The sequence below is a fragment of the Helianthus annuus genome, chromosome 5, assembly GCF_002127325.2.
Source record: "Helianthus annuus cultivar XRQ/B chromosome 5, HanXRQr2.0-SUNRISE, whole genome shotgun sequence".
Lineage (NCBI taxonomy): Eukaryota > Viridiplantae > Streptophyta > Magnoliopsida > Asterales > Asteraceae > Helianthus > Helianthus annuus.
In genome coordinates, this window is record NC_035437.2 from 20,884,085 (window position 1) to 20,956,173 (window position 72,089).

General features: G+C 38.7%; 2 protein-coding genes across 2 annotated transcripts; one reads left to right on the plus strand and one right to left on the minus strand.

Annotated features, from left to right (window-relative positions):
* Nucleotides 1-17,184: 17,184 nt before the first annotated feature.
* On the plus strand, nucleotides 17,185-22,280 carry LOC110940152 (3-ketoacyl-CoA synthase 10). The gene is made up of 3 exons (XM_022181713.2): nucleotides 17,185-17,732; nucleotides 20,170-21,056; nucleotides 21,586-22,280. The coding sequence occupies exons 1-3, from the start codon at nucleotides 17,325-17,327 to the stop codon at nucleotides 21,986-21,988; spliced, it is 1,698 nt and encodes a 565-aa protein (XP_022037405.1). The 5' UTR covers nucleotides 17,185-17,324; the 3' UTR covers nucleotides 21,989-22,280.
* Nucleotides 22,281-24,878: 2,598 nt separating this feature from the next.
* Nucleotides 24,879-39,447, minus strand: LOC110940151 (isoamylase 1, chloroplastic). The gene is made up of 17 exons (XM_022181712.2): nucleotides 39,027-39,447; nucleotides 36,394-36,576; nucleotides 36,156-36,245; nucleotides 35,564-35,716; nucleotides 28,812-28,903; nucleotides 28,428-28,677; nucleotides 28,269-28,354; nucleotides 28,115-28,186; nucleotides 27,892-28,018; nucleotides 27,705-27,791; nucleotides 26,690-26,782; nucleotides 26,440-26,598; nucleotides 26,277-26,360; nucleotides 26,120-26,200; nucleotides 25,972-26,054; nucleotides 25,332-25,449; nucleotides 24,879-25,261 (listed from the first exon to the last, which is right to left on the minus strand). The coding sequence occupies exons 1-17, from the start codon at nucleotides 39,372-39,374 to the stop codon at nucleotides 24,998-25,000; spliced, it is 2,370 nt and encodes a 789-aa protein (XP_022037404.1). The 5' UTR covers nucleotides 39,375-39,447; the 3' UTR covers nucleotides 24,879-24,997.
* Nucleotides 39,448-72,089: the final 32,642 nt, after the last annotated feature.

The following is a 72,089-nucleotide window of genomic DNA, read 5'->3' on the forward strand; positions in this document are numbered from 1 at the left end:
ATTGTTTTTCACGTCTCTGCCGTCAGTGCCTTTTACATGTTTGTGGGGGACTTATCAAAGCTGCATTTCATCCTTGGTGTTTTCCTATATATCGTCATGCACATGATTAAGTACTAGTTCATTAGTTTTTAACAAAATTACCCTCATGTACAAGTCACATGACTAGATTTAACCTAAAAAAATCTAACTGTGCTAGGATCAAAGGACAAAACGTGCAACAAAATTCTCTATAAATCGCAAAACCTGTCAAAATTCATTGAAAATGACACCGCCTATAAAAAGGTATCAAGATAAAGGACAAAACATGTAATTTTTCCTTAATAATATTATTTGACCAAATGTTCGCCATTAACTTACACCACACATAAGTTATACAAATATGCTAAAACTTACCTTGAATGTTTGTTTTTCTAACAAAACTGATTATTTAACCCAACTTTAAATAATAATAATAAATATGTTTAAAAATATTTTACATGCTTTTATATATAAAATTCACTTTTTTATAATCTCTACATTTAAAGAAAGTAATGATTGATTTTAAGTTATATATAAAACTATTATTTTGACTTATATATAACCCATGTTCCATGTGAGTTTAGGATTGCCAATTTCTAGCCATAAACGTTTTTTTTTGTCAATAGAATTACCAAAACTTCGTTGTCTTACCTTTGAGTACTTGTATCTTCTTTAAAAAAAAAGAAAGAACTGATTATTTAAACACAACTCTACATAAAATCATAAGTGTGATAAATATAATCACTAATACTTTATAAAAAGTTAAATTTTATTACCTTAAGTTTTTTTGTTAAAAGGTATGAATTTATTAAAAAGATAAATGATTGATGGATAAAGTTACAAAATATGTCACCGTTTTAAAATCTCATTAATTAACTTAAAAGCTTCTTGCTTCTTGACGTGGATTTGTATCCTCACTGCATCATGTGACTATCAGAGTATCATGAGTCGCTGTTAGTTTAGCACAGTGAAATCTTCATTTACTTGTATAAAACTTGTTCAATATGAATAACATGTAGTACATACATTTATATATTTATATGATACTAGAGACTAATATAAACATAACTGATTGTTATACCTCCCTCTCTTGGTCCCCACTTACCAAATTGCAAAATTATTATCCTCCTGATTCGCAAAATAATTGGAATTTACGGTTGTGATCATGACACCGAGTTAAAAAAAATTAATTTACTGTTGTGATCATGACACTCAGTTAAATTCTTCGTGATATTATGATAATGTGCAACCTTCTCGATGAAAATAAAATCCCAAGTAAACAACATTTGTAATGGCTTGAATAAACTTAAATAATATTGACTACTATGAATAAACTTAAATAATATTGACTACCAAGTTAGTTCGTAAATAAATTAGATTATTATTTGATTAATAGCCTTTTTAATCATATCCAACGATAATTATTATTTATATAGTTTTTTTAATTGATACGTGTTGAGGTGACATTGTGGTGGCGAGTGTATCATATCCAACAAGGGAAACCGACTCCTAACACCTATGTAGTTTACTTGTGTATAACTCACAAACCCGCTTACTCATCTATATTAATAGTACATATTTTGTATATATACTTACAAGATATAGTCGTTTGAAAAGCATTTTTTTTAATTAGAAACCTTTTAAGTTTTATTTGCATCAAGTTAACACATTTTTGTTATTAAAAACCATTTTTGTTTTAATATTCATAATGAATTTATAATAGTTGTGACACGTATGTTTACATGTAGAATGGAGTTAAAAAAACTGTAACAATATTACTAGGAAAAAATGATGATTTGTAAATAAATATAACTACTAACATTACTTATCCAAATGCAATCACTAGAAAATAAAAGACAAAATAAATATTTTAATGTATATGCAATTTTTCGGCTTTAATTTTCTTTTTCAACCACGAAATATATGATTTTGTAAGTGCTTGATGTTATAATGTAATGAATTTTGTTTTATAGAAAATAGAACTTTAAGAGGAAGGTGCTTGATGTTCAATAAAAACTAGTGTGATTCCCCCATGCTTCGCGGCGGGAATTCAGTTGTTATCAGTTCGATTCGTTACGATATTGTCACTCGCCACAATAATCGGAAAGGAAGACATTACATCAATGGAAAACAATAAAAACAAAATATCGATACCAGTACCGATGTTGTTCAATTGAGATCGGTCCGATTCGCTTGTATTCTATGTATATTTTATTTTAACATTGAGATATAATTTTTTTAAATGGACATCGTGCTCGCACCATACCAGATCGATTTGAAACCGATTGAAAAACATATGTATCAGTCCCAATATTTATATATTATGAGTTGATGTTCATTATCCGAATTCATATCCGAAATTTCAGATATCCGAAATTCGAATATCCAAAAAATTTGGATATCCGATCGGATAATGAATCGGATATCCAAAAATCCAACTTTTTATTTAATTATTATTATTTTTTTATATTCGGAACCGGATATTTCAGATATCCGAGTATAAGTTTCTAGATATTTTTCGGATATTTCGGATATTTTCGGATAACTGAAAAAAAATAAAATTTTCGGATATTTCGGATATATATATATATATATATATATATATATATATATATGCATCTGTGTTCTTAGTGTTCATTATCACCCAAGTCTCAAAAGTTCTTCTTCCTCGTTGGAAGATCATTAACACGAATGGAAAATCTTCATTTTTGTCTCTCGTTTTACCACACTCGTTTGGCATAATCATCTACTGACTGATCAAGCTAGCATGGATGAAGAACAATAGTTACCACACCATTGCCACCAGTAAGTCGATCTTGGAATCATAATTTTAACATGTATATTCATATAAAATAATCTTTCATTTTTAAAAAATTTGATTCTTATTTGTGTTCATCTTGGAATCATATTTTTAACATGTATATTCATATAAAATAGTTTTTCACTTTTAAACAATTTGATTTAAATAAAACTACTTCTATTTCTTTAAATGAAGCTACAAAATAATCTCGATATAAATAGAACGTTGTTTATCCTAAATCAAATGAATAAAGCAAATGAAAGTTGTGATTTTAATTTGTCTTCATCTTGGAATCATATTTTTAACATGTATATGCATATAAAATAATCTTTTACTTTTAAACAATTTGATTTAAATAAAACTATTTCTATTTCTTCAAATGTACTACAAAATAATCTCGATATAAATAAGACTTTGTTTATCCTAAATCAAATGAATAAAGCAAATGAAAGTTATGATTTTAATTTGTGTTCATCTTGGAATCATATTTTTAACATGTATATTCATATAAAATAATCTTTTACTTTTAAACAATTTGATTTTAATTTGTGTTATAGGTTGCAGCGGCATCCTCTTACGTCCGCTGGAATCTCTTGGTATTTCACTGTTGTATTTTTCCTACTCACTTTGGGAGTTCTTTTAGCGGGAGATACTCATGTTTGTGATCCTGCTCGTTTCATTCGATTGTTTCTCGCACTTGTGCTTTGTGTCATGGTTGTTTTCGGCTTATGTTTTCTGTCTATTGCACCTGCTGGTAGGGGTGTTTAAAATTATCCGTACCCGGAAATCCGATCCGAAATATCCGATATCCGAAAATTCGGATATCTGAATTTTTCGGATTCGGATAGTGATTTTATAAATTTTTGGATATTTCATCCAGAAACTTATATTCGGATATCTGAAATATCCGGTTCCGAATATAAAAAAATAATAAAAATTAAAAATTAAATAAAAAGTTGGATTTTTGGATATCCGATTGGATATCCAAATATTTGGATATTCGAATTTCGGATATCCGAAATTTCGGATACGAATTCGGATAATGAAATCTGGTATCCGAAAATTTCGGATATCTGAAATTTAGATATCCGGTTTTGAACACCCTAACTGATGGCCACACGTACACCACCCTCAAGATTGTTTTTCACGTCTCCGCCGTCAGTGCCTTTTACATGCTTGTGGGGGACTTATCAATGATGCATTTCACCCTCGGTGTTTTCCTATATATCTCCATGCACATGATTAAGTACTAGTTCATTAGTTTTTAACAAAATTACCCTCATGTGCAAGTCACATGACTAGATTTAACAAAAAAATCTATCTGAGTTAGGATCAAAGGGGAAAACGTGCAACAAAATTCTCTATAAATGGCAAAACCTGTCAAAATTCGTTGAAAATGACACTGCGTGTAGAAAGGTATTAAGATAAAGGACAAAACTTGTAGTTTTTCCTTAATAATATTCTTTGACCAAATGGTCGTCACTAACTTACACCGCACATAAGTTATACAAATATGCTAAAAATTACTTTGAATGTTTTTTTTTAACAAAATTGATTATTTAACCAAACTTCAAATAATAATAAATATGTTTAAAAATATTTTACATGCTTTTATATATAAAATTCACTTTTTTATAATCTATATATTTAAAGAAAGTAATGATTGATTTTAAGTTATATATAAAACTATTATGTTGACTTATATATACCCATGTTCCATGTGAGTTTAGGATTGCCGATTTCTTGCCATAAACGTTTTTTTGTCAATAGAATTACCAAAACTTCGTTGTCTTATCTTTGAGTACTTGTATATTCTTTTAAAAAAAGAAAGAACTGATTATACACGCATCTGTGTTCTTAGTGTTCATTATCACCCAAGTCTCAAAAGTTCTTCTTCCTCGTTGGAAGATCATTAACACGAACAGAAAATCTTCGTTTTTGTCTCTCGTTTTACTACACTTGTTTGGCATAATCATCTACTGACTGATCAAGCTAGCATGGATGAAGAACGATAGTTACCACACCATGGCCGCCATTAAGTCGATCTTGAAATCAATATTTTAACATGTATATCCATATAAAGTAATCTTTCATTTTTTAAAAATTTGATTCTTATTTGTGTTCATCTTGGAATCATATTTTTATGATGTGTATTCATATAAAATAATTTTTCACTTTTAAGTAATCTGAATCAAATAAAATATTTTTATTTTTTCAAATGAAACTACAAAATAATTTCGATGAAAATAAAACTTTGTTTATCCTAAATAAAATGAATAAAGCAAATGAAAATTGTGATTTTACTTTTTCTTCACCTTGGAATCATATTTTTTACATGTATATTCATATAAAATAATCTTTCACTTTTAAACAATTTAGTTTAAATAAAATTATTTCTATTTCATCAAATGAAAATATAAAATAATTTCGATGTAAATAAGAATTTGTTTATAGTAAATCAAATGAGTACAGCAAATGAAAGTTATGAATTTAATTTTTGTTCATCTTGGAATCGTATTTTTAACATGTATATTCATATAAAATAATCTTTCACTTTTAAACAATTTGATTTTAATTTGTGTTAAAGGTAGTAGTGGCATCGTCTTACGCCCGCTGAATTCTCTCGGTATTTCACTGCTGTGTTTTTCCTACTGACTTTGGGAATTCATTTAGCGGGAGATACTCATGTTGGTGATCCTGCTCGCTTCATTCGAGTGTTTCTCGCACTTGTGCTTTATGTCATGGTCGTTTTCAGCTTATGTTTTCTATCTATTGCACCAGCTTGTAGGGGTGTTCAAAATTATCTGTATCCATAAATCCGATCCGAAATATCCAATATCTGAATCCGAAATATCCGAAAAGTCGGATATCCGAATTTTTCGGATTCGGATTCGGATAGTGATTTTAAAAATTTTCGAATATTTCGGATATCCGAAAATATCAAAAGTTCAAAAATCTCATAAATTGATCATATTTTGCGAAACCTTAATTATAATACAGAGGAGGGGATATAACTAAAACTAATGTGACAAGTTGAATGAGTGCAACAAGTAGAAAGAGGAGGGGATATAACCACTTTTAGTTTCATTTTCTTTAAATATAATAAATATTATAAACAAAAAACGAGTTGATGTGGGTGTGTGTGTGTGTGTGTATATATATATATATATACAGGGTCAGGATTTAGGAAAAACCGTGAAAAGTGTGAGAACAGTGAGAACGCTTATTGATCATCAGATCAAACAATCTATGGACTAGATTGGCGCGGTGGCGTTTCCGTAAATAACATCAATTTTATTACGTGGACTCGCTTCATTAGGGGTAAAAAGGTTTTTTACTGCTCAAATTCAAAACACCAAACCAAAATGAGTAACACGCCATTCAAAGCGAATAAAACACCATTAATACAAAAACGCCAAAGCTTAATGATAAAACGCGTTGCAGCCTTAGCAGGAAGAAAAAACAAAACAATAACTAAAAGTCAATTATTAACATTTATTAGAAGAAATTCCCTCCTAAACTACGCGCTAAAAACATCATTATATAAACGACGTTACCATCGCTTCCATAATCACTTCCATTGATCATACTAAAAACACCATCGTTAACCAAAACGCCCACTTTAACCAAAACGCGAAAATGGCAACCATAGTTTCATGGAGATACACCCTCAGAATCAGAAGATTCGTAATACGTTTTGACAACAGAAGAAGAGTGTTTGTTAAAACAATCAAAGCAATTTTAAAAATGGAAGAAGAGGTACAGAGGGGTATCCTATCGCTTGGCATCCCTCTTGATAACGAATGTGATGAAACACATAAGGTTATTAGAAGATTAACCAGAAAATTGGGACCAAGCAAAGCAAATGCAAAAATGGACCCAGTCATCACATCATGGCGTTTTGATGAAGATACAGACATGGTCACCATTATATGTGACAACAGAACGTAGGAAGACTACATGCTTGAAGAAATCATGACCAGGCAGGGGGTTGGGTTCATGGATGAGTTACACAACGCCACATGTTTGAACACAGACATGAACATAAAAATGGCGTTGATAAAGGACATGTTCAAATGGAGGCTTCAAAACTTCAAGAACAAGAAGCCAATGAAAGTGAAAGTGATGACTTGGATGAGAGACTAGAAGACGACTCCGAAGAAGAAGACGAAGGAAGTGATGGATACTTTTCAGACAAAGTCCCTTCTGACGAGGAGTTTCAATTTTTTTTTTTGTTTTCTTTTGTGTAATTTTTTTTCAAATAATAAAATACTATATTTCTCTCATTAGTTACAAAACGCCAAAAAATGCCACAAAAGCCATTGAATACAAAACGCCAAATAATAAAAACTATTTTTCCTATGTAATTTTTTTTGTGTTAGTGTATTTTATCATCTTGGTCTACAAAACGCCAAACTTGGAAGATGGGACGCCTTACAGCCTTAACAAATAAAGCTGAACAAAACAGTAAATACAAACAGTAGTTGAAAGGACGGTTACTTTTTGACTAACATTTATTATAATAAAATCCCCCCTAAACTACGCACGAAAAACATCCTATAAAGAGAAACGTCTCTGCAGAATCCATTGATCACACCCAAAAACAATGCCATGTTTCCTAAAAACCACTCACTTTAAAGCATCAACAAATAGTTAAAAAACCACATATGGCAAACCTCGTTTCTTGGATATTTAGTATTGTTCTCCATGAAGTTTCACTGAATGGATTCTTACCTGGGGTGGGTATCTCTATAAGATTTTGCTGAATGAGATAGACAATATTCAAGAAAAAGAGCCTGATGACAGTGATATGTCATTTTGTGTGCGCCTGATGATAGTGATATGTCATTTTGTGTGCTTTGTTCTTGATAAATATTTCAATCGCATGAAGTGATCCATCCCCGTGTAAATGCTATCTTGGACTCCATGATGATGATAATAGCATCCACACAGGCTTTGATCTACAATAACATGTCAACAAACAACAATAGATCACACCAAAATACAGGATGCCACTGATCAGCTTCGTCTAAAGGACGGGCGTTATGTAGGAAAATCGGCATCTAGCTAAGGTATTCAAAGGTTCAAGGCAAAAAATGCCAAGAAATTTACCTTTATAACATATATGTGGTTTATTGAACTGTTGAAATCTACAAAAATGCCTAATGAATTTGGGAACGCCATGGACAAAAAGAAGTTAGAATTACTAATTGATTTTAATGCATTATGGGACGCCATAAACGCCAAAGTATTTAATATGTAATACAAAAACAATTAATTCATCGAGGCAGATCTAAAAAAACAATAAAAACGACAGGTAGTTATTGAATCTAAATAAACGCCAAAAAAATCTTACACACCAAAAAATTTAGCGGTGTTGTAAGACGCATTGAAAAAAAAAATGTCAAAGGACAAAAAAAGCCCCTCTGCCCTTCATTATATCGCGTGCTACGTGTAGAGCCATGATCTGTTCTCACACTTTTAGGCGTTTTCTCCTGATCCCGTTTATATATATATATATATATATATATATATATATATATAGGGTAGGGTTCATACGAGAACCAATGTGAACACAACAAAATAAACCCACTACACCACCAAAAACCTAAAAAAAACTAACCCCACACCCCCCCCAAGCTAAATGCTAAAAACTAAACCCCCTCTAAAAACCTAAAAAGATACCTAACCCCCTCCCCCCCCCCCCCCGCGCGCGCACAAGCTAAATGCTAAAAACTAAACCCCCGAAAAATCTTAAAAAGTCTAAAAAAACACACAATTTTTGTTTTGTTTTTTTTTTAGTTAAATCGCTACTTTTAGTAGCAATTTAAAAAAAAAACAAACGAAAACTAGCGATTTTTACATAAAAATATTTAAAAAAAAATTGTGTGTTTTTTAGATTTTTTTAGGTATTTTTTGTTGTGTTCACATTGGTTCTCGCAATAAAGAGTGGTTCCTAAATGATCCTTCTCATATATATATATATATAGGGGGCTGCTAGAATGAGAACCACCCCGAGTTGTAAGAACCGCGAGAACTACACCCCACGGAGCGCCGTTCGCCGCGATTTTTTTTTACAAGTAGATGTGTGCATTATAAACACGGCCGTAAAAAATCACGGCGAACGGCGCTCCGTGGGGTGTACTTTTTTACACCTCAAGTTTGGTGTTTTTTAATTTTTTTTCTTTTTTCTTTTTTTTTTCACCAAACTTGAGGTGTAAAAAAGTACACCCCACGGAGCGCCGTTCGCCGTGATTTTTTACGGCCGTGTTTATAATGCACACATCTACTTGTAAAAAAAAATCGCGGCGAACGGCGCTCCGTGGGGTGTAGTTCTCGCGGTTCTTACAACTCGAGGTGGTTCTCATTCTAGCGGCTCCCTATATATATATATATATATATATATATATATAGGGGATGGTTCAAATGAAAACCACTTTTATTGTGAAAACTCGAAAACTAACTAAAAAAAGCCTAAAAAACACACAAAATTTTTTTTTTTTCAATTTTTTTTATAAAAATCGCTAGTTTTTATATATAAAAAAAACTTTTTTTCAAAAAAAAAAAAAAAAATTTGTGTAGTGCACATGTGTAATAATACACATGTGTAGTACACATACATATGTGCAGTATTACAAATGTGCACTACACAAAAAAATTTTTTTTTTTTTTGGAAAATTTTTTTTTATATTAAAAAACCTGCGAAATTTTGATTGCAAAAAAAAAATTAAAAAAAAAATTCTTGTATGTTTTTTTGGCTTTTTTTAATTAATTTTCGAGTTTTCACAATAACTAGTGGTTTTCATTTGAACCTTCCTCTATATATATATATATATATAGGATTGGGTTTATTTCAGAACTCTAAATATTTGCAGAACTTTTAGAACTCCTAATAAACAATCATGTTATAAATATTTGTTTGTATTTAGGATCTTTTTATAATATATTATTATATGTATTTTTTTGATTACATACATGTTAAAAGTAGTTTACATATGTATAATAGCCAAATTATATATATGTGTGTAATAACTAATTACATATATGTAAAAAACTAGTTTACATATGTGTAATTATAAATTTACATATAAATAATGATAAAATTACTCTTAATATGTATGTAATCATAAAAATACACATTATAAATGATAAAATATCCTAAACATAATAATATATAAATAAAAAGATTGTTTATTAGGAATTCTGCAAGTTCTGTAAATATTTATAGTTCTGAAATGATCCTGACCCTATATATATATATATATAACATGTCAACTGATTCTATGGAAGCGAAAGTCGCAAAAAAATGTATTCACATGCACAGGGGCGGACCTACCCTTTGGCTAGTGTGGGTGGCCGCACCTCTTGAAAAAAATAGTGTATATTTTAGGCAAAAAAAACCTGACCGCACCCATTGAAAATATAATTGAATACCTCATTCGCACCCTAGCAAATAATTTCTGGATCCACTACACATGCACAGAAGTATTTGAAATAGTTTTTACTAGTAGGATCATTATTTGTGATATTATTATATATTACTATATATTATTACTTTACTATATATTAATAAACAATTGAAATGAATAGTGATTTTAATATTATAATAAATATATAGTTTTTTAATACTTTTATTATTTTAATATTATAATAATATATAGTTTTTTAATACTTTTATTATTTTAATATTATAATAATAGTTATTTTCTTTACTTTTTAACTTTAATCCTTTTTTTTAATATCAGAGGTTGGGATAAGTTTGATGTCAACCGGTATCGAACCAGTACTGGTATCGAAAATACCGGGACGGTCCTGTTCGGTATCAGTACATGAAGGTAAAAACCGACACTAATACAGAAAACGCCAAAAGTTGGTGCCAAATTGATATTGGAAATCTTTCGGTTCGGGAAATTCAGTGCTGCTACCCGGTACCATTTGCTCATTCCTGATCACGGTTACCGTACGAACAACGGTATTGTATAACTTTTTTTTTTGGTTGATTTTCTTCAACTTTTAATTTTTTTTTTAGTTTCAGGGGTAGGGATGAGCTTGGTGCCAACCGATACAGAATCGGTATTGATACCGAAAATACCGGTTACGGTACCGGTATATGAAAATAAAAAACGGTAGTGAACCGGTACCAGGAACGCCAAAAATCGGTACCGAATTGGTACTTAAGATCTTTCGGTTCGGCAAATTTGGTACCGGTACCCAGAACAATTTGCTCATCTCTGACCACGGGTTTCATACGAACAACATCGTTACCATACAACTTTTTTGGTTGATTTTCTTTCGGTTATCTTTTAGTGTTTTTTTCTACATTTTATTTTTATTCTTGTCAGCAGTTCCGTTCGCAACACGCTCGTAGTGATTTCAAAATACATGTAAACACAGACTAAATAACAAAATAAAATCGCCGCAACGCGACAAATTCTTTACATTATATATTTATATTTATTTTTATGATGGTTACAAGTTATTTACAAGAACCCAACTAAGGAGGAAGAGCATTCACATCCATTCCATCATATTTTCAACTTAAATTATATTAAAAAAACACTACATTTTCTTTCTCTTTTTCAATTAATAATATTTTTTATATTTTTATCATTACCTTTTCTCTCTCCTTCACTCACAACCACTTTCAAAATATATTAAAAAATTATAGGGGAGGAATAGTGTCCCCTCAAATACACAGATGAACAGTAACATTTTCTCTCATTTCCACTCACAACCACTTTTTATACTCTTTATATTATAAATTCACAATATTTGATGGAATAGATGTGAATGCTCTAAGGACCCATTCCAATCTGTATAAAAAGTGTGCATGTTTTCATCAGTAATTTAACCCAATCATTTTACCGTTGTTGAACTATCTCTAGGTTGTGAATTAACATACTTAAAGGTAATAAATAACCTTCTCAAGTTATCATGATCCATGCATGTAGTTAATTTGGTTGTTTGTTAAGACTTAAGATAACCTAACAGGCTCACATCAATTAATTGTTTTAGACCCTAGACTATAAAAGGAAATTAAGCTTACAACCCAGATTGATCCCATGTCACTTTTTAAACTAACATCTCTATAACTAACTCGGTTACATGTTGAAGACTATTTATATTTTTATGTAAATTTAATTTATTTATGTTGGCGTTTTTAGAAATCAGTTTTTCTTAACAGACTTTGAATGTTTTAGATACCCTTTTGATGTTAAGTTGTTATGGTTTATTAAATATAAAAAACTATGAACTAACATTCTTAGGTAAAAATTTGTTGGCCCAGACGGTTCAAACAATTAGATCAAACACAAACACGAGATATTTTGGGGGACAAACCCACGACTCTTTCTATTCAATCAAACAAACTAACGAACCTAGAAAGAAAACGGACAAATAAAAATAATAACCTAGACCTAAAATAAACATTTCCTAAACCTATTACAATACCAATTACCTAAAATAAACCAAACTTTAATTAAAACTAATAACTTCAATCTTTCACTTTGACCCTTCAACTTTCAACTTATACGACTTTTAGGATTAACTTTCAACAAAATTTATGTGTTTGGAATCGAGTTCTCCATAATATGTGATTAGTATTCTATAATCGTATCTACTCATATTCATTGACCGATATGCATTTCCATGGACATGGTAGAAGAGAATCATTGTATCGGTAACCACATGCATAAATAACTTTTTTTATATTTAGATGTTTAACGAGTTGGATTTTTCAATCAAGCTAAAATCAAACCGGTAGTACAGGTTTGACTTGATTTGGTTTCAACTTTTCAATTGTTCGGTTTTGATTTAGAGATACTAAAAACCGGTATTAGTAAATGGGCACAAGTTAATCCAAAAGTTATATGGATAAACCTTAATAAGAACACTTGATACGTTTGAAGTTGAGAAATATGTGTCAATGGTGAAACGGACAACCGAAAGAGATAACCCAAAAAGAATAAGTCCTAATATAGTCAAAAGGACGTTGACACGTATTTTATGTCGGTTGAAAACTATAAAAGTAAATATTGATAATAGTTGTGATAACAACGATATCGATATTGTTCGGTCATAATTGCCATGGTAAGGATATTGTAATAGTCGAAAATTTTAAAGATTTATTATAAGAAAATTTTAGAATATTATATTAAATGTAAGTTTAAAATTCAACACATAAAACAACATTTTTTTTTATAAAGTTTGGCAAAATTAACCTAAAAGATAAAATGGCAAAACTAATAAATTCCTATCCAGTTGCATTTGCTTTTGTAAAAAAACTAGTAGATGCCCCGCCCGAGTTGCGAGGCAATGGCCGAATAATTCTCAATCAATTAAAAAAAGACTACTATAATTTTGCTACGAAAAAGAAAACGATGATAAGACCGTAGTTTTTGGCTCAGGGCAAAACTGTATGTTTTCAGGACTAATGAGCTAGTGTTAGGCAGCTAGAGTTATGCGCCGCCCGCGTTGCGGGGCGCTAAACCGAGTATTTCTTAGGTTAATAACATGTACGCCTTTATGTCGGTTAGTTGTACATGCTACCTATAACACGATATAAAAAAAAACACATCAAGTTAACCAATTAAAGAAAACAATACCATAGTTATGATAAAAAAATTTTAACTAAAACGATGACAAGCGTAAAAAATTAAGTCAACAAAGAAAAATAAAACACTACCATGGTTTTACCAAAGGAAAAAAACCGATGGCAAGATTGCAATTTTTATCGGAGGTAAAATCGTAATTTTAAAATGGAGGTAAAATAATATTTTTAACTGAGGGCAAAACCATTTTTTTATTTTGAAATGGGGCAAAATCGTAATATTTTAGCTGCGGGCGAAATCGTAATTTTTAGCTGGGGCAAAATCCTAATTTTAAACTGAGAACCAAATCGTAACTTGGCAGGACTCTAGCTGAGGGCAAAAGCATAATTTTATTTTGAACTGGGCGCAAAATTGTATTTTTTAATTAAGGGCAAAATCGTAAATTTAAGCAAAGGGCAAAAGCAAAATTGTATTTTGAATTGAAGTTTTACACTTGTGATAAAATTATAATTTGGCATCACCTATAGATAACTATTATATGAAAAAAAAAAAACAAAAAAAACAAAAATGAAAGTGGCCGCCCAAAAGGGTCAACCACTTGAGACTACTATTACTTGATGAGGTAATCAAGTTGGGTTTGTATATGTGGAGAATGTTTGGCATCTCTTCTGATTTATTCATTTCATATATAACCATTTAAATACAAGGGTAAAAATGTTAAAAAAGAAAAAAAAGAAAGTTTAGTGGTCAAAATTAAAACTCAAAAAGAACACTATTGCTCCATTACCTTTTTTGTGTTGGTTAGAAGTTACTTCTTCTTAACAAATTTAGAATTTAGAATATTTTAGATACACTTTTGATGTTAAAAAGTTATGATTCATTAAATCTAACGTTCTTTAGAATGAGTAGAAGTTGGGTAGAAAGTGTGTTTTTCCTAGAAAGTGTAGAAAGCTATAAGAACGCGACATGTGGCATTGAAGGATTTTATCTAAAAGGGCATTTATGTACTTTCACAATCTTTTTTTATTTTAGGAAATTATCTTCAATAACTAACTATCCATAAATTTCGGAATTTTTTGTTTTCGATTTCTGATCTCACTTAATATCAATCATTCATTCGTTTTCTTGCTGGAATCTATCAGCATGTTCTTGGTACTGTGTTTTAACAGTTTGTTCTTGGTGATGTGTTTTAACAGCAAGCAGATTCATACAGCTGTGTTTTATTATTCAGATTCATACAGTTGTGTTTTAACAGCAAGCAGATTCATACAGTTGTGTTTTAGCATTCAGATTCAAACAGTTGTGTTTTAACAGCAAGCAGATACATACAGTTGTGTTTTAGCATTCAGATTCATACAGTTGTGTTTTAACAGCAAGCAGATTCATACAGTTGTGTTTTAGCATTCAGATTCATACAGTTGTGTTTTAACAGCAAGCAGATGCATACAATTGTGTTTTAGTATTCAGATTCATACAGTTGTATTTTAACAGCAAGCAGATTCATACAGTTGTGTTTTAGCATTCAGATTCATACAGTTGTGTTTTAACAGCAAGCAGATTAATACGATGTGTTTTCTTGATGTTTCTTGATGCTGTGTTTTAACAGCAATCAGATTAATACGATGTGTTTTCTTGATGTTTCTTGACGCTGTGTTTTAACAACATGTTCTTGGTGCCCTGCATGATTAATACCTACGACTACGGGGTCTTTCGAAAGGCTTCCGACAACTGATCTGGTGCTCTCCATCCTTTCTAAAGTTATCTTCTTCCATGATTGTAGTTATTTTTGGTAGGGATTGGAGTTTCAAAGTTGGGTTTGGAGAGAGAGAGGGGAAATCGCGTGAAATTAGGGACTTGGTTTGACTGACGGTTATCTAATTGATTTAAAACACGATATATTGACAAAATTGCCCCTAGTCTTTTAAAACAATGAATTAAATAAACTAAAAAATTACAAGATTGCCATTGACTTCATCTTAACCATTAAACACACCAATTGGATGACCCAGATCGCTTCCTAGACTTTCTAGGAAAAACACACTTTCTGCGGGATCCCTACTCCTTTAGAATAATATGCATGCTTGGAATCGAGTACTCCACAAATTGCATGTTTGTAAAAGTTGGCTAAATGAGAGCATTCATATTAGACCCTTCATCTCTATATATATAGTAACACTAAAAATATACATTTCTCTACAAAAATTATTTATTAAAAATCTCCCATATCCAACTCACTATTTTTTTTCTATATTCTCCTCACAAACACTTGTTTTATTAGTTTTTTCTCTTTCCTACACACTTACAATAAACATACAAGGGTTAAATGTGAGCCTCTAAATATAGAGGTGTACTTTAGTTTTTATATATTTTTCTCTATTTTAGAAATTCCAATGTAGTGGTGTTTTTGTTGTTTCCTCTTTTTCCTCTCTACATTATATAAAATGCATGTATATAAAGGCTTTGATGTGAATGCTCTGAGATCCTTCGTTACAAGATATTCATATGCACTTTTATTCAAGTCCGTACAGGGAAAATAATCTCAATGTTATATAATATCATAGGTTCGTAATCTATATTCATGTAAACTATTCATCGACCGATATGCATTTACATAAGAGAATCATTCTACCATATGACATAAAGAAAACCTTTTTTTTTTTATTTAAATACTCATTAAATTAAGACCTTTTAACCAAACTAAAACACTTGGTATGTTATTCTCTCCTTGTACCAATAATACTTGGGTCCAATTACTCTCATACCATTTTTCAACTTTGCAAGACTCAAACTTCTATAAGTTCATCTTTTTTTTTTTTTTGGGTTTTTGTTTATTATTTTGTTACGTTTTTTATAATAAAAATCAGTAACTTTTTAATTTGTCCATAAATCATCTTCTACTTTAATAACACATAGTGGAATTTTTATTTCAGAAGACCCTTTTTATAAAAATAGTGGAATTTTTATTTTAGAAGACCCTTTTTTTACAATTTTGACATAACGAGGCTACTCTATAGAATTTAAAAACAAGTATATAGATCTAATTAAGTTTGATAACAGTAGTCCACAATAACTGCTCCAAACCACCTTATCCTAGGGTGTCCATGTAACCTACAAGTTATTGTGCACAAATCTCATGTTTCATTTATGAACCATAAAACGTTACAAACAAACTCAACCTCAAACTCAAATACTTAAGTATAAGAAACCGATAACGTTTAATGTTATTGTTAATGTTAATAGACAAATTGGTTGGTTGTAGGTTAACCCATTACAAATCAAAGGTTTAATGCCCGTGTTAATAGAAAATTTTGTCGCAAACAGATTCTAATCGACAACGACTGCAAAGCCTTAGATTAAATCTTATCTGAAATTATATCTTTCTGCCCCACCCGCCCCACACACATGTGTGTGTGTGATTTACTTCTTTTGTTTTTGGATTCTCTTCTACTAGATTATCAGATTCACCAGTAAGTAATTACCGAGTGACAAATAATTATAGATCTAATATTTGAATTTTTCCAGCTTTGTCAATGATATTTGACAATTTCTAGTCATAGATTATGTTATCAGCGATAGTCACTTTTCTAGTAGTGAAATGCTTACGCACTTTGTATCCCTTTGATGTTGTTAACTCATGAATCCTAAATCTTATACTTGGCACTAATATTAGAAACCAAACTTCTTTTCTAGGGTTAATATTCAAATTTAGGTTCATTTGATGGTTATATGGAACACCCTCCCTTCACAACTCAATAAGAAATGCATGTTGGCCTCCAACCACCAATTTTATAGGAGAAAATAACTCCTCAAATACATGCATACAAACACACAACACCCAACCACAATTACCAATTTAATGAACTTCCAAATCTTCCAACCACATCTACTTCATTTACTCCTTCCAAAACTCCCTTAAATACCCCCTCCTCCACCACCCCCCACATTCACCTTCAAACATGGCAGCCACAGGAGAACACCACCTTCTGTCCACCGAAATTGTCAACCGGGGTATCGAACCATCCGGATCCATGACCTTTTCAGTCAGGGTTCGTCGTCGGCTACCAGACTTTGTCCAGTCTGTAAAGCTCAAGTATGTGAAACTTGGCTACCATTACTTAATCAACCATGGATTATACTTAGCCGCGGTTCCAGTTGTGTTCCTTTTGTTTGGTGCGGAGGTTAGAAGATTTGGCAGGGAGGAGGTGTGGCGGATGCTATCCGAAAGCGCGGGTGGCTATGATCTTGTTATTGTTCTTGCGCTATTTACTCTCCTTACGTTCATACTCACTTTTTATTTCTTCTCACGTTCTCGTTCCATTTATTTGGTTGATTTTGCATGCTTTAAACCTCATGATGATCTTAAGGTATAATCATCCTTTTTATTTCTTTGTCACCTTATTTTGATGAAACATGTACGTATTCTGTTACAACTAGAATTAACTGAAAACCGAACTAACCATAAGTTCATATTCGGTTATTCAGTTTGCTTTGTAGCTTAACCGAATTAGTTTTCGGTTATGCAAACTTTGAATTCGGTGGTTATGAGTTATAACCGAATATCGCGTATTGGTTAATCAACCATAACTTTTTTTTATGAAGATGTCATATATGATAATGGTTCACAAGGTTTTTTTTTTTTTTGAACCGTATTATTCAAACTTTTAACTCTAAATTTCATATATATACCAACATAATTAATCTTTTTACAATACTTTAAATTTATTAAATTACTACTAAACATATTTATATTTAAATTATAATGAAATTACTTATTTAATATATTTATATAATAATTAATTAATTTGACTAAAAATTATATTAAATTAACCTATCTTTATATAAACCTAGTGATTTTTTTAGTACAACATAAAGAAGTTAATTCATACTTACAAAAATATCTTGTAGCAAAAAAGAAACAATTCAATTGAAATCGGTTAATTCGGTTTGGTCAGTTATTACTTTTATTTTATTATGACTGAATAAAAGTCAGAAAACTCAACCGATGACCAAACCAATTAACACCCTATCAACAAACTTGAATAATAATACATAAAAGACATTAAAACCTTATTAAAAAGCAACTAATTTATGCATATGGTAGTTGTACCATTGGCTTTGAAGTTTTTCAAAAAAAAATTGGAATTTTCTTTTTTAACCCTAAAGTTTTAATCTTTGACAATTTAAGTTTAAAGTTTTAATTTTTGTTTCATTTTTAACCTTAAAGTTTTAATCTTTGATAATTTAAGTTTATAGTTTTAATCTTTGTTAATTTAGCCCTTTTGATTAATTTGATTTTTCACTTCTAATTCAAAAGTTTTCATTTTATACAATTTAACCCCTTTGATTAATTTGATTTTTCACTTCTAATTCAAAAGTTTCCATCTTTTGCGATTTAACCACTTTGATTTTTTTACTTATGTATTGTAATCTTGGCTTCGGGAGTTTTTCAAATAAAATATGGTTATGCATATTGTTGTTGTAACCTTGGCTTTGAGGGTTTTTCAAAAAAAATTTGATTTTTTTACTTTTCACCCAAATGTATTTCATAAATTACTTTTAACGCAAAACTATTTGTTTTTTACTTTTAACACAAAACTTTTTATCTTTTGCAATCTATCCTCACAACTTTTTTTACTTTCAACTTTGGTCCTTTATAATTTTCATTTTTCGCAAATTTTTCGCTTTATGCTTCGTTCTAAATTTTGTGACTTAACACATCGCAACGTGCGTCTTTGGTTTAACGTTTTTACGTTTCGTTCTAAATTTTGCGAGTTAACACGACACAACGTGCGTGTGTGGGTGAACGTTTTTACATCGTCTATTTTTTTCCCGCTTGACAAGTTCAACATAACGTGCACGTTCTAAATCGACTTAGTTATAACTAAAGAATCCCCGCCGCATTGCGGCGGGTCGTAATTCTAGTTATATATTATTAATCAATAATGGTATGTACTAGTTTTTGCCCCGTCCGTATTACGGGGAACTAAGCCGAATATTTATCTCTCGTAGCATGTACGTCTATGTTTTGATTACATGTACATACTACTCATAACACGATCTTAAAAAAAATTTAACGAGTCAACCAATTAAAACAAAACACTACCGTACTTTTGCTAAAAAAACAAAAAGAAAACCTAAAACGATGGAAGACATAATTTAAGCTGAGGGCATAATTATATTTTTTTCAGGACAAATGAGCGTGTGTCATGCAGCCGTCTGACACAAATAAAAATTACACCGAGTCAACCAATTAAAACAAAACACTACCATAACTTTGTCAAAAAAAAAAAAAAAAAAAAAAAAAAAACTAAAACGATCGCATGACTGTAATTTTACACTGGGGGCAAAATCGTAATTTGACAGGGAAAAAAAACAAAAATGATGGGAAAACTGTAAATTTAAACTGAGAGCAGAATTGTAATTTAACTAGAAAGAAAAAAAAACAAAACTAATGGTAAAATTGTAAATTTAATGGGACAATTATAATTTAGCTAAACCAATTCGGAAGTATCATGCACCTATAACAACAAAAGCAATGATAGGAAAACACTATTCTCTATGACACTATTCCTCACTGTCCATGATAACCAATGAAATGAAATATTGAAAACACTATTCCACACTTATGACTTTTGTTGTTATAGGTAAAGGTAATAGGTAATTATTAGTAAGTTATATTATATTATACATAGCTATACAATAAGATATTATTTTCCATCAGTAACGCAATAAATCATTATAACCAATACGTGCTACAACAATGTATTGGACATTTTATGTTCTGATTTTGTTGAACTCCAGGTGACAAAGGAGGAATTTATCGAGCTAGCAAGAAAATCCGGAAAATTTGACGAAGCGAGCCTCGAATTCCAGAAACGTATTCTCGAATCATCAGGGATCGGAGACGAAACCTACGTCCCAAAATCTATAATGTCTACTGAAAGAACCTCAACCATGAAAGAAGGGCGCGCGGAGGCATCCATGGTCATATTCGGGGCTCTAGACGAGCTCTTCGAAAAGACCCGAATCCGCCCCAAAGACGTAGGAATATTAGTCGTAAACTGTAGCATTTTCAACCCAACACCCTCATTATCCGCCATGATTATCAACCACTACAAAATGAGGGGAAATGTGTTAAGTTTTAACTTAGGCGGGATGGGGTGCAGCGCGGGGATTATTGCGGTCGATCTAGCGCGTGACATGCTTCAAGCGAACCCGAACAATGTGGCCGTGGTGGTGAGTACGGAGATGGTTGGGTATAACTGGTATCCGGGTCGTGACCGTTCTATGCTTATTCCTAATTGTTTTTTTAGAATGGGCTGTTCCGCGTTGTTGATGTCTAACCGCCGTCGTGACTATAGACGAGCTAAGTATACGCTTGAACATATTGTTAGGACGCATAAAGGGGGGGATGATTCGAGTTTTAGAAGTGTGTATCAAGAAGAAGATTTAGAGAAGTTTAGAGGGTTGAAAATTAGTAAAGATATAATGGAAATTGGTGGTGAGGCTATTAAAACTAATGTTACCACGTTAAGTCCTTTAGTGCTGCCGTTTTCTGAGCAGATGTTCTTCTTTTCTGACCTCATCAAGAGGTATTTCTCTGGCACCGCCAAATCGAAAGGCGGTGGCGCCATGTCCGGAGAGTCATCTCACCGGCTGCCACCGGTGCTACAAGAGATGAGCCAATTGTAAGCGTTTTTGTTAATATGGTTATGGTTGTGGAGGTTAACATGAGAATTTGAACCATACAATTTGTTTGTATGTATGTAACATCCTTACCCTCCATTTCAACAGTCTCATGTAGAAATGCAGGATAAGTATGCGTACATCAGGTCTAAGTTGGTCAAACATTTATCTAGACTTTGCTTTCACCAAAGCTTTGAAGTTCCGGCTAAACCATTTTTAGGTATGAAAACGGTTTCTAAAACGGCTCATTTTCAAGAAAATCATGGCCCTTCGAAAAGGGCCTAAGCAACAAGTTATTCTTTTATACAGCCGAGCCACCCCTTAGCCTCGTGCACAGTGTTTACAATTTTTTTTTGAAACAATCGATACATCAATTATAATATTTCGTGTTATAAATTTACATCGAGATAATTGGTAAACGTGTAACAAGCTGCGCCGCTACCCCTTTTTTTAATAGCAAAACTAAGTCTTTTAAAAAAGTACGTCCATAGATCTCGGGGTGATAACATTACAATTTGTTTGTTTGTTCAGGGCACCTTCTTCTTCTTCTTCTTCTACCACCAAGCCCTACATTCCAGACTACAGGCTAGCATTCGAGCACTTTTGCATCCACGCCACTAGCAAGAGCGCGTTGAACGAGCTGCAACGCAACCTAGGGCTCAGCGACGAAAACATGGAGGCATCACGTGCCACACTCCACCGGTTTGGAAACACGTCTTCAAGTAGCATCTGGTACGAGCTGGCATACCAGGAGGCGAAGGGACGAGTGAAAGCAGGTGACCGGGTCTGGCAGTTGGCATTCGGGTCGGGTTTCAAATGCAACAGTGCCGTTTGGAAGTCCATTCGGCGCATAGGACCGCTGCAGGCTGGTAGCAACCCATGGCTTGATTGCATGGATAGGTATCCTGTGGAGGCATTTTCTCAGTATAGCTAAATCACCCCCTCAACTTTCACTGATTTACACTTTGTTACCTTACTAAAATAATAAGTGACATTGCAAAAAATAATATATACAATATAAAAAGTAGAAGTGTTTAAATTGGGTCTATTATAAACATTTTGTCAAACTTGTTGGGTAGATATGTAAATTATGAGATGTAATTGCAGTTTAATTGTGTAATAATGCAAAATAAAATATGAATGGTGATCTTTTGTTAGGTGGATCACACAAATGTAATGTATGGTTGTATGTTTGTTTGTTTGGTACTTGAAAATTTTAGTGTTGATTGTAATATAACTTTGTTTGTAGCATTTTCTTTTGTTCAAATGACGATGTTGGATGTGATACATATGTTGATTTTCTAATATATAATTGTTTATAATAAGAATTGAATAAATTATTCGATAAATTAATATTGTACTTATCCTAATACTTAGAAAGTTATAATAAAAGGCCATTACCGGTAAAGTGTGAATTACTAAATATAACATTTACGATAGCTTCTTTGCTACAGTGTATTAATTGGAGTTCTGTCACTAAGACTTTATCTACCAAACCCCCCCCCCTCAAAATAGTTATCGATTATCGACTTTTCATCATCATCGGTATAAAGATTTCTTAATTCTTTGTTTTTCTTCATCCATCCACCTAGATTAAGGTCTATAGAGAGTAACGAAAATCCTAGAATGATTCAAATGGTTGCATATTAAAAAAAAATAATCAAACGGTTATTTTAAAAATTGCTACATTAAAATGGGTATATCGTGGTCTTTTCTTTATATAAGTTGTGATAAAGCCACATCTCCATTGTCTTGTCTCCCGAGCTATTATAGTTATTAAATACTTTATCATTTCTCGTCTTCCATAGATGCCACATGGTTATTATAAATGTCATGCTCACCGCTTTTTTCCATTCTTTTGACCCTGCCATTTTCTCGATAGCCTTCATTGCATCTTCGCATATATTGATGTCAATGACGTCTGTATTGTAAATTTGAATTTTAGTCTCCATTTAATTAAAAAAAAATCAACGGAATTAAGTAGTGTGTTATACTTCTCAAACTTGTGGGCTAGATATGTTATTTTTTCGAAATATAATCTCCTTCAACTATGTAATAACAATTTGTTAGGTGGATCACACAATTGTAATGTAGTGTTGTATGTTCATTTGGTATTTGTAAAATATCATGTTAGTTATAATAAAACTTCGTTTGTTTGTTGTCTTTTTATTTTCAACTGACGATGTTGGATTTCATATATATTTATATAAAAGTGTTTATCATAAGCTTTTATTAACTTTATGTGATAAACAACAAATTCTGTATTTAGTTTGAAACCTAGACAACTATAATTATTTAAAATAGAATAGTTTTCTTCTCATTCATACTTGTCAAGTTAAATCATAACAGAAGGTAGACGAGTAACAAGCTGCACAGCCACACCTTTCTTATTTAGGCGTTAATTAGTTGGAAACTTTGTTAGAAATTGAGGGATTTTGCACTTTTGCTAATAGTCTTGTTAAACCCTAAAATGCATGTTTTCTGAGCTCGGACATGACATTTGAATTCTCTGGGCTGACCCTGAGTCTCAACCAGAAGGGTTGTGCATTCATATTCAGTCTGGCCGGCCGGTCCGGTTGTGAGCTAAGCTTCAACGGGTTTTGGAAGCTATATAATACAAGTTAGAGATGCATAAACTTGTATCATACACCGGTGGCTAATGAGTATATTAAAAGTTAAAATTTAATAAACTAATGTTAAAAATTAAATTGTATTTAAGAATTTAGGGTTAAATGTCAAATCTTAAATGACATTTGTGTTATTCCTACAAATTACACGAATCTTTACAAGCTTAGATGTCAACAACGAATGTGTTTGAAAATCAACTGAATTAAAGAGGTTTTTAATACTTTAGATTTTCCATCGTCGCTAATAAGGTTTCTTAACATTTCTTGACCAGCTTATGGGGAATTTGAAAGCCAAGAAACGAAAAAGAGTTTAATAATCGGCAACATCCTCTTGCGAGAACAATGCATATAAAGGAAAATTCTTTCATTTAGATTAAGAGTAGATCAAAATTTTGTAATTTGAATTGGGAGAGATGGAGGGATTTTTCTATTCGCTATATGATCTTGTAATTTTGTCGGTTTTCAACTTCTTGTTGACCCGCCTTTCTATATGTATATTATATAGAAGCTTCCCCTGTTAAAAAAATAACTTACTGTCGGTTATTAAAACAATAATAATATTTAAAAGGGTTAAGACATGTTGAATGTCAAATCTCATATGTCATCGATATTGCTCCTACGTATTACACGAAATGTTTACAAATGTAAATGTCAATGACATCTGCTTTGTAAATTTGAATTTTTATTTCCCATTTAATTTTTAAAAATCAACGGACTTAAAAGAGTGTTGTCTTTTTTCAATTATTCGTCTTCATCGCTATTAAGGTTTATTAATTCGTGATTTTTAACTTTTTTTCATCCGTCCACCAAGATTAAGGCGCACACAGAGAGCAACAGAACTTCTAGAATAATTCAAATGGTTATTTTTTAGTCAAATGGTTAATTTGGAATTTGTAAGATCAAAATGGTTGTTTAGATGATATATTTAATTATGGAATGTTGTATTAGAGAGCAACAAAACTTTTAGAATAATTCAAATGGTTATTTTTTAGTCAAATAGTTAATTTAGAATTTGTAAGATGAAAATGGTTGTTTAGAAGCTACAACTAATGTTCGAATTTCTTGAGCAATAGATAACATCGATCCAGCCAGATTGTATAAATTACTTTGCTATATTAAGTAGTTTTGGTATTTAACAAACGATAAATGTATGTTTTAAAACCTGCTGCCAGCTTACACTACAAAACATGCAACCGATACACGAGAGAAGCGTATTTCCTTAAAATGATATACTTAAATACAAAGTATTGTGACTTTTCCATCCATGCTTCTAGAACGTGTGATTATTAATTATTGTGTATGATACGCGCATTAGATTAAGCAGTTATGTCGGGAGTCAGTAACAAGATTATAGAAGAATAACTAAGCATAGGGTATAAATTGGCATCAAGAAAATGTGCATACTGTTTGATGGCTACCTCTCTTCCGGGGACATCATGACTTAAGAAATCAAACGGTGCAGGCTTGCTGGTGTCCACCAATGGGTCCCACCTGTAGCCCGGTCTTTCAGGAAGCGTAATAGTAACAGGTAAATGACTAGTGTTGAACGCGATATATACTTCTCCTTTTACCGAGTCCTTCTGCATTACACATCCATGTTAAGCACATGGTTATAATAGAAAGAATGAACCGAAGCATTACATCGCATACCATGGTGAAGGCCACAAATCTACTTGTTTCAGACCAATCTGGTGTTTCGGGAATATGTCCATGCCACTGCAATCTTTCTGCTGTTGGGAAGTCGTTTAAGCCAAGTGACTCGCATTCACTGTCGAAATCACTACTAGTTTTAGAAACATGATGTACAAACAGGGGCGTTCAAAAACAGCTGAAACTGACCGAACAGCCCAAACAAAAGCGAGTTGGTTGGTTTGAGTTAAAAAGATTCGATTAATGGTTCAATTTACATGGTTTGACAGTTTAACGGTTCGGTTTATGCGGTTTGGTTTACGCAGTTTAACGGTTCGGATTACGTGGTTTGGCGGTTTAATGGTTCGGTTGGTTTGAAACTTATAACTGGACAATTAAACTTTATTATTTATATTTGTTTTCATTTTTGGAATATGTAGTGACGTATGTATATTATAATATGAATCGTATTTATCATGTTAAAATAATTGATACAAACTAATAATTTTGAAAAAAAAAATCGGGTCAAGCCATCAAAACCAAACCGTTAAACCACAAACTAGCCGACCCAACCAGGCAAATTTTTATTTGTTGTTTTCCGAAACTGTAGTAAGCGGTTCGGCACAGATTTGACCAGGCCGTATTAGGATGATGCGCTTACTGGCGGAAATTGGTTATTAGACGAGAAAATCTGAAGAAGTCAGATGAAGACTCTTCTTTCTTATCCCATTGGAAGTAGTTAATCTGCAGAAAAAAGATGCCGTAAGCTCACAAAGCTTAAAATTCACAAAATGAGAAAACAAGCTTACATGGTTATCATGGCAATATGTGTTGTTGTTTCCCCCTTTTGTGTGACCATATTCATCACCCATATGTATCATGGGTACACCCTGGAAAGTAACATTATTGTACCAATTCAGAGTCAATGTAACAAACTAACAATCAGTATCAAGTTAAGAAACTTACCTGTGAAACCATTAGACAAAGGAAGAAGTTTCTCATTTGTCGTTTCCTCAACCTCTTTACCGAGATGCTAACAAATTCTCCCTCCTAACGTGTATACATTATGTGTTATTTTTAACACATAAATAAATCCAAATTATAAAAAGATGACAGGAAAAAAAGTTACCTGTCCGCAATTCCAACTGTTATTGTGACTATCCCCGTCTTTATTGTCTTCTCCATTTGCGAGATTATGTTTGTCGTTGTATGTAACCAAGTCGGCAAGGGTAAAGCCATCATGAGCGCATATGAAGTTTATACTGTTCCAGGGTTTCCTACCACCTTCCTGATGCATAACGTCAAGTAAGAAACGCGTACAGGTAAAGAACACAAAGTCTGAAGATGCATTTAAGCCACAAGGAGAAGAAATAAGATACCTGGTATAGGTTTGGGCTCCCACAAAGGCATTCAGCAAAAGCACCAGAAAATCCATCTGTCCCCTTGATGAACTGCCTTACTGTATCCCGATACTGAACAAATTAAAAGAAAAAAAAAAATCAGCACTGGATACTGAAATAGTTGAACAGAAAAAAAAATTAAATATTCAGGTCAATCACTTTTTTTTTAATTGCAGCCTGCTATGGCGCTACAATAGGTAATATACATCTATTAAATAAGAAGCTGACCATTTTGGCAAAAAAAAAAAAAGCAACACATATGCAAGAATATAAATGAGCTGTGATATAGAAAAAAATGTGATGCCTTGCTATGGTCCAAGAATGAACTATTTCATAAAGTAAAATTTTAAAAACTAAAAAGAAACATAGATAGTGCTGGTATTTGAATGTCAACCCTGAAATATATAACAGGACAGAAAGAAGTTCCCTGAAAGATAACTCAGTATTAAATAATTTAATTCTTTGGTAATAAATATGTTTTAGTGATGAATAGAACTCCCGAAAGCTTAAATTCCAAGTCTTGCCTAGTATTTGGTGGTTTGCCACTGTTTTACAAATGACAATAATAAACACAAAAGGCGAGCATTCACATCCTACCCTCTATATAATCTTTATCTCTAGATTTTAGAGAATAATTTAAAGAAACCATCCAAAACACCACTCCATCCCATTCTCTACAATAGAGAACAACTTAGAGAAAACAAAAGCAAACCTCTATATTTAGAGGCTCATATCCAAGCCTCTATAGTTTATTGTGAGTATATAAGAATAAAAAAAATAAATGAAGTGTTTGTGAGTAAGATAAAGGTAGAGATGAAGAATGGGATGTGTGAGGTTTTTAAAAAATAAACAACTTCTATAGAAAAGTGTGTTTTTACTTAAATTATGTAGATAGAGAAGGAGAATGGGATGTAAATGCTCGATAGACACTTTTCTTCTCTCTGTCCAAAATAATGAAAAAGATATATACCAAAATAGAAGCATAAGAACAGACCTTTCCATTCCATTCTGACCAAATGCCCCAATGAGGAAACGCGCCAACTTGGTAAAGCCCTCCACAGTCCCATGCTTCAGCTATAAGCTGTTGGAAATGACAATAAATAAATAAGTATGTGGATGAAATGGAACCTCTTTGATAGTAGCATAAGGTTTATAATTGATGATTCAACCAGACAAATTACCTTAACTCCTCGTAGTATTGGATCATTGCTAATCATGTCAATCAGTGGTGGGCTGCTGAGGGGTGAGCCAGTTGTCAGCAAATCATCTTCTAGCTGATTCCCATACACATTTACTGAATCCCAGAGGCTGAAAACCGGAAGCCACAAAAGTGGAAATGAACACTTGTGTTTTGTAATGTCAGCGAGACAAGAATCAGGTGGACGCTAGTCCAGATAAAATAACCTGCTGCCTCGTGTTAAGATAGAAGCAAGGTCAAAGCGAAATCCATCTACATGCATCTCTGTTACCCAATATCTGTATGAAAATTTCATACAATACTTAATTAAACACGTTCAAGGGTTCATCATTCATGCAAGTAGAATCTCATCTCATCTACCTCAGAGTATCTACTATGAACTGGCGAACGACTGGATGGTTGCAGTTGAAGGTGTTTCCACAACCTGAATAGTTGTAAAACTCTCCCTGAAAAACCATGCATAAATATCTGCTTTTGAAAGATTACCTGTCGAAGACACTTATCTATATATTATTATACCTTAGGTGCAAGCATATAGAAGACGCTGTTATCAACACCACGAAAAGATAATATGGGGCCATTCTCATTCCCTTCAGCGGTATGATTGAAAACCACATCCATGAGCACCTCAATTCCACGTTTGTGTGCCTCTTTAACAAGCTGTTTGAACTCATTTATTGCATTAATGCCACAGTTACGAGCACCAGCAGATGCATATCTTGACATTGGTGAGAAGTAGTTGACGGTTGAATATCCCCAGTAGTTTAACCTGGATAAGAGATTTATAATCTGTTAGACTAGACGACCTAGTTATGTACAAAGCAAACCAAATGAAACAATTTTTTTATATCCCAATTCCCAATATACATATCTTATTTTATCAGGATGTTAAAACTTACATACCTATAGTCGCCCAATACAGGATTGTAGCTGAAGTATTCCAGCTCATTGAACTCATGACATGGCATTAACTCTATGCAGTTGACACCAAGTTCCTACACCAAAATTAATAGTTTTAATAACTTTTCATCTGCTGAATATTAAGTGAAAATAAAATAACAGTACTCCCTGATGCTAGAACCATTACTGGAAATATCATAGGAGATCCCACATCAGCTTTAAATAGCATTCATAGTGTTGTAACACTTGATGAAATATAAAGGAATATGAAAAAAAGAAAAATGAAAAGAAAACGAATATGGAAAAAAATAAGCATTGGAATGAGATAAACTTGGTAATGATTGTATTATTATTGTGTAATTGTGATTTTCAATGATTACAATAGATGGATATATATAGACTTAGGTTAAACAACTAGGGCCGGCTGATATAGACTAGGGCCGGGCCTAAGTATCTACTAAATACAATGACTAATATTCCCCCTCAAGCTAAGGCCAGGACCGGACCTTTAGCTTGGACTTCAGCAATAGAAAACGATCTGATGGTAATGGTTTTGTGAACACATCCGCAATCTGATCATGAGTGGAGATAAATTGAACAGATAACTTCCTTTGAGCAACCTTCTCTCGAACGAAATGAAAATCTACTTCTACATGCTTTGTTCGGGCATGAAAAACCGGATTGGCAGATAAGTACGTGGCCCCCAAATTGTCACACCATAGGATTGGAGCCATCCGCATGGGAACACGGAGTTCAGTCATCAGGGTCTCGAGCCAGGTTAGTTCAGCAACTGTATTCGCCAGAGCCTTGTATTCAGCCTCAGTAGATGACCGAGAGACAGTCCTCTGTTTTCTGGCTGACCATGAAATAAGGTTGGATCCAAGATAAATAGCATATCCCCCAGTGGATCGACGGTCATCTGGACAGCCAGCCCAGTCTGAGTCAGAGAAAGCTGTTAAATTGTGAGCATCGGTGTAGGCATGTAGAACAGACGAAGAAGAGCTGGAGATCAGAAGGCCATGATTAGAGGTCCCGTGTAAATACCGGAGGATGCGCTTAACAGCAGACCAGTGGTTTTCTGTAGGGGAATGCATGAACTGGCAAACTTTGTTGACCGCATAAGTAATATCAGGGCGAGAAAGTGTGACATATTGTAATGCCCCAACCATCTGTCTGTATTTTACTGGATCATCAAATGGAGAACTATCACCAAGAGACAGAGAGACGCCAGTTGTGCATGGAGAGGGGACCGGTTGTGCTTTGGACATATTTGCACGAGCCAGCAATTCATTTATGTATTTCTGTTGGGAGAGAATGATGTCGGACCCACTTCGAACAACTTCAATGCCCAAGAAATAAGATAATTGGCCCATGTCTTGGATTGCAAAAGTCTGACCAAGAGACCGTACAATATGATCAATAGCACGGTTGTTGTTACCTGTCAGAATAATGTCATCGACATATACAAGCATATATAAAAGCGTCCCTTGATGTGAGTAGATAAACAAGGAGGGATCGGCTTTAGATCCCTTGAACCCGAGACTGACTAGGGCAGCCGAGAGCCTTTCAAACCAGGCTCGTGGAGCCTGCTTAAGGCCGTACAGAGATTTATGTAGCAGACAAACATGATCCGGTTTTGTAGGATCAACAAAACCCGGTGGTTGTTTCAGATAGACCGTTTCTTTGAGGTCCCCATGTAAGAAGGCATTCTGGACGTCTAGTTGTCGCAGGGGCCATTGTTTTGTTACAGCCAAAGAGAGGACAACTCTCTGATGGTGGTAGACTTAACCACCGGACTGAAGGTTTCGGTGTAATCTAGGCCAGCCTGTTGATGAAAGCCCTTGGCCACCAAACGCGCCTTGTAACGCTTAATGTTCCCATGTTGATCCCGTTTGACCTTATAAACCCATTTGCAGTCAACAATATTTGTATTAGGGGATCGTGGAACCAAAGACCAAGTACCATTACGAATAAGTGCAGAGTATTCTTCCGCCATAGCCTTACGCCAGTGAGATTCTTTGTTCGCAATGGTAAAGGAGGTAGGTTCACTGTCGGGTGAGGTAGTAGATGTATGAAAGGAAGATGGTTTATAAGGGTTGGTTTGTTTGGGGTTTGGCCGTAGGTTGGAAGGCCGGTGGCGAGGAGGTGGGGCGGGTTGGTTCGGTTGTGGGTGGACTGTAGTTGTGGTAGAGTTTGGTGGCTGGTGGGCTGGAGTAGGATGGGCAGAGGTGTTTGAGTAGTGATCAAAGGCATTTTGTGATGTGGTCGACTGAGTTTTTGGGCGCCGGGAATAGGTGGTTGGTGGCTGATCGGTTGTTGGTGGAGCCGGTTGTTGGGATGTTTGGGCTGAGTGGGATGGGATGGATTGGTCCGATTTGGAAGAGGTAACCGGTTGTGTGGTGGTGTGGGGTTGGGTTGGTTGTGGTGTAGGGTCGGTTATGGGACTGGGTGAGGTTGGAGCCGAGGAGATGTCAGGTTGGAAAGGAATGTTGTCAGTAGGGTAGGAGGAGACATACGGGTTGGGCTGTGAAGGACTGGGTGAAGAATCGGTGGGATTGGTACCGAAAGGAAATGTGTTTTCCTGGAACCGAACGTGGCGTGCAATATAGATACGTTCGGTGGCTGGGTCAAGGCAACGGTATCCGTGATGAGTGGTGTTATATCCAAGGAAGACACAGGGTGTAGATCGGAAATCCATTTTATGTGGATTATAAGGCCGGAGGTAAGGGAAGCATAGACAACCAAAAACTCGAAGGAAGGAGAAATCGGGCGTACGTTTGAATAGGTATTCAAAAGGAGACATGGTGGATTGTGTACGGGAAGGCATTCGGTTAATGAGGTAGACAGCAGTTTCAAAGGCATAATGCCAAAAACGTTGTGGAACATGTGCCTGAGACATGAGTGTTAAACCGGTCTCAACCACGTGACGATGCCGGCGTTCAACAATACCATTCTGTTCACTGGTATGAGGGCAAGAAAGACGGTGAATAATACCAATGGAGGTGAGAAAGGAGGACATGTTTCGGAATTCTCCTCCCCAATCTGATTGGACGGTTTTAAGTTTAGTGGAAAATTGTCGTTCGGCCATAGTAACAAATTGTTTAAATGTGGCGAAAACATCAGACTTGCGTGTCAAAGGGAACCACCACATAAATCTAGAGAAGTGGTCAACACATAATAAAAAGTAATGGTGACCATCACAGGAAGGCACGGGGGCTGGACCCCAAACATCACAAAAGACTAAATCCAGAACATGAGTACTCTTATAGTTAGCGGGTGGTAAATGAAGTTTTGTAGATTTGCCAACCAAACATGGATTACAATTAAAATCAAACGTTTTAGTAGAAACAGGTAAATGAAATTTAGAAAGCATAGTCTTGAACAATTGAGCATGTGGGTGTCCCAATCGTTGATGCCAGGTGGTTGTAGAAGCACGAGTTGTGGAGAAAGCAAACTTTGGAATGGGCTGTTTTGCAGGAAGTTTGAGAGTGTAAAGTCCGCCTTCACTTGGACCCGTGAGGAGGGTAGTGTGTGTAGACGTGTCCTTCACAGAAAAAAAAAGTGGCATGAAATTCAAAATAAACATGATTATCTTGACAGAATTTTTGAACAGAGAGTAAGTTTTTTTTGAGTGCAGGAACATGAAGGATGTCTTTTAGGTGAAATGTTTTGTTTGGAGAGGTAAAAGTTTTGGAACCAATATGTAAAATAGGGAGGGGCATACCATTGCCAACGTGAAGACTTTCATCACCAAAGTAAGGCTCGGCGTAGTCTAAACTGGACGTATCTAATGATGAGTGTCCATTGGTTCCGGTATCCGGAAGCCAATTGGTAGTGGGAGCTGGTGAGCGATAGTCTGCATAATTAGCAGACGGTTGTCTTGACCGGATGGTAGACGGGTCCCTGTTTGGACATTTAGAAGGGACATGTCCTATCCCACACCTGTTGCAAGAGCCATAAACCATGTTTTGATTAGATGCCCAACTAAACTGACCTGAGTTACGAGTTCCCTGGCTGTTGCGATTGTTGTAGTTTCTTCCACCTCGACCACGATTACCCCGACCACGGTTATGATTTGAAGAGGCAGACCTGGTTGTGTAGAAAGCCTGAGATGGAGGGTTGTTGGAGGAGCACGAAAGAGGCTGCAATTGATACCCTAAACGGGCAACAAGCTGCTGAATTGCCTGGACAGTATCAGAAGAAGCTGATGGTGAGTTGGCTGATGTGGCAGCCGTGAAGGCTTGGGCAGGGGCTGGCTCAACAGCAGATTTGTTAATTAAAAACTCGTGATCAGCAAGAAGGCCTGGAAGTTCATTAAAGACAGCCGTGAATTGTCGTGCAAATAGGGCCTGTTTGACTCCGTTGTATTCTTCGCGAAGGCCTGCAACAACTAGCATAACGATGTCTTTATCTGGCATGGGATGACCAATGTTGGCGAGAGCATTGGCATATTCCTGTGCTCTAGAAAGATAAGCTGCTGAGGTTTCATCTCCTTTCATCTGGATTTTTAAGAGCTGCATTCGCAGTGTAAACTCCCTGGATGAGGTTTGTGGAGCATATGCTCGTTCAAGACCGAGCCATAGGTCACGCGAGGTGACTCCCTGGACGTGTTGAAACGAAGATTCAGAAATAGTGGACATGATGAGCATGCGGACATGCGCATCATTTGACAGCCAATATGTATGGTTTGGATTAGGTTGGGCGGTGGGAGCTGTTCCTTCAGCGTCTTTTCCAGTGGCAGAGGAGGCAGTAATGGTGGCCGGGGGACATGGAATCGAGCCGTCGACATAGCCGAACAGGCTGTGTGTGACGAGGAAGGGCTGTAGCATGAGTTTCCAATGTCCATAGTTGGAAGGGGAAAGGGTAAAAGCAAATTTGTGAGAGTTATGTGAGGTTTTTTCTAGGGTAGTAATGGCTGCGATCTGTTGATCAGCCATGATTGTCGGCAGGAAAAAAAAAGGATTGAGGAAGGTAGAAGATGACGGCAGAAGGAAGGTACAGAACCCTAGGCTCTGATACCAAGATAAACTTGGTAATGATTGTATTATTATTGTGTAATTGTGATTTTCAATGATTACAATAGATGGATATATATAGACTTAGGTTAAACAACTAGGGCCGGCTGATATAGACTAGGGCCGGGCCTAAGTATCTACTAAATACATTGACTAATAGAATGGGAAATTACTCTGGTGTCTAGATATTAACTTTCCTGGTTTACCAAATTTAGTTGGTTATAATGTTCTAGAAATAATTATTTCATTTCAAACTGAGGGGTAAGCCTAAAGTGAACCAAAAGTAACTTAAAACAGTGAAAGTGAAGAAAGTATAGCCAGGCAAAACCCTAGGTGGCTAGACTCCAAAACATGAATGACGCTCGTCCACTTAGAATGTTGATTTTGGTGTTAGAAGGTTGAAAATCCATGGCCAATTTACAAAGAAAGATGATTTTGGCTTTAAATTTTTCTTGGGAGCAAAACTGAGAATGTGGACAAGATGAGAGCATGCACAATGCTTGCGGATGTGGGCCTGTCTGTAAATCCAGACGTCTAGGTGGCAGACCACCTTGCGATGTGAGTAAAGTCCGGCCCCAAGTCTTTGTGGTGTGGTCCATGGATTCAAACCAAGTCTATACAAATATTAAAAAAGATAAACTTAAATGGTGGTTTGTGGAGTTTGGTGTTGTGAGAAAATGGGGGTTTAAAATCTGACGTGGCATGCTGAGGTGGAGGTTTGTGGATGCTAGACTGAAGGTAACCATGATTGGGTCAGCATGCCCCATGTAGGATCAAAGAGTGTCAGGATTTACAAAATTGGGGTAAATAATTTATTTCTATTTCAGACCTTTTCTACTATCAACACGACAGATGGGTTCAGTTTTTGTTTATATTTTAGCTTCTAAGTTTACTGGTTATGACAGAGTGACTGAAAGAATAGTCTCTAGTATCAGATACAAATATACTATAACACTTCACACTTGTGATGATTAATTATAATGAGATTTTGTTGGGGATGTAGAAAGGACTTTTTGCATGTTATCGCCCACCCATTTGTTCATAATCTAACACATGGAGGTAAGGATGTTAAATAGCGAACCAGGGAACCACCACACCAGTTACATTATTGCTCTAAGTTTAAAGATTTGCATTTTAGTTTAGAAGTTGGGATGTCAACAAGATATTCAAGTTTACTATAGGTTAAAGTGATTGGATCCTGTTATTTATAAAAAAGATGCATAACTAAACACCACAAACCTTAAAAAATAGGTTGACAAATGAATGAGTGGTACATAAGTTTACTTTATAAAAAACTTATATTAATATGTCCACGTATACTGCTTAATGTAGCAAGCCTTGTACGACAAGAAATGCATAAGAATAAAACTATTTGAAAACTTTAGGAAATGTAATATTTTTAGGACGGTCAACTCACACACCCACCCACTAATCCTGCCCTAAAAATACACCTTTTGTCAACTTCATGGTAACATCATAAAGCGTATAATAATGATATTATTGGTAGACAAATAAACTCATAAACTTGTATGACACTCTGACCCAACAAGAAATTTGTTTTTGATTAATACATTTTAGAAGGAAACTCACTTAAAATATCTCGATTGTATGATTTCATGATTTTTTTTTTTTTTTTTGGAGAAATCAAGCCCAACATACACATAGTAACAAAGAGAGACTAAATCAAAGGCCAGGATGGGAGCATAAATGGTAAAGTACTAAAGTATACTCAGGATGTACCTTCAAATGATCGAGTTTGTCCACTACACCAAGGTAAGTGCCACGAGATTCTGTCTTGCTGGACTCGTGTCTTGTAAATCCACGAACATGCATTTCATAAATTACCAGATCTCTTTGTGCAAATGCCAGAGGTAGGTCTCCTTCCCAGTCAAACTAATATAAGAAGAATTATACATATAATTACTGCAGCAAGATGTGGAATGAGATGAAGCAAGAAAAACATCAACTCTTTCAATGTATTTCTTAGCTTTATTTCTCATTTACTCTTTCATTGTTTTATCCTGTGGTTTCATTTTTCCAGTGTCACTTAAAATGCAAGTAAGTATTAGAAAGAAAAATTGTTTAGCAAGGCTTGTAAGGCAGGTGATTTAAAAAAGAAAATAAAGTAAAGAAATACATTGAATGAAAACTTATTCAATAGGGTATCAAATAATTTGTTCTCAATATCTTGTTTTCATCAATCAATAAAACGTTATGCAATGCATCATATCTTTTGTAATTTTCTATTACCAATAGGAGTGAAGCTATTGATATGGTCAAGTGTGATACGTAAATGGATGGCTATAAGTCGCGTATCTTTTCAAATTTATACCTCATCAACAGAAGGAATTCTGCCAGCCATTTGGCTCCAGCAATCATCATCAGGTCCCAGAACACCAAACTCCCCCCTGCTTACAACAGCCTGAATAAGCACCAACAAAATCAACGCACATCAACCTTTCAGGGAATGTGAAATTGAGCATGTGTGCAGGTGCCAAGTCACATGCACAATTAACACGTATGAATGTAATATAAAATCCGAGATGTGACAGATGAAACAAGCTACCAACTTTAGCATACGGATCTAACAAGATCTGTGAAGAATCATAATAATGCCCTTCCTCAGGACAAAACTCTCCATCAAATTTGTATCCATAGAGCATGTCTGTGAAATCTCCCTTTAGAAACACATGCCATACATCTCCGGTCTTATTGGTAAGTTGATCCAGAGGTATCTCCTCAGTAATTCTTTTCTGCATCAAGTGAAATGAATAAAGACAACTGTTCTGATGATAAATTCAGACATATACTTCACTTACTTTATGTGGATAAAGTATTCTAATAATTAATATGATCGCACACTAATTTGTTGTACTTCTACTCTTCTACATAAGCATAATTAGAAGGCCACCTCAGTACCTATTTAACGAGGTCAATTTTCTAAATGACAATTAACATAGAATTGCATCGATTGACTCGCCATTAATTTAGATGTGTCTCAATGTACAACCAATCTAAGCAGTAAGCACATAAAATACAGCCAAACTGTCAGTTGTGTGCACTAGGGGATTTTAACACAAAATATTGATAACATGGCATTATGGTTATGAATGATTTAAGCTTGAAGCATGTAGGTATTTCAAGGGTTCAGGCTCACCATCTTTATAACTTTATATAGACAAGTGATAAAACCACAACACAATAATATAAGCAAAAAAACATATCAACATTTAATATCAAGTTACACCTCAACATGTCAAATTGATGACTCATGATGTGGCCATACTCATTGGAGTCATTGCTAAGAAAAACTAAAGATCAAGTAGAGAAGGCAATATTTGTTAGCTTTTTCACTTGCTGGACTATCTGATGGCTAGAAAATAATCAATAGCTTACCATGAAACTTCAAATTTTGCTACCATTAAGAGCTGATCTTCTACTAGATGAATATACATGTATATGCAAGTTCAGCAAAGTTATTTCATGGGAATAAGTAGTGCATGTATTCCATAATGGATTGCTAGATACAATATATTTCTATGGAGATTGAGCAAAACTAGTGCACCTTCTGCAACTTTGGCCAGCCCTTTGTGAATTATTTATATCCTAAGGTCTCATGGATTTAATATATACCAGTATCACTTGATCAATTGTTGCTGATTAACAATAACAATATAATGTTTTGAGGCTGATGTTCCCTTATTTTTTCAGATTTTATAACAATGATTAACCCTTGTAGATATTCAGGTGATGATCACATCCATACACATGATTAACTTTATATTGATCAACCTCATCAATATTTTGCAAACACTGATGCAAAGTTGAACAAAACTAACACTCCAGTAAATTTTTACCCACTCAGACCTGATAGGTGGGTACATTGATAAGTGTCAGACTAGGATGGACCATTTAACACTCTGTAGCAGGTGATTTTACAATTTAGTCCTAATCAAAAGAAGAAAAAGAGTTTTCCACACTAATTAGAGCCCAAAAACACATATATACTAATAAAAAAGTAATGAGAAATATAACTAACGAGTAATGACATAAGTAGAAACTAGAAACAGATGCTAACGAATCTACTTTTATGAAAATTGCACCTTCTATTTATTGTTAGACCACTTAATATATTATAGTTTTCATTCTGCCCACTGCAGTTGCAGTACTGTTGTGTATCTAGTCATAATCACAACATTTTAATACAATTAGTTCAGCTAAACTGCAACAAAAGTAATTAAATAAACAAATTAGGAGTGTATAAGTGTCATCCAGAACTATGAACTTTTCATCCGGAGGTTGATTGAATCTGAAACTTGATCCCCATCCGCAAGTTTCACAAGTTGCATGATTGCATCTCATCCGAAAGTTGTAATGCATCCGAATCTACTGAGTTACGATTAGTTTTCTTTGTTTGTTAGCTTTCGCTTCTTTGTTGTATACATACAACAAGCTTGTAAGATTATTCAAGTTAATTAATGAACTAATAAAAAATTCCCCTAATAGTTGTTCAAAATTTACATGGTATCAGTTCTAAATTTGTTCGCTTCTGATCAATTCATTTGTCTGATTTCTGTTCATCATCTCAATCGGTTGATTGTGTGATTTGCTTGATCATCTCAATTCAGTTCAATCTGTTCTGAATTGCTTTATTGATTCTGGTTTCAATGGTCGTTAGATTTAGCATTTGTCTGGATTGCTTTATCGAGTCATTGATTCAATCACATATTCATCTGTTTCATCGTTATGTTCGAATCTCATCGATTTCAATCAATTTATTCAATCTTGAATCAATCACTGATTTTCATTCTCACTTTCATTCTAGTCGATTGCAATCCATTTCCTATTCTACTTTCGTTCAATTTCAATTTCATTTCTTAAATCATGTCTAAATTAACAAGTGTGGAATCAATTCCTCAAGTCTACACAAATGGTGAGCAATTGTATCAGTTTACAAAAGAGCTTTTAAGATATTTCCCAAGGAAATTCCTAAGTAATTTGTTTACTATTTCTGCATGTTCCATTGAGCTTCTTCAATTAATGATGAAGAGTATAATACTCACAGTTAATGATTTAAAAAGAAACTTTAACATAATCCTCTGCGTCCTAGTCTCATAAACCTTTTATAAGCATCAATCACTATGTATAAAATATCTACTGTGACAATTTTCGGCAGAACATAACGAATCAATAACGGTTATACCTGAGGCAAATCAGAGGGAGTCATCAAGCACAGAGTCGCAGAAGTGGCATTATGCGAATAAATGGCGAAATTGACACCATCCTGAAGCACCGTAGCACCAAACGGCGTCGGATTACCTCGCAGAATTTGAAAGCGGCGCGGCGACGGTGGCGGTTTCTCCTTCTCGACGACCGCCGTATCCAATTCTCCGGCGTCGCCTGCATTAACCGCTACGGCAGCATTGGTGTTTCTCTGGCTTGTTTGAAAGTTGATGTGAAAGTTAGGGTTTGTGAATTGGAAAGTGTGAGTAGAAGTGAGTTTTGGAGTGTGAAATAGAGAGTAGGAAGTGGATCGGAGAAGTTTCTCCATTGCAGAAGCATGCGAAATGCTTCGAGATTCGAGTCAGTTGCAGAGATGAGTCAGGGTTAAAGAATGAATGTATGTGGGACTGGGGAAGGATTTCTTTTTAGATTTTTAGTTGTTTTTTTAGTATTCGTTAAATCCCTATCCTCTTTAACGGTCTTTCTATTGATATAAATTTATGTATTTCCTAGGATTAGAATCAAATACAAAGGATCCTGATTGTAAAAAGTGTAAGAAGAATTTATAGAGTGACAAGTGTCCAATAACCTAAAAAAACCCACTACACAAAAAAACCCACTACAAAAAAAAAAAAAAACCTTAAACATCCACCACCACCAAAAACCTAAACCTCCACAAGGTTTTTGGGGGGGTGTGGGAGGGGGGGGGGGGGGGTTAGGTTTTTTTTAGGTTTTTGGGGGGTGGGGGGTTTAGGTTTTTTGGGGGTTTTTTGTGAGGTATAGTTTTTTTTTTTTTTTGCCGGGGGTGGGGGGGTTTAGGTTTTTTGGTTGGGGGGTGATGAAACAATGGTTAACCGGGCAGGGTTAATACACTGGTCTCGTCAAGAAGGGTTAATCCCTTCCTCCCGAGGATCGCTGGCTGGATCACCGGTGGTTGATCTCCTGCACAAGGAAACAAGCCGTGACTCGTAACAAGGAGGATGGGGTGGGGGGTGCTCCTTGTTACCACTCTCCGGCGTGAGAATCAGTAGTTTGCTTGGGAAGCAAAGTAAGATAGTAGTAGTAGTGAGAGAGTTGTGAAGAGATACCTCAAACCTGGTTTGGGGTTGATATTTATAGCCGAGGAGTGGAGGAGGATGATGATGGATGGACTGACGACGTGCTGCACCTTTGCAGGTGTGTCAGGCTTGTCGGTTATGGAGGTTACGCCACGTCAGTCCATTGCTTACGTAGATCTGACAGGAAACTGCCATTGGTGCCACTTGCACTGTGGTGTCAGTCCCACTTGTTGAATGCATAGGATGCGGTGCAAGCCGCATCGCTACGTGCGGTAACATCTGAAGTTACCGCGTCTCCTACTTGTGATCAAGGAATACGCGAGATGCGGTGCTAGCCGCATCGTCGTCTTGCCTGCATCCCTTGTCGTGACGAAAATGCCCGTATTGAGCGGTGTCAACCGCACCGTTACGTTCATCTCCTTCTGTGCCTAAGGTAAGGCTTTCTTTGTATTGATAGAAGTGTTCGCTGGATGCGGTGCGAGGCCGCATCGCTGTGAATACTTCCGTTTTCATACACCAGATGTGATGCTATGTCGCATCACTCTACCGTTCTCATGTTCCATGTAAGTCCTCCGTCGTTACTAGATAGATTGGATTCAACCCTTGTGCCGACGCGTTCTCGCATGGGCACAAGTAGGTTGTTAGCTAGTGGGGGTTTTGGTAAGGGTAATGGTCACTCGCGGTCGATGCTGACGCGAGATCTGGGACCATACCCCTTCAAGTCCCCCCAGTCTAGTGTTGCTGCCACATACAAGTTGTATGTGGGAGGAGTACTGGACTATGGTGTTTGGAAGGTAGTTTGGAGTCTGGAGAAGATCCTAGACCATGTGTGGTCTTTTCTGTATGTAAATCAAGCTGGAGGTCTGGAAGGGTCATCTGACGCCTCTTCCGTATCGGTGAAGGAATCTTCGTCTGATTCGAGATTCTCAGCCGATTTATGTCACCAGGTGGCTTGCCACCTGTTGTTGTGCCGAAGGTCTCTTGGAGACCTTGTTAGTAATGCTGCACAAACTTCGAACCAACCTCTGAGATGGTGGTTTGAAGGTATGTAGAGGTTTCCCATCCTTTAAAGGTGGTCTTTTCTTCATACCAATTGTTGAATTGGTGCATGAAGAAGAAAAGAAACTTTTGGACCAATCTTTGAGACTGGGATCAAAAGTTGTTGATGCTTGTAAGTGCTTTGCTCAAGCTCTATGTTCAGCATCTAGCTATGAGACGACGATCCCTTTTTTGTTGGGTTTTCGTGTTTGTCGTCATAGCTCTCTAGTAACCGCACGTTCTTTGCGGTTACCTCGTTGCGTCATTGTTGGCCATGTTTGGTCGAACAATGTATATTCGTACTATGGGTAAATAAACATGGTCATAGGCAAGGGTATGCCCACCATTGTTTATTCTATGCGGCCCATAAGCGGGCAAACAAAGTCATAAGCAGACTTGTTACCGCTGTTCGGACGCTTGTTGTTCGACGAGGGCTCGTTTAGAGCGCTTATCTGCGTTCGTTTTGGAGCCACTTACCTTCCCGCTCCAATACCGAGTTTGCCTTGCAGTAGCATTGCTCGGTGATGTGGAGTGAGCTTGGCTCTTCCGTAGCAACCACTCTGCGGAAGCTATGGTTATGTCCGTAGCTCCTCGTGAGTGTCTGTGGTTTTGCATTACCAGATTTGCTCGAAGCGGGTGTGGCTCGGATGTGGCTCTTGAAGGTTCAGGAGACAGGGTTGCTGATGTGCGTTCGCGTGCATTCCCTTCCTTCCTTTTGTTAAAGAAGGTGTTTATGTACCCTCTGCGGTTGTGAACCGGACAGGAGGGATTTGAAGCTTGAAGAGAATGAAGGCAATGCGGTTCCCCTGTGTCTGAGATGCGGTTCAGTCCAACGGACAACGCTGGTTCTGAGCATCTGACACACCTGAACGGGCTCGTGTGTGTCATGTCCGCATATTCCACGTGTGCTCGTGGGTAGTGCGGATATGTATTATACCCCCTTAGTGTAGAGATATATATTTTTACCTATTTTTAGGGGTATGTTAAAAAACGACATGCGGTATGGGTTATGGTGCGGTATACCAGAGAAACCGCATGCCGCTTATAATTGGATAATGTAGTCGTTTTTTGTTGCATATGTGGCTGATCTCACGTGTGAGTTGGTGGAAGTTGGTGAGATCTTCCTGGCATGTGCTGAAATGAAAGGACGTTTGCACTGCCCGAGGCATTAAATGCACTGTAGCGAAGAGTGTAAACGTCTCTTGTGTCAGGCGCGTGGGCGGCCACGCGCGCGTGATAACCGTCAGCGGAAACGGCGCTCGACATGTGGTGTCATACGATTCGCTCTTTTTGAACGTGATGATTTGTTTTCTCCCTCCGCATTAATTGCGATGGGTATATAAGGGGAAACCGTTCGTGGTTTCCCCTCACTTGTTTGAAATTTCAAAAATTTGCCGGTGAGAGAAAACTTGTTCTTTGTCTTCTCCGACGAAATTCCTTGAAGTTCCAGTGAGGGTTTTGGTTTTTCTACTCACGTTCCTTCATATCTCTGATATTTTCTGATGGCTGAACCATAAAATCCACACAATATGGAGGGTGAAAACCCTGAACAGCCGGTAGTATCGGCCGATGAAGACGAAGATGATGACGTTGACGTTCCCGGTGGTGGGTTACCGGTGTTGAAGTGGTTAAAGGGTGGTTTTAAACTCCTGATGGCCACTGTGCAGATGGCCAAAGATTGGGATGCTACCTACCCACAAGTGGGGGACACCGGTGCCGATGCTCCGGCCGGTTATATAACCTTGTGGGCTGATTTTTTCACCGACGGCAACCTTAGGTTGCCGGTGACGGTGTTTGTTGCGGAGGTATTGGAGTATTATCATCTCCATATCTCCCAACTTAGTCCTTTCGGAATGTTCCGAATTAGGAACTTTGAATACACATTCCGTGCCCATTGCTTGCCCATTACAGTGGAAAATTTCCGGCGGTTCTACCAGTTGACGGTGAACACCGGTTTTTTCTCGTTTACTCAACGGCATGGGAGTTTGAAGTTGATGACGCCCTCTAAGGGTGTGACAGGCTGGAAGAAGAGGTTCTTCTATGTGAAAGCCTGTGCGGTCTATGCTACCATGTCTTTCAGGAATGTCAACGTTGGAGTTTCTGATGAAGATATTCCTGTTGCTACCGCAAAGACCGTGGACTGGTTCTCTAGGCTGCGGCCTATTGAACTCAAGAAGTTGGATAACGATCAACTGTGGATATTGCGGATGATGCTCTCGAGACCAGATAGGAAGGAAAGGCCCGTTTTGCGGGAAAAGGGTGGTGGTAAGCTCTTTACACTTTGTTATTTTCCTTACTTCCTAAGCCTTGTAGTAACCTGCATGCATGTATCAGCGGATGCGGTTGGCTTGTGGAGAATGTTTGAGCCCGATTTCGAGGGCCAGGTTGAACTGATTACGGTTGAGCTGAAGAAAGGCTTCAACCTTGAAATTCTTATCAACTTCCGCGTACCGTCGCGTGCGGTGCTGGATGCCCCGGTTCCGGGAGACGCAAGAGGTATGTCGTATGTGGCATTCGTTTGTGCAGTTTATCGTTTTGACTGGTTTTGTTGATTGTGTCAATCCAGGTATCCTTGCGGATTTGGGGAAGTTTGAGAAACGCGTCCCAAAAAAGACTGTGGAGAAGAAAACGGTGAAGAAAACCGTGCGGGGTCGTGGCAAGGGGAGTGCTGAAGGCTCAGTTGCCCCTTCTTCAGTTTCTGAAGCCGCAGGTACCTATCGATCTTGTTACCGGGGATATACCGATTACGTGGTAGTATCTGACACCCTTGAGGGTTTGGGTGTTATAGGTAGTGGTGCGGCTGCGGGTGGAACTGCTGTGGTTCCCCCCGTTGTTGGTGAGAAAAGAGGACCAGAGCAGAAGGCTGCTGATGGTGGTGAACCGAAACGTCGGAGACTGCAGACCAAGAGAGTTGCTCCGGCGCAAAAGAAATCTGCAGTTGCTGCTGGTAAGTATATCCCTTTTCTTTGTTTTGTATGTACAATAGGTGGGAATAATCATTGATGCTCTTTGTGTTGCAGAATCCCGAGATGCAGGGTATTCCTTCTTTGACTTCCCTTCGTCTCCTCTGCATACCGCTGCTGTGGGTGCGGGGGTATCGAAGGAGACTGTCGTGCCCAAGGAGCCTACGGCCCCTTTTGTTGGGCCGGTTCGCGATCCCCCTTGGAGAAAACGGTGGAAACGACTGCTGACCGGATATTCGACACCGTGGATTCCTCGGACAATCTGATCTCTCCTAATGAGGGTGATGGATTGGACTTGAGGTTTTCAGATACTGGTAAGCAGAATTCTGATGCGGAGGCGCAGAAGACTGCTAATGAGCCGCAGAGCTCTTCTGCTGGTGTGAAGGTTACCGGTGCTGATGCCGGTGGTGCGGGTTATGATGGGCCTCCAATTCAGCCTGGGGAGACTGAGTTGGAGTATTATTACCGCACATACTCCCAGGGTCGCAGTATGATGTATCACCGACCCCCCTGGACTGTTATGCAGGGGGACGATATTTCTAATGACCCTGCGGCATGCAAGGAGATTCTGGGTGGTCTGGGCACCCCTTTTGAAGTCGAGCGTGCCCGTGCCGCACCCCGAGAGCTGCGTATAAACCAGCTCTCAACAATGCTGGTAGGGACTTCCATTGTGGCAAACGCCATTTTGGAAGATTATAAAGTGCTGTGTCGCCGCGAGGAGGAGGCTGCTCGTATGCGGGCGGAAGCGGAAAAGTTGGTCCAGGCTGCGCGCGCGGGTGCGGAGCAGCTCGAGAAGGACAAGGCTGCTTTTGAGAAGCAGAAGCAGACTTCTGAATGGGCTGCCACTGCCCAGCTGAAACAGGTGCGTACCCTTGCTAAACTTCTTGCTGATGAGCGTAAGAGTTGGAATGAAAAAATGTCCAATGAGCGCAAGAAGTGGAATGCATCTTGGGCTAAGCAGAATGACATTCTGTTTCATGCTCGGCAGGAGTTGACAAATGCCAAGGCAGCGAATGCTACCTTGAGCCAGGAGAAAGCTGCGGCTGAGGCCATTTCTGTTAAAGCGCTGCAGGCGAAGGCCGACGCCCTGAAGGTGCTTGAAGAGGCCAAAGAAGCCGGGGCTCGTGCCGCGAAAGCCCTTGAGGAGGCTGAAGAGAGGGAGAGTCGTGCTTCTAAGGCTCTTGAAGAGGCGAATGCGGAGCGCATTCGTTTGGACAAAGTTGTTGCCAGCCTGCAGGTATGTTTCTTTAACTGTGTTACTTTCTTCCTTGTTTCGTAAATGTTTATCGTGTAAACTGTTTACTATTTTTTGACAGGCTGAGGTTCAGGCCCGGGAGGTCGCGGTTACAGACCTTACTGCCCGCGTGTCTGTTGCGGAGAAACGGGCTGACGCCGCTGCTGAGGCCAAGGATGCCTTGGTGTCCTCTTTTAACCAGCTGGAGGCTGACCGTGAGTGGTTGCGGGCTCACGGTATCGCGCGTGTAAGTATCCCTTTTCTTTAGATTTGCTTGGACTAATATCCGAGACTTATGATCCTTTTATTGCAGATTGTTGAGGCTATCATGAATGCCCCTGAGACCGCATCTGGTTTGGACCTGGTTAAGGAACGTGCGCGCGATGCTGGCTTTAAAGCTGGTTATAACCGCTGCATTGGGCATATCAATGTATTATCCGCAGGCGGTTATACTAATAAGCGATCCGGGTTCCGTGATGTGGATACCGAAGGTCGCCTGAACGCGGCCGTAGCCTTCTTTTATGATACGCCTCTCTCCTGTGTGGAGAAATTGGACGACTGTTTAGAGGCTGCGGATTATGTAGATCGGCTGCGGATGCTCTATGCTGATGCGGAAGAGGAGGATCCCGCTGGTGGTGCTGGGGACGACGCTGGTACCAGCGGTACGAAATAGGGTTTAGGTTGGCAAGTGTGCCCCTTTTTTGTGTTCCTCTTGTATATATTAGGAACTTTATGTAAATCCATTAAGCACCGTGTGGGTGTTTGAATTTTTTGAATATAACATTTTTTGTTCAATTTGAACAAGTGTTTTTAATTCTTGCATGTCTGAACGTATGTATGCGTAACTTTACCCATTTATGAACGGGGTCAAGTATACTCCATACTTTTGTTGTATGAGTACGCGTCAATTCTGTTATTTACCGCGTTAGGGTTTTAGAATTGTGTAAACTTTGTAAAAGCTTATATGTCCGGAACTCTACCCATTTGTGAATGGGGTCAAGTGTACTCCATACCTTTGTCGTATGAGTCCGCGTCAATTCTGTTATTTACCGCGTTAGGGTTTTAGAATTGTGTAAACTTTGTAAAAGCTTATATGTCCGGAACTCTACCCATTTGTGAATGGGGTCAAGTGTACTCCATACCTTTGTCGTATGAGTCCGCGTCAATTCCATTGTTTGCCTTTTTGGGCTCAGGAATTGTGTAAACTTTGTAAAAGCTTATATGTCCGGAACTCTACCCATTTGTGAATGGGGTCAAGTGTACTCCATACCTTTGTCGTATGAGTCCGCGTCAATTCTGTTATTTACCGCGTTAGGGTTTTAGAATTGTGTAAACTTTGTAAAAGCTTATATGTCCGGAACTCTACCCATTTGTGAATGGGGTCAAGTGTACTCCATACCTTTGTCGTATGAGTCCGCGTCAATTCCATTGTTTGCCTTTTTGGGCTCAGGAATTGTGTAAACTTTGTAAAAGCTTATATGTCCGGAACTCTACCCATTTGTGAATGGGGTCAAGTGTACTCCATACCTTTGTCGTATGAGTCCGCGTCAATTCCATTGTTTGCCTTTTTGGGCTCAGGAATTGTGTTAAGTGTTGACAAAAACTTGTTTATTCGGCCGGATAAATATGCAAGTCTTTTTGCCTTCTGCTGGCCTATTACAATATTTGTGTGTGGATACCACTTTGTATGGGTATCGCGAATGAAGATTTTACCAATCTGTTTTTGGGATACCGCAAAGTGGAACACGCATTTGTAATAGTAATCACAAACAATAATGTATAAATTTGCTTATTTATTTATTTGCAAATGGCCTGCGGCCCGATAGGTTACATAGAGAAATGTAAGAACATGGCTTACATATAACAGCGTCGAAGCTGTTGTGCATTCCATGTGCGTGCGATAAGTTCGCCTTCTAGTGTTTGTAATTTGTACGCGCCTTTCCCTAAGACCTCTTTGATGAGGTAGGGTCCTTCCCACTTGGGGGCGAGTTTGCCTGGGCGCTCGGCATTAGATGCCTCATTGTCGCGTAGGACGTAGTCTCCTGGGTTGAAAGTACAAACGCGGACGCGCGCGTTGTAATACTTTTCAAGTTTGGATTTATATTTGGCCTCGTTGATGGCAGCGTTTTCGCGCCTTTCTTCCAAGAGGTCCAAATCGATCCTGCGTTCCATGTTGTTGTCTAGTTTTTCAATAGCCAACATTCTAGGAGAGGGGAGACCTACTTCTGCGGGGATCACCGCTTCTGAACCGTAGACTAGGCTGAAGGGTGTTTCCCCATTGCTTGTTTTTGGGCTTGTACGGTGAGCCCATAAGATACTTGGGAGTTCATCGACCCAGCCACGCCTGGCCGTTCCCAACCGTGCCTTGATCCCTTCGACTAGGCTTTTATTGATACTCTCGACTTGGCCGTTCCCTTGCGGGTGTGCGACTGATGAGAATATGTGCTCAATATGTAGTTCTTTTAGCCATTTTTGGAATTCGTCGGCAGCGAAGTTTGTGCCGTTATCGGTGACAATGCACATTGGTAAACCGAAACGGCAGATGATGTGTTCCCAAATGAACTTCCTTGTTACCATAGCAGTGGTTGAGGCGAGCGGTTTTGCTTCCACCCATTTTGTGAAGTAATCAACCGCTACTATGATAAATTTAACCGCACCTGTAGCGGCAGGGAAAGGTCCCACAACGTCAATTGCCCATTTCTGAAAGGGCCATGCGGTTGTGACGGGGACTAAGTTGTTTTTTGGCCGCAAGGTTTTTGGAGCATGACGTTGACAGTCGATGCACTTGCGCAACTCTTTGACGGCGTCCAGGTGCATGCCGGGCCAGTAATACCCGGCATTCATGATTTTGGCCACTACTATGCGTGGTCCAGCATGTATGCCACATATGCCCTCGTGTATCTCTCGAATGAGGTATGTGGCATCCTGGGGGTTGACGCATCGTAGTAGTGGCCCGAGGTATGATTTGCGGTATAAGATACCGTCTCCCATTTGATAATGGCACGCTTTGTATTGTAGTTTGCGTGCTTCTGATTTGCTTTCGGAAGTCACACCTGACTGTAGATATGCGATAATAGGTGTCATCCATGATATTGAACCGTATTGAATGACGTTGACTTGGCGCAGGGGTACCGAAGGATTTTGCAGGATTTCGATGCGTATCTCCTTTGCCAAGTGTTGGAAGCTGGTAGATGCAAGTTTCGATAGTGCATCTGCGGACTTGTTTTCGCTTCGATTAATATGGCGAATATTAAACGAAGCGAATTTGGATTTTAGTTGCAAGGCTTGTTCGAGGTAGAGGATCATGATATCTCCTTTTGCGGCATAGTCGCCGCGTACTTGGCCTGCAACTAACAAAGAGTCGACGTGTGCTTCCAGATGTTGCACGCCGATTTTAACTGCTAAACGTAGCCCTGCTAACAGGGCCTCATATTCTGCCTCGTTGTTTGTGCTTTTGAAGTCGAGGCGGATTGCATATGTAAGCTCTTGGCCGTCAGGGCTGACGAGTCGCAGACCTGCACCTGCACCTTCCTCGTTGGAGGCCCCATCGGTAAATAGCGCCCATGTTTCTGAGGAGGATGGCGTTGGTGCAGGAGTTTGTGCTTCTTCGCATTCTTGGATGCGATTCACCGGTACTTCGGCGGCGAAATCAGCTAAGATCTGGCCTTTAATCGCGGGGCGCGGTTTATAGTGTATCGTGTGCGCGCCCAGCTCGATTGCCCATTTCGCTAATCTCCCAGAGATGTCGGGTTTGGATAGGATCGGGCCGATCCTGTAATTGGTTAGCACTGTGATGACGTGGTTTACGAAGTAGCGTCGCAACCGTCTTGAAGCGTGCACTAATGCTAGCACCAATTTCTCCATTATTGAGTATCTCGTCTCTGGGTCGTTTAGCATCTTGCTGATGTAATAGATGGGTGTTTGAGCCCCCTTTCGCTCCACTATTAATACCGCACCCACCGCGTTATCCGCGGCGGATAGGTATAATATGAGTGGCTCATCTTTGCGTGGTGCGGTTAGAGTTGGGAGTTGTATCAAACACTCCTTCATTTCCCGAAAAGCCTGTTCAGCCTCTGCGGTCCACTGGAATTGTTCTTTCTTTGAACAGCTCCGCAGGGTCTTGATGAACGGATAAGACTTAGCTGCGTGGTTAGCTAAGAATCTGTTAAGTGCCGCTAGCCTGCCGGCTAGCCGTTGCATATCCTTCATCGATGAAGGCGATGGCATGCGCTCGATCGCCTGGACTTTCTCCGGGTTTACCTTGAATCCATCTTTAGTGACGATGAACCCAAGGAATTTGCCTTCTTCCATTCCAAACGAGCATTTTCCTGGATTGAGCTTTATGTTAACGCTGCGCAGAGTTTGGAATATTCTTTCAATATCTGTGAGCATGGTATCCTCTTCCATGCTCATGACGACCAGGTCGTCCATGTAGATTTCGACACTTTTGCTTATTTGGCCGCGGAAAGTGTCGTTCATCAACGTTTGGTAGGTTGAGCCCGCGTTGCGCAACCCAAACGGCATTTTTGTGTAGCAGTAATTTCCTGTGGGAGTCCGGAATGCCGTTTTGTCTTCATCCTCGATTGCCATTTGTACTTGATGGTACCCTTTGTAGCAATCGAGGAAACACTTCCATCTGAATGGTGCGAGATTATCGACTTTTTCGTCGATTTCTGGAAGCGCGTAACAATCCTTGGGGCAGGCTTTGTTAAGGTCTTTGTAATCGACGCACATGCGCCAGCCCCCGGACGGTTTTTCTACCATGACTGGGTTGGATAACCACGTCTGGTATTTGACTTCCCGTAGGATGCCTGCGGAGAGCAGTTCTTCGATCTGCTCTTGCATCGCCTGATTTTTAGCTGACCCAAGGTGGCGTTGGCCTTGGATCACTGGCTTAATACCTGGCAAGGTATTTAAGTGATGTTGCGCAATATCCCGTGGGACCCCGGTCATGTCTGCGGGTGTCCATGCGAAGATGTCCTGGTTACTGAAGAGAAACTGCTTCAGTTGCGCTTTTGTGGTCGGGGATAAGGCGTGACCCAACGTGACCTTTTGTTCTGGGTATCTCGCGTTGAGAACCCATTTTTCTGGTTGGTCGTTGGGAGTGGGCCTTGCGACTTTGGTCGGACGTACTTCGTCCGACATCATGACGTCCCTGCGGGCATAGATTATCGCGATCCCCGATTCGGTTGGGAAACCAACCGCAGAGTGGGGGACGGATGTGATCATATTGAAATCTCCTTGGGATTCTCTCCCGAGGAGTACGTCATATCTGGAGGTGTGAGGTAAAACCATGAAGTTTACCACTTCTGTCCTTGTGCGGTTTCCGCTGGAAAGACGCACAGGGAAAGTAATCTGGCCTAGAGGAAAGACAGTTTCCCCTGCGAACCCGGTTAACGGGTAATCTACTGCTTGCAACCGATCTTTGTCCTCCTGGTCGAATTGGTTGAAGCATTGTTCGTAGATTATATCAGATGTACTGCCCGGGTCGATGAATAGACGCTCGGTGCAGTAGTGTGCCAGTTGGCCTGAAATGACGACGGCGCGCCTATCGCGCGGTCCGCCTCGGACTTTTGGAAAGACGACTTGCTCGTCTTTCCAGTCACATTCCGGCCTTCTCGTCGCTTTGCGCGGCCTGCCCTTGCCTCCGTGGATCATGTGGGTGGAAGCCACGTGCATGGTTCTCTTCCCGGAGGAGGTACCTTCGCCATGAGGGGTAATGCGCTTGGTGGGTTTTTGCCCACCTGGCAAAAGGTGTTGCAGTTTCCCCTCCTTTAAGGCGCGCTCAATCTCCAGTCGGAGACTGATGCAGTTGTTGGTGGTGTGGCCCGAATCCTTGTGGTACTCACAGTAGAGTGTGAGGTCCTGATTTTTCTTGGACTTCATTGGTTGGGCCGGTCGCAAGAACTGTGGGTCCGCAAGTGTGACAACCCTCACTAAACCAGGTATCCGTACGACTTAATTAACTATTAATTGTTGCCTAATTACTGTGCTTAACTGAGATTTCTGATAAACTGCTACTTGATTGTTGATACTTGTACATATCTGCATCATACTTTGATTTTTCCGTCACTACATTACTTATTTACTGAACTTTAGTGACAAACATGATGCACAAAAGCACAGTAGCATTTGAACGGATAACCTATTTGACATGCTGATATAGCCAGCATCAGGCAGACACTGCCTCTAAAGGCCTGTATGAGCCAGAAATATTTTACTACACCCATAGTGTGTGTAGAGATACAAGGGTTGTATAAATTGCGTCTCTAGGAATAAGATATAGAGATTTGGATGTGCCTAAAAACGTACTCTAAGCACAAAACACGGCATTTTTATCAACATACTAGCTTCTAGCTAATTAATAAAGTGCCAAAATACGAGGAATTATTCCTGACACTTTGCAGAATAAATTGTGTCGCTAAAAATATTATTTACGACGCTTAAAGGATTATTTAAGCACTTTAACGGATTACTATCCAACCGAACAACCGGACTATACCCGGAACATAAAAATATTGCCAGAAATATTATTGGTATTTTTCTGAGCCAGTTAGGGTCCCTGATTACCCTAACACCCGCTTTACAACGCATTAAACAACTAACGGGGTTAACCACTAAAAGTAACCTACTTTATGTAACTGAACTCTAACTGAACGATCGAGACCCAACCGGATACCCCCCCCCTAATGGAATCGGTCACTATGATGTGACAAGGGGAGTACACCTTTTTAATATTATATTAGATTACGTGGATATCTAGACGACATATAACCGATGGACGATAATCCTATGATTTGTCTATAAATACCTTCACTAAACACAAAGGATTATCATTCACCACAACCCACCATCACTCTCTCCCTCTTGCCCTCTCCTTCTCGGCCGAACACCCACACTCCAACCACCCATCTTTCGAGTTCTTGTCTTGCCATTCCAAGCTCATACAAGTGTCGAGAACCGCGTATTAGGAAGCTTGAAGCAAGCGGAAGTTGAAGGACCTCATTTCTTTGCTTTTATCCACGCCATTTCCGACTAGATTCTTCCCTAGCCCCGAGCTAGAGGTATAATGTTTAAAACTCACTCACAAACATATCTAAAGTGGTTAATATGAGTTATAATGATTAAAAGTCGGAATCATGTGTTTTGAATCTATAAAGTCTTCTAAAACATGAATTTTGTTGGATAAAGAGTCATGTCTTGTGTAAAAGATGTAGTAATTGAATATGTTGATTATCGAGGCCCGATCTACGATGTGGTGGCTCTTATCATCGTTTAACCCGACTTTGTTAAGATCGTGTATCTTAACATAAGCTTGTTTCTAGCAGTACGAGGGTTAAAAGGTGAAACTCCACCACACGGGAAACATGAACTTGTGTAAAAGTGTTTTGACATGTAAAATAGTATTTAAAACGAGCCGATCTACGTATGTACAAGTGGTATATTCGTAGGACCAAGTGTCGAGAAAATCATGTTTTATATAAGTTGGATAACATACTAACAAATATGATTTTTACAAACTACAAGTGTATAAACACTTGTGAAACGAAAGATCCGACAAAGTAACAATTTTTACAAAAATTGTCGGGAAGTTGTAAAGAGTGATTTGTTCTAAAAACGGGGTTTTTACAAGACTAAACTATTTTATACATAGATCCACTAAATATAACGAGATCTACACTATGACATTCGGAAAAATTACAAGTTCATGTAATAATGTGATTTTACATACTAGTCTACGAGTTTAATGTGTTGAAACTAGTTTGAAGTATCGGAAATTGATTGGTTGATTTAAAGAAATCGTTGAGGTGATTTTGTAAAAGAAAATGATACGCTTGAAAGCGTGGCCACCTCCAGTTACAGGGGAAACTCTGGCGAAATTTTCTAAAAATATAACACTTAGAATTATTTACAAGTGTTAGACTACTTTTGACATGTTTTCAAACTATATTTCGCCATGACTTTATTTATTAAATAATCGGAGGTGGGATTTTCACAAAAACTAAACGTGATAAATATTTATTCGATAAATATATTTTTCATCACACTGTTTATGATTATTTTGTGAAAATATATAAATATTATTTTTAGAGTAAAAATAATATTTACTAACGTTGACGAACCCAAAATAATACAAACGCTTATACGACGAACATATAAGTTACAACGGTAATTACTGTTACCACATAATCGTTAAAGCATAACTTACGCTTTATACAGAAATATTCATAAACGCGTACCTTGCCAACGTATTATTTTGGAAAGTATTATGTGAAGAGAAAATATAATATTTTTGAGAAAAATATTTATATTTGGAATGAGAAGTAAAAATATATTAAGTGAGACTTAATATTATAAATAGAACGCACATGTATTAAATCCCCCATCCTTGGGAAGGAAATTAAATTACCAAGTATATACAAGAAACGGTTGTCTAACTGTTTCCCGAAAATGTAAACTATAAAGCTAAGGCACGGCCATCCGTCTAATAGAATTAGCACATGTAGGTCGTTGCACAGCAGTTGGACATTTGGATTACTTGGTACTGTGACGCACTCACTGTGAGTTCATGTCCCCCTTTTCTCTTAACTGTTTTCAGTTTTCTAAACCGCGGGGGTGAAATACATGTTACTATGATTACAAGTACTTTTACATGGTATGGATAGCGTAAGGAGGGTTATTACCTAGATCATGTGAATGGGTAGGCTATTATCGTAAGACCATTAATCCTTGTATAAGGACCGAGAGGCATGAGTGATAGATCTATCGGGTGTTGCGAGCCCCACGCATGAGCCAGCGTGTGGCTGCATGTGGTGACTATGTCGTTCCGCCGGAAGGACCGGTATGAAATACGCGTTACAGGTTTGAGTGCTTCCTAGGCCATTTCACTTATTAATGTATTAGCTACACATTAATTGATCTCTTTTTCCTTATGGCTACATACCAGGAATTTTCATACTTACAGACATATTACAAAGGTTTTACTTACTCACTACACATGAACTCGCTCAACATTATTGTTGATTTTTCAACTTACATGTATTTCAGGGAATTAAAAGGTCTGGCACGGTATGGCACGTTTTCCCGCTGCACTAGTTTCCAAGACATCCGGGGTTTAGGGGATGTGACTCTTTCCTGGACAAGTCACAGTCCTTAAACTGTGATCATGTTATGTTTAGGTTCGTAATGTTTGTTGAATAAGGATATGGTTGTTAGGGCGTGTTTCCCGTTAAAACAATGGCACTGTATTTGGTTTTTAAAACTTAATGGATGATTCTTGCAGGATTTTAATTCATATAGCTTTGTTATGATTAAGCTATGGTATTAAGAAGTCACACCAACTTAACCACGCTTCCGCAAAGCCAGGGTGTGACAGCTTGGTATCAGAGCTCTGATCATAGCGAACTAGGATTCCATCTCGAGTCTAGACTATGATCACTAGGGCTCTCACGAAAACATTTTTACTGCATACCACTTAAGTCCAGACCCAAAACGTTTTTACAAACAAATGTTGAGCACATTTCACTTATTCATTATTAGGCTCAGTCCTGAAGACTGAGGCTCGGTCTTGGAGGCCGAGGCTCGATCTTAGAGATCGAGGTAGATGTTTGTTGTTTTAGGCTCGGTCTTGGAGGCCGAGGCTCGATCTAAGAGATCGAGGTAGAGGGCTAGTGAGACTAGGGAGAATAGGCTCAGTCATGAAGGCTGAGGCTCGGTCTTGGAGGCCGACGCTCGATCTAAGAGGTCGAGGTGGATGATAGAGCAGTCTTAGAGACTGGAAGGAATTTGGCTAGTGGGACTAGGAATGTCAGTCTTAGAGACTGGGAAGAATTTGGCTAGTGGGACTAGGAGTGTCAGTCTGGGAGGCTAGGAGGCTAGTGGGACTAGGAGAATTATTTGATTGCTTATTGACTAACATGTTTATATGATAATATGATTGATTATTATACGTATATGTGTTTGTAAAACGTCATGCTTTCATCATGTACTAGAAGGATGGGCACTACGAATCCCATGGCCATAGTATCAGACGACATAATTTCATCGGAGCACGAGGTGTACCTTTCCGATACTACCGGCACAGACAATGACGACTTTCAACCCTTTTGCGCTGCCTGAAGTCGTAGCAGAGCCTACTGATGGCCATCTTGTTGGGAATTTGCCACTCGTGGTGATCCCTGCCCCTGTGCCCCTTGCCGCGTATCCTGTTGTTGATATGCCCCCCCCCCGACGTGGCCTCTGACGACGATAACGATCTACTAGAAAAGGACCCATTCGAGGGCGAGGCCCTATTGCTGCTGGTATTAGCCTACTGCTTGCGGACGCACCTGCAGGGGAAACCCATGCCCATTCCCCTGTCCCAGACTCATTTGAGTTGCTGAATCCATCTTTCGCATATACAGGGAGTGCAGCACCATTCACACGACGCCGACCCTGATACGGCATCATCAGCTGCACCGTTTCCCGCACACAGCTTTGAGTTGGATCACAGTACTGAGGGTGATCTTGTTCTTCCACCCAGTTTTGATCCAGACCATGACTTTGAGTCCATACACTTAAACCAGCCCTTGGAGGATCCTGTAACCCTCCATGATGGTTGATCCAGCTGATTTCGAGATGGAGTTTGTTGATCCGGAGCCAGCCGTGGCCCCTGAGCCAGGCGTTGCTCCTAACACCGCATTGGAGCATGACCCTGTTCATGCCGATGCACCTGCTGTTGCTCCTTGATTAATCATCTGCTTGGACGAGAGAAAATTTGGGGTAACTGTGCAAGACAATTTATTATTACGGGGGCCCACGTGATAACGACTTGTAGTGCACAGAAATCCTGGTGGACTCTGCGGGTCAAGCTAATGAAAATCAATGTAGCAGGAAATAACTCGAACACGAATGACCAAGGCGATGAAGCCTCGACTTCATTCTATTTCAAGCAACAAGCCAAATTGGCAAGCCTATGTGAAGGCTCAGAAAATTTATTTCCCCACCCATACATTGAGTATATTTATGTGTAGAATTGGGTGAGTACATGATGGCTTATGGTGCTATGTATCTCATAGACAATTGGGAAGTTGTCTAACCCTCTTCATGCCATTTCGGCAGAAGAGAATGCCACCCAGGCGTGACACAAACGCCAGTATGTTGCCAAGGATAGAAGCCGAGCTGTAAAAAAAAAAACGCAATTCACAGGCAATTGCACGACATGAAGCTCTCCGCTTTTAGCACAGCAATGGCACTACTGGAAATAATCCCCAGCTGACCGCACCTATAAGCAGTCCTAAACTGCAAGCCTTTGAACTTCGACGAAACAGAAAGCGCCATTGCATTTGTTCGTTGGTCCGAAAAGATTGACTCCATTCTAAGAAAGACTAACTGTTCGCCCCAAGCAGAGTGATACCTTTACCTTGAGGTCATTTCTAGATAGCACACTCTCATGGTGGGACCATCAGGATCAGGCCCTTAGCACGGATGCTACTTATGCACTGAGCTGGGACGAGCTCAAGGAAATGATTGAGAAGAAATGTTGTTCTAGGACTGGAATTCAGAAGCTTAAGGTGGAGTTCTGGAATTTGAAAATGGACAGACCAGAGATTCCTTAACATGTCCAGCAATCGCACGACTTGCCTAGGGTCGTCCCCTACTAAGTCATTATTGTTGTACGATACAGTTATGTACGTGTAAGCTTTACATTGTGGTCTCGATTTGTGGCAATGCAATCGCAGTGATCTATTGTTTATGCTCTACGACATGAGATGTTATGTGGCTGATTTATTGATAGCATGAGATGTTATGTGCTAATATTGTTGAATACATACGTACATTTTACCTGCTACGACCTAACCTACATGAAACGTCTTTTAGAAGATGCCACCAAGACGCGAAATGCGCATGCCCACCTCAGAGGCGGAATTTCAAGAACGTCTCTTACAGTTCATCGCACAGTACGAGGCCTCTCACCCCGGAAACAAACCACCCAACGGCTGCACCTACAAGCAGTTCTTAGGCTGCCAGCCCCTACATTTCGACGGCACTGGGGGTGCCATAGCCTTCGTGTGCTGGGTTGAGAAGACGGACACTGTTTTGCGTGCGAGCAAATGCGCCCCAGAGGATCAGGTCACGTACATTTCCGGGCTGTTCCGAGATGGGGCTCTGTCATGGTGGAAATTACAGGTTCAGACAATGGGCGAGGCTGTTGCGTATGCTTTATCATGGGACGAGCTAAAAGAGCTAATGTATAAAAATTACTGTTCGAGAACAGAAAGCCAGAAGGTGGAGACTGAGTTCTGGAACTTGAAGATGGAAGGTCCAAAGATAGCTGAATATGTGGAGAAGTTCCAAGTCCTGTCGCGTATTGTTCCTTACATGGTAGATCCGGAGTTTAAGAGGATTGAGCGTTTCATTTGGGGATTGGCACCCCAAATCATGAGCATGGTGACGACATCTAAGCCTGCAACGATCACTGAGGCCATCAATCTAAGTGTAGCCTTGACTGAAGAGGCAATCAGGATGAACAAATTTTCAACCTCTGAGGAGAAGAAGGAGACTCATGTAGAGTCATCTGGGGACAACAAGAGAAAGTTGGCGAATTTCAAACAGGGTACCCAGTCGAGTAGCAACAACAAAAAGAGAAAAGAGTACATGGGTAAGCTACCTAAATGCGACAGGTGCCAACGTCATCATACCGGGCGATGTAAAAATGGGAAGTGTGACAACTGTGGCAAAGTGGGACACAGCAGGGAAACGTGTTGGCGTGAGACGAAGCGTGGAAAGAAAGGAAAAGGAAAAGATAGGGGATGTTACAACTGCGGGGATATGAGGCACTATAGGAAAGATTGCCCAATGGAGACTAGACAAAATTATGGGAAAGATGTCTAACACCGGGCTAAGGAAGCACGCCAGGAATCCAAGCATGGATATCGGTACGTCCCATATTACTCAACGCTATGCATCCATTCTATTTGATACTGGTGCCGATTATAGCTTCGTATCGTTAGAATTTAAGAATATGCTTGGTTTAGCCGCTAGTAAGCTAGATATTCCATACTCGATTGAATTAGCGAATGGAAAGTTAGTAGAAGCTAACGAGGTGATTCGAGGTTGCGTAATCGAGTTGGGAAAGCGCGAGTTCGCTCTAGATCTACTACCAGTCCAGTTGGGAAGCTTCGACGTGGTAGTAGGGATGGATTGGTTATCTGGCAACAAGACCGAGATAGTTTGCCACGAGAAGATGATTTGTATCCCAACCGATGATGGTGAGACCATTGTTGTTCATGGAGAGAAGCGTGAGACGCCGTTGAGGATTATTAGCTGCCTAAAGGCAAGGAAGTGTTTGCAGAAAGGATGTGTTGCGTTTCTGGCACACATTGTGGATAAAAAGGGCTGCTGAGCCAAGGGTCGAAGACATCCATGTCATGAGGGAATATCTGGAAGTCTTTCCAGAAGACTTGCCTAGCTTGCCGCCTCAAAGACAAGTGGAGTTCCGCATTGACCTAGTTCCAGGTGCCGCGCCTGTGGCTAAGGCACCCTACAGGCTAGCTCCGTCTAAGATGCAGGAACTGTCGACACAACTTCAAGAGTTGTTAGACAAGGGATTTATCCGACCAAGCTTCTCGCCTTGGGGAGCTCCAGTATTGTTGTCAAGAAGAAGGACGGTAGTTTCCGTTTGTGCATTGACTACAGAGAGTTGAACAAGCTGACGATCAAGAATAGGTATCCTTTGACAAGGATTGATGATCTATTCGACCAGCTTCAAGGTTCAAGCTTTTACTCAAGGATCGATCTTCGATCTGGATACCATCAGCTACGGATACAGGAGGAGAGTATCCCAAAGACAGCCTTCAGAACTCGATATGGACACTACGAGTTTCTCGTTATGCCGTTTGGTTTGACAAACGCACCTGCAGTGTTCATGGATTTGATGAATCGAGTTTGCAAGCCGCACTTGGCTAAATTCGTGATTGTATTCATTGATGATATTTTGATTTATTCAAAGACGAAGGCTGAGCACGAGCAGCATCTTAGAGCCATTCGGGAGCTGCTAAAGAGAGAACAGTTGTACGCCAAATTCTCTAAGTGCGAGTTTTGGCTACGAGGAGTGCAATTCCTTGGGCACGTGGTGAACGGAGATGGAATCCACGTGGATTCCACCAAGATCGAGGCGATCAAAGATTGGGAAACGCCAAAGACGCCAACCGAGATTCGGCAATTCTTGGGTTTGGCTGGCTATTATCGAAGGTTCATCGAGAACTTTTCAAAGATCGCTCAACCGTTGACGCTCCTCACACAGAAGGATAGGAAGTTTGATTGGGGAATCGAACAAGAGGAAGCATTTCAGATATTGAAAGATAAGCTTTGTAACGCGCCAATCCTAGCTCTACCAGAAGGTACCAATGATTTTGTGGTATACTGCGACGCATCGCGTCAAGGATTGGGTTGTGAGTTGATGCAACGCCAAAAGGTTATTGCCTACGCATCACGCCAACTGAAAGTGCACGAAAAGAACTATACCACGCATGATTGGAGCTAGGCGCAGTGGTTTTCACTTTGAAGATCTGGAGACACTACCTTTATGGTACGAAGTGTACAATCTTCACAGATCACAAAAGCCTCCAGCATATATTCAACCAGAAGGAGTTGAATATGAGGCAAAGACGATGGGTCGAGCTGTTGAACGACTATGACTGCGAGATAAAGTATCACCCAGGGAAGGCGAATGTGGTCGCCAATGCCCTAAGTCGTAAAGGGAGAATCGAGCCCATAAGGGTTGGAGCTTTGGAGATGATCATTCAGACCGATCTTTCCTCGCGCGTTCGTACAACGCAACAAGAAGCTCTCAAGGAAAGAAACATTGCAGAAGAGTATCTCCGTGGGATGGAGAAGTTGTTGGTACCAAACAAGGAAGGAACGTTATGTTTTGAGAAAAGGATTTGGGTTCCTTTGTTTAGTGGTTTAAGGAAGGTTATTTTCGACGACGAAGCTCACAAGTCGCGGTACTCTATCCACCCTGGAGCGGATAAGATGTACCAAGATCTTAAGGATTATTATAGGTGGCCTAGGATGAAAGGCGATGTTGCTGTTTCTGTGAGCAAATGTTTAACATGCGCCAAGGTTAAGGCAGAATACCAGAAGCCTTCAGGACTTCTGCAACAACCAGAGATTCCCAAGTAGAAGTGGGAACAAATCTCCATGGATTTTGTTACGAAACTGCCAAGAACGCCTAGAGGCCATGACACTATCTGGGTGATAGTGGATCGATTGATGAAGTCAGCACACTTCTTGCCTATCCGCGAGAAGGATCATACAAGCAAATTGGCTGAAATCTACATGAGAGAGATTGTTACACGCCATGGAGTACCTCTCTCGATTATCTCCGATAGAGACGGAAGGTTTGTATCGAGTATATGGCAATCCTTCCAGGAAGCTTTTGGCTCAAAGTTGAATATGAGCACTGCTTTTCACCCGCAGACCGACGGCCAAAGTAAGTGGACGATTCAGACGTTGGAGGACATGCTGAGAGCATGTGTGATGGATTTAGGCGGTAGCTGGGATAAGCATTTACCGCTGGTTGAGTTTTCCTACAACAACAGCTACCACACCAGTATTGGTGCCGCGCCATTCGAAGCGTTATACGGACGCAAGTGCAGGTCGCCGCTCTGTTGGTCTGACGCAGGTGATAGACAATTGGTAGGTCCCGATGTAGTTCAGGAAACTACAGATAAGATCGCGCAAATCCGAGATCGCATTAGTGCGGCTCGTGACCGTCAGAAGACCTACGCAGATCTGAAAAGGAAACCTCAGGAGTTTGAGGTTGGGGATATGGTTTTGTTGAAGGTATCACCCTGGAAGGGTGTGGCACGCTTTGGGAAGCGTGGGAAGTTGAATCCGCGCTACATTGGTCCTTTCAAGGTTTTGGAAAGAATTGGGACCGTAGCATACAAGTTGGATTTACCTGCCGAACTGAATAATGTTCACGATACATTTCATGTATCCAATCTGAAGAGAAGTCCAACTCAAGTTAACGTTGCCATTCCTACCGACGAAATTCATATTGATGACACGCTCCACTTCGTTGAAGAACCTGTCGAGGTCACGGATTGGAAAGTGAACAAGACCCGCCGGAGCAATGTCAAGCTCGTCAAAGTTCGCTGGAATGCTAGACATGGTCCTGAGTTCACCTAGGAGCGTGAAGACCGAATGAAGGAGAAATACCCCCACTTATTTCCTGAGAACCCTGCTTCTACAAGCAGAATTTAAAATTTCGGGACGAAATTTATTTAACGGGGGGAGAATGTGACAACCCTCACTAAACCAGGTATCCGTACGACTTAATTAACTATTAATTGTTGCCTAATTACTGTGCTTAACTGAGATTTCTGATAAACTGCTACTTGATTGTTGATACTTGTACATATCTGCATCATACTTTGATTTTTCCGTCACTACATTACTTATTTACTGAACTTTAGTGACAAACATGATGCACAAAAGCACAATAGCATTTGAACGGATAACCTATTTGACATGCTGATATAGCCAGCATCAGGCAGACACTGCCTCTAAAGGCCTGTATGAGCCAGAAATATTTTACTACACCCATAGTGTGTGTAGAGATACAAGGGTTGTATAAATTGCGTCTCTAGGAATAAGATATAGAGATTTGGATGTGCCTAAAAACGTACTCTAAGCACAAAACACGGCATTTTTATCAACATACTAGCTTCTAGCTAATTAATAAAGTGCCAAAATACGAGGAATTATTCCTGACACTTTGCAGAATAAATTGTGTCGCTAAAAATATTATTTACGACGCTTAAAGGATTATTTAAGCACTTTAACGGATTACTATCCAACCGAACAACCGGACTATACCCGGAACATAAAAATATTGCCAGAAATATTATTGGTATTTTTCTGAGCCAGTTAGGGTCCCTGATTACCCTAACACCCGCTTTACAACGCATTAAACAACTAACGGGGTTAACCACTAAAAGTAACCTACTTTATGTAACTGAACTCTAACTGAACGATCGAGACCCAACCGGATACCCCCCCCCCCCTAATGGAATCGGTCACTATGATGTGACAAGGGGAGTACACCTTTTTAATATTATATTAGATTACGTGGATATCTAGACGACATATAACCGATGGACGATAATCCTATGATTTGTCTATAAATACCTTCACTAAACACAAAGGATTATCATTCACCACAACCCACCATCACTCTCTCCCTCTTGCCCTCTCCTTCTCGGCCGAACACCCACACTCCAACCACCCATCTTTCGAGTTCTTGTCTTGCCATTCCAAGCTCATACAAGTGTCGAGAACCGCGTATTAGGAAGCTTGAAGCAAGCGGAAGTTGAAGGACCTCATTTCTTTGCTTTTATCCACGCCATTTCCGACTAGATTCTTCCCTAGCCCCGAGCTAGAGGTATAATGTTTAAAACTCACTCACAAACATATCTAAAGTGGTTAATATGAGTTATAATGATTAAAAGTCGGAATCATGTGTTTTGAATCTATAAAGTCTTCTAAAACATGAATTTTGTTGGATAAAGAGTCATGTCTTGTGTAAAAGATGTAGTAATTGAATATGTTGATTATCGAGGCCCGATCTACGATGTGGTGGCTCTTATCATCGTTTAACCCGACTTTGTTAAGATCGTGTATCTTAACATAAGCTTGTTTCTAGCAGTACGAGGGTTAAAAGGTGAAACTCCACCACACGGGAAACATGAACTTGTGTAAAAGTGTTTTGACATGTAAAATAGTATTTAAAACGAGCCGATCTACGTATGTACAAGTGGTATATTCGTAGGACCAAGTGTCGAGAAAATCATGTTTTATATAAGTTGGATAACATACTAACAAATATGATTTTTACAAACTACAAGTGTATAAACACTTGTGAAACGAAAGATCCGACAAAGTAACAATTTTTACAAAAATTGTCGGGAAGTTGTAAAGAGTGATTTGTTCTAAAAACGGGGTTTTTACAAGACTAAACTATTTTATACATAGATCCACTAAATATAACGAGATCTACACTATGACATTCGGAAAAATTACAAGTTCATGTAATAATGTGATTTTACATACTAGTCTACGAGTTTAATGTGTTGAAACTAGTTTGAAGTATCGGAAATTGATTGGTTGATTTAAAGAAATCGTTGAGGTGATTTTGTAAAAGAAAATGATACGCTTGAAAGCGTGGCCACCTCCAGTTACAGGGGAAACTCTGGCGAAATTTTCTAAAAATATAACACTTAGAATTATTTACAAGTGTTAGACTACTTTTGACATGTTTTCAAACTATATTTCGCCATGACTTTATTTATTAAATAATCGGAGGTGGGATTTTCACAAAAACTAAACGTGATAAATATTTATTCGATAAATATATTTTTCATCACACTGTTTATGATTATTTTGTGAAAATATATAAATATTATTTTTAGAGTAAAAATAATATTTACTAACGTTGACGAACCCAAAATAATACAAACGCTTATACGACGAACATATAAGTTACAACGGTAATTACTGTTACCACATAATCGTTAAAGCATAACTTACGCTTTATACAGAAATATTCATAAACGCGTACCTTGCCAACGTATTATTTTGGAAAGTATTATGTGAAGAGAAAATATAATATTTTTGAGAAAAATATTTATATTTGGAATGAGAAGTAAAAATATATTAAGTGAGACTTAATATTATAAATAGAACGCACATGTATTAAATCCCCCATCCTTGGGAAGGAAATTAAATTACCAAGTATATACAAGAAACGGTTGTCTAACTGTTTCCCGAAAATGTAAACTATAAAGCTAAGGCACGGCCATCCGTCTAATAGAATTAGCACATGTAGGTCGTTGCACAGCAGTTGGACATTTGGATTACTTGGTACTGTGACGCACTCACTGTGAGTTCATGTCCCCCTTTTCTCTTAACTGTTTTCAGTTTTCTAAACCGCGGGGGTGAAATACATGTTACTATGATTACAAGTACTTTTACATGGTATGGATAGCGTAAGGAGGGTTATTACCTAGATCATGTGAATGGGTAGGCTATTATCGTAAGACCATTAATCCTTGTATAAGGACCGAGAGGCATGGGTGATAGATCTATCGGGTGTTGCGAGCCCCACGCATGAGCCAGCGTGTGGCTGCATGTGGTGACTATGTCGTTCCGCCGGAAGGACCGGTATGAAATACGCGTTACAGGTTTGAGTGCTTCCTAGGCCATTTCACTTATTAATGTATTAGCTACACATTAATTGATCTCTTTTTCCTTATGGCTACATACCAGGAATTTTCATACTTACAGACATATTACAAAGGTTTTACTTACTCACTACACATGAACTCGCTCAACATTATTGTTGATTTTTCAACTTACATGTATTTCAGGGAATTAAAAGGTCTGGCACGGTATGGCACGTTTTCCCGCTGCACTAGTTTCCAAGATCATCCGGGGTTTAGGGGATGTGACTCTTTCCTGGACAAGTCACAGTCCTTAAACTGTGATCATGTTATGTTTAGGTTCGTAATGTTTGTTGAATAAGGATATGGTTGTTAGGGCGTGTTTCCCGTTAAAACAATGGCACTGTATTTGGTTTTTAAAACTTAATGGATGATTCTTGCAGGATTTTAATTCATATAGCTTTGTTATGATTAAGCTATGGTATTAAGAAGTCACACCAACTTAACCACGCTTCCGCAAAGCCAGGGTGTGACAGCAAGGAGGACCTCACTTGGCGACATGGTGATCTCGGTCCAGTTGCGGTCCCGAGAATCTTTTTTTGACGCCCGACTGTCTCGGGCGGGATTGTAGTTCTTTGGGTCGAATGTGTTGGTTCGCGGGAAATACGGTTTGGAAATATCGCGATTTCCAACGTCCCGGTTGCGTTTATTTTGACGCTTGGACCCTTGTTGGGATGTTTCGGCTTGGGGCTTTGCCTTTGTCACATGCGGTTCAAGTGACCGCTATGTCTGGGCGTATGTCTTGACCGCGGTCATGACATCTTCCCATTTTTTGGGCAAGCCCTCCTTGCCAGAGATGGTCATGATCATCTCTCTGTCTTTGACGGCCCAGATGAAGTGGTTTCGTGCCATCTGGTATGCCACGTCACCTATCTCCAGGCACTCTTTATTATATCGGACGACGAATGCTTCGAGCGATTCGTCGTCCCTTCGCCAGATGTTCATGACGTCCAACGAATCTCGTTCGTGGCGTCGCTGCTGGCAAAAATGGGCGAGGAACTTGGTACGCAAGTCCTCGAATGAATCCAGTGATCCCACTGGCAAAGAATCGAACCATGCCCTGGCCAGGCCCGTAAGGGTCTGGGGGAAAAAATTACACCAAGTGGGTTCATCCCACTGGCCGTTGATGCCCGCGCCCATGAAGATGTTCATGTGGTCGTCCGGGTCGGTCGAACCACTGTATTTCCCAACGTTGAATGGGAACTTTGTCGTGGTGACATGGGCGTTGGCAATCCGCGTGCCGAACTTGGAATTTTCGGCCGCTGCCTTTGGCCTGTATGGCTCGTTCGCAGGGCGCTTTGCCGCCCTAAGGTATGTGTTGCGGGGTTGACTGGGAGGAACATAGTTGCGTCCTCCCGGTCTGCTGCTGGTGTCATGCGAATCACCGCGGTAGCTATGGTCGTCAGGGTCGGTATGACCGTACCCTTCGGTGTATGGTTGCGGGCCCAATCGGCTCTGAATGCCTGGGCCGCGTCGGGAGGCTGATCGCCTCCTGTCCTCGCCATGGGGGCCAAGGCGGGTATGTACCGGTCCTCTGGTGTGGGACCCGTATGAGGAATCGTCCTCGTTGAGGGTGTGGACCGAACAGTAAGACGATCCCCGTTCTTCACGTCGGCTTCTTGAAGCCGGGCGTGAATGTATCCTGCCGTCGTATTGTAAAATACGCTCAACAGGGGTGTGCGGTGCTGGGGGAAGCCCAGCTCGTATATTCGCTTCAGTACAAGCGCGGTTGTATGCTGCGGTCAGCGTGGCTGCCTGCTGCTCGTACCAGGTATGAACGGTCATGCCTGGTGGGATCACAGATGGGAACTGTGATAAGTCATGTCCAAACATAAAGGAGGGACTCCTTTGTGTGGACGTGCCGATGTGTCCGGGTTGGGAGGTCGAGGCATTGACCCCTACCGGAGATGGGATTGGAGGATTTTGGTTATCCGCAATGTTGTTTTGGTGATCAGTCATGATCGTGAGAGAGGAAAAAGGATGGTTTAGAAAATGCTAAGAGTAGCGGTGGGCGCCAATGATGAAACAATGGTTAACCGGGTAGGGTTAACACACTGTTCTCGTCAAGAAGGGTTAATCCCTTCCTCCCGAGGATCGCTGGCTGGATCACCGGTGGTTGATCTCCTGCACAAGGAAACAAGCCGTGACTCGTAACAAGGAGGATGGGGTGGGGGGTGCTCCTTGTTACCACTCTCCGGCGTGAGAATCAGTAGTTTGCTTGGGAAGCAAAGTAAGATAGTAGTAGTAGTGAGAGAGTTGTGAAGAGATACCTCAAACCTGGTTTGGGGTTGATATTTATAGCCGAGGAGTGGAGGAGGATGATGATGGATGGACTGACGACGTGCTGCACCTTTGCAGGTGTGTCAGGCTTGTCGGTTATGGAGGTTGCGCCACGTCAGTCCATTGCTTACGTAGATCTGACAGGAAACTGCCATTGGTGCCACTTGCACTGTGGTGTCAGTCCCACTTGTTGAATGCATAGGATGCGGTGCAAACCGCATCGCTACGTGCGGTAACATCTGAAGTTACCGCGTCTCCTACTTGTGATCAAGGAATACGCGAGATGCGGTGCTAGCCGCATCGTCGTCTTGCCTGCATCCCTTGTCGTGACGAAAATGCCCGTATGGAGCGGTGTCAACCGCACCGTTACGTTCATCTCCTTCTGTGCCTAAGGTAAGGCTTTCTTTGTATTGATAGAAGTGTTCGCTGGATGCGGTGCGAGGCCGCATCGCTGTGAATACTTCCGTTTTCATACACCAGATGTGATGCTATGTCGCATCACTCTACCGTTCTCATGTTCCATGTAAGTCCTCCGTCGTTACTAGATAGATTGGATTCAACCCTTGTGCCGACGCGTTCTCGCATGGGCACAAGTAGGTTGTTAGCTAGTGGGGGTTTTGGTAAGGGTAATGGTCACTCGCGGTCGATGCTGACGCGAGATCTGGGGGGGGGGGGTTAGGTTTTTGGGTGGTGGTGGGGGGGGGGGGGGTTGGGGGTGGGTGTTTAGGTTTTTGGTGGTGATGTAGTGGGTTTAGTTTTAGGTTATTAGACACTTGTCACTCTATAAATCCTTCTTACACTTCTTACAATTAGAAGACTTTGTAGAATAACTTGACCCGTATTTCCTATACATACAAAAACCAAATGGGGAATAGTGCGAGGCAGCTACAAATGGGGGAATAGTGTCAGGCAGCTGTCTGGCACTCCCTCATTGGACCAAAATGTTTATTGTTTTATATTCATTTTAAAATTACGTTTTTGCCCCAGCTTAAAATAAAATTACGCTTTTGCCCACAGCTCAAAATAAAGTTACGCTTTTTGTCCCCATCTCAAAATTACGCTCTTGCCCTCAATTCAAAATTACGACTTTGTCTGGCACTATCCCATTGGACTAACCAGTTTATTATTTTACATCCATTCTAAAATCACGTTTTTATCCGTCTCTAAAATTACGGTTTTGCCCCCAGCTCAAAATAAAATTACGCTTTTCTCCCCAACTCAGAATTACGATTTTTCCCTCCATTCAAAATAAAATTGTGGTTTTGCCCTCAACTCAGAATTACCTTTTCGCCCCCAGTTCAAAATAAAGTTTTGTTTTTGCCCCCACTTAAAAATTACGATTTTGCCCTCTGTTTAAAAATGTGATTTTTCCCCGTTTAAAAATTGTGATTTCGCCCTCAATTCAAAATTACGTTTTTTCCCCACTTCAAAATAAAATTATGTTTTTGTCCCCAACTCAAAATTACAATTTTTCACTCGGTTCAAAATAAAATTGTGCTTTTGCCTCAAGCTTAAAATTATGATTGTGCCCTTAGTTCAAATTTATATTACGTTTTTACCCCCAAGTTAAAAATTACGAATTTGCCCCTATGAAAATTTACAATTTTGCCCCAGGTTCAAATTTACAGCCATTACTTTAGCTTTTGTCAAATTACGATTTTACCCCAATCAAAAAATACAACTTTCTCTCAGTTAAAAATTACAATATTGCCATTGTTTTAGTTTTTTTTTATCAAAACTATAAAAATGTTTTGTTTTAATTAGTTGACTCGATTTAATTGTTTTTCGTGTCAATGAGCTGACTAACACTCGCTCATTATTCGATCATCGCCCCGCAACGCAGGCGGGACAGGGCACCAACTAGTTATAATTAAGATTAAATTATTATTCTTTTTCCATTCATAAAAAGTTAAATCTTAAAAAATTGATATAAATGCAGGGACAGTTAACCATGTATCATGTTGTGGCATTAATAGCCGAAAGACAAGAAAAAAAAGTTGATATAAATGTGGGGACGTTTAATCATGCATCATGTGGTGACGTTTATAGCCGGAAGACAATGGAATACGTGCACTAATTGACATTTGTCCAAATTGTTGAGTTTTATTTGCCTTATGTCAAAGACTTGATGTAAAACTATTACCGAGTTTGAGGTTTTATTGGAAGCAGTCTCTCTATTCCTATGGGGGTAGAGATAAGGTTATCTAAGATTAAATTATTGTTTTTTCTTTCCATTCATAAAAAGTTAAATCTTAAAAAATAGATATAAATGTGGGGACGGTTAATCATGTACCATCTTGTGACGTTGATAGCCGAAAGACAAGGGAAAATTTTGATATAAATGCGGGGACTGTTAATCATGTATCATGTGATGGCGTTGATAACCGAAAGACAATGGGATACAGGCACTATAAATGCAGAGTGTTATGTGCCTTATGTCTAAAACTTGATGCAAAACTATCAAGTCAGGGTCTTACTGGAAGCAGTCTCTCTATTCCTACCAGGTAGAGATAAGATTGTTTATATTATACCCTCCTCAAATCTTACCTTAGCTTTGCTATTGGTAGGATTTAATGTGATGATTACGACGACGACTTGTCCTCTTTTTAGAAATGAAAAATTAGACAATCTAGACCGATTGTTTTTATGTATATGATCTACCTATGTAGGTAATGATGTAAATTAAGATAGATATGAGCAAATTCGTTTGATGGTTTATGCATATGAGTTTTATATTAAAAAAATAAACGATCTTGAATTTGTCTTTAGGGTTTTTTCAATCATTTCACATCACACCTACTTAATAGAAAATTAGATAGTCTTATCTGTGGTTGGAGATTAAATGTATTACTTTTTTTTTAAAACTGGGCTAAAGATAACATAGGTGCACAAACCTTTTTTTTAATATCCGGATACGGGTATGATCGGACTTTGACTTTTCGAGTATTGGCCATACCCAGGTCGGGTTCGGGTTTGGGCGTCTGGATATTGGCCAGAAAATCTATACCATGTGTACCCGAGTTTGGGTAGGGTTCGTGTTCAGGTTTTCAATACCCGGGTATTAGAATACCCTATTTCCGGGTCCGGGTATTGGTCGGGTAGGGTTCGGGTATTGGTCGGGTGTGGTTTGGGTTCGGGTATAGATCGGGATTTTCGATTCTTTTTTTTTTTTTGGCATAAAACATAGAAATATAATGGAAACTTTTATTTATACATATCGTTTGCCTTGAAATCTGCCCAAAAAAGTATCCGCTCTAAACGTTCAGAAAAAGTTGTTGTACATAACAGGTCCGGATATTACGAAAACCTGGGTCCAGATATTACGAAAACCCAATTACGGGTATTACGAAAAAACCGGGTACGAGTTTTATAGAAACCGGGTACGCTGAAACCCTGGTAAAAAAAACCCAGGTTCGGGTATTGAACAGAATATGCATACCCGGTCCTACCCTACGGGTAGGGTCCCAGGTTCTGGTTTAAAAAACCCGGCTTTTCTAATACTCGGATTAAGTGTTTTTTTTTGGGTTTGGGTCCAAGTTCAAGTTTTTTGTGCACCTATAAAAAATAATATATCAAATCTGTAATACAGATATCTCAAAGAGTAAATTTAATTCACCACACATATTCGAAAAGTGTTACATATATTTCTATTAATTTTGCATTAAAAATTTGTACGAAGATCATTTTTGCAACTTAATGTTAAGTTGTCAACAAATATTTTAAGTCATAAAGAGGCCATCATTGAATTTCATGTGATTGAAATATATATTTCCTATTCAATTTCAAACATATGTTCTATATTAAAAAATTTAGTTGGTTGTATTTTATTTTAATATATTTTTTTCGGACTTCTTAGACTTCTATTATATATCGTTTCATGTTGTGGGCTTCTCACCAGTTTTCTAATGGGTTTCACATGCGATTCTTTACTTAGTAAGATAGTTGTCACCCTTATCCTTAGGGAAGTCGTCTCTTAACTTTTGGTAACCTCGGTTTTCGTCGTTCATGTTCCTTCAATCATCAAATCATTTTCTAATTCATAGGCAATAAAAAAGACACTGATTATCAATCTTGGTGACTCTTTCTTGTTTAGAGGCGCCTATAGAAGGGCTCGACCTCTTCATCTCCAAATGTGAACTGAACACCATCTACCGGTCTTCATCATCATGTTTTTATTATTTTTTGTGTTTGTTTCCATTCCGGTATTTGTTCGATCGTATGTTTGAGTTCTTTTGGTTTTAGTTTGTTTCATTCCTTAAAAGTTGACACATTTATTCATATCCCCGTATGATAAGTACATGTCTGCAGAACCCATCCACATACCGCAACTGGTTTTTGTAACTGTAAACACGAATTAGATCCATTCACTTTGCCTCAAATAATTGTCTTATATAGGTTGGTTTATATTAATTTGTATAATTTTTTATAGTTTTTGATAAATGGTAAGTCGCTTAAAGCCTTAAACAAATATTTGTATGATGATGTATGTAGCCCAAATAGTGCATACCAAAATAGTGCGGCCCAAATAATATGTACTTCTTCTTTGTTCATCTAAACGTGTCTCGTCTATGGTCTATAGGAAATTGGAAGGCAATGTACATCATAATAATACAAGCCCAAATTAAAGGTACAACCCCATAATAATATGTGAATAATCAAGATTCAAAAGTGATAGACTTTTTTTATTGAGATAAATATATTAAAGAAGATAAAGAACATATTATATCTTAACTCCTTAAAATGTGTTTAAAATATAATTATTTATGGATTTCTTACTCTTTACCCTTAACCACAGCACTTAAATTTATTGTTAATAATTCCCAATACTCTTCTAAAATCTAAACCAAAGAAGAAAAAATGCAACTAAAGGATAGTTCAAAAAGCACAAGCACTACTCAATATAAAAGTAAATACTAGACATGCAATATCTACAACCGATAATGAAAAAAAAAAAAAAAAGTGGCCAAGCAGAAGAAACTTATGAAGAATAAGAATAAAACTAAAATGATTTTATAGCTATGGTGGACAAAAATTCAGGAAATTTGGAAAGGAAACGATTAATGTCAAAAGTCACGTAAATTATAAATTATCGTTAGAACTAAAGGGAGTCATAAAACACCACTACATACATTTTAAAACATAAGTGATGACAAGTTAAGCCCTCCATTATGGCATTATACATAGGGCTGGCATATCGGGTCA

Excerpts from the sequence above, each read along its gene's own strand:
- LOC110940152 (XM_022181713.2), top strand. The coding sequence starts at position 17,325 with ATGGCAGCCACAGGAGAACACCACCTTCTGTCCACCGAAATTGTCAAC. Across the intron at positions 17,733-20,169 it reads AACCTCATGATGATCTTAAG|GTGACAAAGGAGGAATTTAT; the intron begins GTATAATCATCC and ends GTTGAACTCCAG. Across the intron at positions 21,057-21,585 it reads CTACAAGAGATGAGCCAATT|GGCACCTTCTTCTTCTTCTT; the intron begins GTAAGCGTTTTT and ends TTGTTTGTTCAG.
- LOC110940151 (XM_022181712.2), bottom strand. The coding sequence starts at position 39,374 with ATGGAGAAACTTCTCCGATCCACTTCCTACTCTCTATTTCACACTCCA. Across the intron at positions 26,055-26,119 it reads CATATTGCCATGATAACCAT|ATTAACTACTTCCAATGGGA; the intron begins GTAAGCTTGTTT and ends TTTTTTCTGCAG. Across the intron at positions 25,262-25,331 it reads GATTTGTGGCCTTCACCATG|AAGGACTCGGTAAAAGGAGA; the intron begins GTATGCGATGTA and ends TGTGTAATGCAG.